The 72,089-nt window shown below is 42.9% G+C and overlaps 1 protein-coding gene across 2 annotated transcripts; it reads left to right on the forward strand.

The window, feature by feature from the left end:
• The first annotated feature begins 1,126 nt into the window (after window positions 1-1,126).
• aacs (acetoacetyl-CoA synthetase) lies at window positions 1,127-57,683 on the forward strand. Of its 2 annotated transcripts, XM_038984723.1 has the most exons (18): window positions 1,129-1,402; window positions 2,622-2,725; window positions 3,237-3,357; window positions 5,057-5,170; window positions 20,843-20,940; window positions 23,185-23,299; window positions 23,389-23,470; window positions 24,090-24,240; window positions 28,952-29,032; window positions 29,636-29,760; window positions 38,964-39,028; window positions 40,307-40,429; window positions 52,311-52,424; window positions 52,823-52,948; window positions 54,018-54,087; window positions 54,358-54,416; window positions 54,873-55,075; window positions 55,536-57,683. In XM_038984723.1, exons 1-18 carry the CDS (start codon window positions 1,270-1,272, stop codon window positions 55,671-55,673), a joined length of 2,022 nt encoding a protein of 673 aa, XP_038840651.1. In that variant the 5' UTR covers window positions 1,129-1,269; the 3' UTR covers window positions 55,674-57,683. The 2 variants fall into 2 exon arrangements, with proteins under 2 accessions (XP_038841219.1, XP_038840651.1); XM_038985291.1 differs by lacking the exons at window positions 54,018-54,087; window positions 54,358-54,416; window positions 54,873-55,075; window positions 55,536-57,683 and adding an exon at window positions 52,984-53,088 and having other exon boundaries at window positions 1,127-1,402.
• Window positions 57,684-72,089: the final 14,406 nt, after the last annotated feature.

Here is a 72,089-nt window from a genome sequence, read left to right on the forward strand (position 1 = left end):
AGAACAGTGAAATTATTTATTGAATGTAAGCATTTGATATAGTTTATTTTCTGAAAATAAATTGTATTAAATTAATTGTGTTAAATAAATTGTGTTGTTTATTTTATTTTCTGAAAATAAACAACTGATCTTCTCTTTCACGGTTCTGGACAGTGAAAGTGACTGAGGAGGGGCATGACATATAGCAATTTGATTGGGAACACCTCTAAAAACGCTCTCTAGTTCTGCGAGTTTTATTGGTGAATCCCTTCATTCGAGAGCTGTCACTGATCAAGATTGTATATTTCATTGGACATCAGTGCCGTCAGTCAACACGGTCGACCCACTCTTTTGCATACGACGTGTCTCGGCTGATGTGGAGCCAGTTTTTATTCGACCAATCAGGTTGCAGACAAACTGGTGGCGTGCCCCCGCGTGATATTATTCCGCTTGAACGTTCTGACCCCCAAAGATCACTTTCTTTTACATGTATTTTGATCAAACATATTGTGTACCTTGAACATATTATGCAATTGCAACCATTCTACAAAGTTAACATCGTTTTGTCATGATTTTATAGAAACGTGTGCTTGTTTGTATTTAAAAATACATTTACCCAAAAAATATTCATAACAATGGACAAGACCCGTTTATGCCCCAAGTGCATGTTTTTGTGAAAGAGCTGAGGCTGAGGTGGGACAGTTTAAGCAGAACTTGAACCAAACCCGATGGTCAGGGGTCCGCACAATACCATCTGTGCCAAAAAGGTCCAGACCTATTGGCAGAGGCCTCAGTGCACATGCCACGCATGCATTTAGCTCTCTCAATAAACAGCCTGCCATTAAAATCCCTTTGGAACAGTGGGTCAATAATTCTGACAAGAAACGACAGGTACACCATCCCTTGCCACCAGTGATTGAGGGAAATTACTTTTGTCATGCAATTTACTCGTATTTTTTACAGTTTGTATGTAATAATCATGCACAATCCGAGGATATTGGTTAGATATCACACTGGTTTAACACTAAATTGATTTATTATGGAAGAAATAGATCTGCGTCTTTAAGCGGAAGGATACTGTGGGTTATTATGACAGCCGCATCACCTCACGGTGGGAGGGATCTTTACTGGGTTTATCCTTGCAGCTTGTCCGCATGGAATGACAGTCCAATCTGGCCTTCTGTCTCATATTCATACCTGAAGTGTGCTGCCTGTTTAAGCTACAGTAGCTAGCTAGCTATAAAGGACGACAGACTCATTTTTAACGGAGGCGACAACAAGGCAACAACAATGTCCAAAGACACCGAACGTATGAGCGAGAAGATAATGGAGTCGAAGGTATTATGGTACCCAGACTCAAAGAAGAACACACAAATGGACAGATTCAGGACACAGGTGAACAGAGACTTTGGGCTTAATCTAGGTGAGTGACCCGGCGAGGGAGCAGCTTTTCAGACGGGGACAGTCATGCTAGTCACCTCTAATTTAACGTTATACATTCGTACCAATCGATTCATTTTGCTAGGGAGAATCAACACACTGCATCATTAGCTAATGTAGCTATGTGCATATTTATAATATTGCTACATGCTAGCCTAAGTACTGTAGTTGCCCCACGATGGAGCTGTCATAATTTCCAATCGTTTTTACACCATACATTTTTTTCCCATAGGGACTTTTAGAAACACTGTTTCATGTAGGCTTACTGTGGCGTGACGTTTTGATAACCATGCAAATCTCTCTCGGAGAAGGTGACTTATCAATATATTCGGCTCTGCTGTATTTACTCTCGGATTCGAAAATACTAATTAGCGTCAAAGTAGACGTCATACAAAACAACAAATCCCTGCAAGCTATCTCTAGCTGACACCTTTGCTAACAGGTATTGTGTCAATTTAAAACTTGCACAAGACCGTTTTCAGAATTGTCCAGTTTTTTAAAATGTTTTGGGGGGATAGTTTATTAATGACTAACATTAGTTAATCCAGAAATTCTTACCTTCGACTCGATTCGGCAGTCTCGTCCAAATCATGGCATTTGTAGTTCTTTATGATTGCCACATTAGCAGTAAATTAGCATTTAATTTTGCGGGGGTGGTGAATACAGGTGAATATATTGATGTCACCTTGTCCTAGAGAGATTGACACAGTTATCAAAACATCACGCCAGGGTAAGCCTACACAAAACACATACCTTATTTTAAGTGTTTTTAAAATCCCCTATGGGGAAAATTGAATAGTGGAAAATCGATTTGAACCATTTCCTTGTTTGACCGCTAAGTTTTACGGGTATTATGAGGCATACTGTGGTTCTCTATAGTTATTGAACCAAGCATGCCATGACAATGGTATATTCTGAATCAGGGGAGGATGGCGAACAATCAACACCTTTTTTTTATTGTGACTTTTATATTTTTCAGAAGATTTAAATCTGTATAAATTGTAAAATTTTGTTTTGCTTGGTTCAATAGCTATTGAAGAGGGAACCAAATATCCAATATAAAACTAACTTTACCTAGGTGCAAAACCAAACCATATACAAAATTGGGTAAACAGTATGTTCCTGTGGTTATTTTTGTCTAACATGTGGAGCAGCTGGAGGACAAACCTCATGATTGATCTCTCATGTCATTCCCCTTGCAGCCAACTACAATGACCTGTACCAGTGGTCTGTGGAGAGCTACCCTGAGTTCTGGGCTGAGGTGTGGCGTTTCTGTGGGGTAGTAAGCTCCAGGATGTATGAGGAGGTGTGTCTACCCACTGTTTCCTGGTGTCTATGTACATAACATTGAATAAGTGAATGTTTGCATCCTAAATGTCACCCTAATCTCTATAATAGTGCACTTCTTTTGACAAGGGTCCATAGGGCTCTGACAGCTGCTTGGGACACAGACATTGCCTTTTTATTGTGCTTTTTCATCCATCTAGTGCAGTAACACCTTCTACAATGTGATCTCTCACAATTTGTGTAATTAAAGTCTTACAAAACACATACAGTAGGTGAAAATACAATGCTATGCAAACAATCCGATAATCTTGCATTCATCGTTGGACTGACTGACTACAATGCGTAGGCTATACTACATTATGATTGGTGGAGTTTATAAAGTTCTTTGATGAGGGGGCCAATCGATTATCTAGTCAATCAGTTACTTATCAGTACCCTTGTGCTTAGAGCAGTATTACGTTGTAGTCGTTATTCCCTTAACCCGGTTTTGAATCATGTAGAACATTAGCCATTTCCCCCCTCTTCCTCAGGTGGTCGATATCTCCAAGAGGATATCGGACGTCCCAGAGTGGTTCAAAGGAAGCCGCCTGAACTATGCTGAAAACCTGCTAAAGCACAAAGACCAGGACAAGGTGGCCCTCTATGCTGCTAGTAAGTACGGCTGAGGCAATTCAGTCAATTTATTAGGCTTTAAAAAATAAAAAAAATTGGTCAGTTTCCAAGGTCCCATTCATCTGCAGTTGAGTTCAAGTCCTAAATCAACACCAGCACCCTGTGCTCCCAGCCATGTTTTTATACTACAATTATAGTACTTAAAAAATGTATATATTTATAGCTAGTGCGCCAAGTATGAAATAAAGGGTCACAATGATATTCTAATGGCCATTATAATTCTAGCTTAATTCCCACTGGGGCCACGCAGACATTTACATTTCTTTGGATAAAAATGTCTGCTAAATGGCATGTCTTATACATACAGATAATTACTGAAGCACTGAGAAGATTATTCCAAAGGTCGCCTTGCATTTCTTGACAACACCGTCCAAAATAGTTTCGAGAATTGTGCGGTTTTATTTCACCCAATAAGCTCTCCTAATTCAAGATGTCTTTGGCCGACGTCGGGTCAATACGGAATGCAGGGCAGTGTGATTTGATTAGGAGCCACAGGGTTTTCAGGCTCCTGCTCACTCCTTGGGTTTTTAATATCCTGATGGGTATCCTCTTATCATTCGGTGCGTTCTCCACCCCCGTCCACCGCCAAACTCCTGTAAGTTAATTAGGAGAGGAGCGCTATTACTCAGGTGGCACTGCACTACTACTTAATGTGTCCTGTATCAGCCCTGTATGTCAGAGCAGGTTCCTGTATCAGCCCTGTACGCCAGAGCAGGTTCTTGTATTAGCCCTGTATGCCAGAGCAGGTTATTACTTGGATAGCTTTGCATACACTAACTATAGCCCTATTCTCTGTAATTTGGCCTGGTAAAGCATGGGACTAGTATTACAAGAGAATGTTGGTTATGTATTTATTACCCCGGGATGCCCATTATTCCAGAGGATGATTCGGACTGGATTCGTGTTTTTTTCCAAACTGACCCCCTGTAATTCACTTTTTAAATGTTTTCAAAATTAAATTGACAGTTATGACTGAAGCCTGGAGATTTGTAATCTAGACGTGAAGATATTTCAACATGTCTAGGTGATAACAGGAAACACTAACTCCAGTTTGGCTCCCAAGTTTCTAAACCACACCAAAGCATCCTCGGTATAGTGTCGCCATAATATCTGGATTGAGGAAGTGTAATCATTAGGATAATTTAGCGCTCTGCAGTACAAGACTTCCTCAATGGCCCCAGCCAGCAGATGCAGTTTAGCTCCGTTGTAATGCTGCTTTGCGATCTATTAACAACAAGGGTTACGTTAAATAGGCGCAATGGTTATTATATTGACGCATTTGGAGATGTTCAATTCATTGGCACCAAACCTATAAGCAAAAGCATTCTCTGAAAGGCTCTTCATATATTGGCTATGCACAGCACTTTGTTTTTAAGCTCCATTTATCAAATCTGTTTTTCTTGCTGAAACTGTGAGAAACACCTGTTAAATATTTCTCTCAAAACACATGGATGTCGATTCGCACGGGACTAGTATTATCAGAGGACCTAGGAATTAGTCGATTCAGACGGGATTTAACTTACGGATGTGCTGATTTGTGCTCGTGCACCCTGGTTATGTAATTGTCTCCACCAGGTAAACTAATCCAGTACGAACAGGGCTTTCGTTTCTGTTTACCTCTCATTTTCTCTCACTATCCTCTCTCACGGTCTCTCTCTCCTCTCTCTTTCTCTCTAAGCCGAGGCAAATGACGAGATCACCAAGGTGACTTTCGGGGAGCTGAGGCGCGATGTGGCGCTGTTCGCCGCCGCCATGAGGAAGATGGGTGTCGGGACAGGCGACAGAGTCGTGGGTGAGTCACCATGCAGCATTACCACCAAACCCCTACTCTGTCACAAAGGTCAGGAGGAGAGGCTCTCTGTCTGACAAAATGACAGTGTGACAGTCCAGCTAGAAACATGCACACCACACCACTAATCAGCCCGACTTTTCGTCAAGCACTAGGCCCTGCGTCTGAAATGGCACCCTACTCCCTACACCTAGTGCACTACTTTTGACCGACCAGGGTCCATAGGGAGAGTCCTACCATCATCTCCCCTTCTCCCTCACTCTGGGCCCCCTGCACGGAGCTTGTCAGACCTTCTCTTCTGCAATTGGTCAAGGAACACCCGAGCCTGCTGTATCCTGACCTGTGATTGGTGCAGATTTTAACCCCCCCCACGGGCCTCTGTCTATATAGAGGCCTTTGTTGGCATGGGGTGACTGAAGCAAATTCTAAATGGCCCTATTCATCCATCCCTACTCCCCACTGCAGTAGAACGCTGTAATATAACGCAGCCAGTCTAACATGTTTCACCCGAATAGTCCTACTTGAAGAGCTGGTTTACTTTGATTTGATCCAAAGCAATATGTTTTGGTATGGGACTCAAACCCAGCATCCTGGCGTTGCAGCAATATGTTTTGGTATGGGACTCAAAACCAGCATCCTGGCGTTGCAGCAATATGTTTTGGTATGGGACTCAAAACCAGCATCCTGGCGTTGCAGCAATATGTTTTGGTATGGGACTCAAACCCAGTATCCTGGCGTTGCAGCAATATGTTTTGGTATGGGACTCAAACCCAGTATTTTGGTGTTCCATGCTGTACCAACTGAGGCAGACCGGACCAGCTTCCCTCTTCACAAGACACTAGTATTTATTAAGACGTTGTACCAGGAATAGTACTTGTATTCAGTTAATCCAACTCCGTTTGCTGCGCTGCATACACACACTACACACACACTGCGCACACACACACACACACACACTACACATGCACACACGCACACACTACACACACTACGCACTGCACACTACGCACTGCACACTACGCACTGCACACACACACCTACACACACACACACACACACACACACACACACACACACACACACACACACACACACACACACACACACACCCCCCACTGGCGTACCGGACACCCCCGCAAGACGGGGGGGCCTTCAAGCTCTAGGGGTATGTCATGCACCTGTCATCGACATCTATTAGATTTTTTAAATAAATCATTTTGACACTAACCCTCCAAAAAGTAATTCAGAAACCTTTTTTAATTTACATATGTACCAGGAAACTATGGGTTTATTTTTGGGGGGCTTCAGGAATGTGACCGATCAAAATAAAGGGATATGGGTGTACAAATGTCGTGGTCAAGGCTACGAAGGCGCCAGTGTTCAAAAGCTCATATCAGACCGAGAGCCTAATGCTTCTTAGGTAGTTATGAGTTTTAGTTTAGAAAATTATTCTCTCCACAGAAGCGACAGTTACAGGGATGGTTAAAAACAGCTTGGTTGCCGTAAGACCATCAGGGGAAACTGTTCAGAAGGGAGGTGTGCATCAAAATACAGCAGTTCTGCAACATCGTTAGTTGAGCCTCTCATTCTCCTTAACTGCCGGCCTCAACACGTTACGGAAAGAGATTATCCATATCAGAAGCTCTGAGACAGGCCATCTGGATACTGGACATTCAGTAAATTGGCAGATGCAAACAGATCATATTTAGCAGACAACAGTTCTTGAGGGCTCATACTTGTGAACCAGCATTTGATTTGTGTGGTTGCAACAGTCCCTTATCTCTGGTATATCTTGGCATGTATCATTCAAGATAAGTTTAAATTGTTTGCAGCGCAATGGACATAATGCACAATGTCTCAGGAAAGAATGTCTGGGTTGGCAATACTCGGTATAGAAAACAGTCAGGACCTGCAACTTGGACCTACAGACCTATGTAAGGCGACGCAGTAGCATACTGTAGCTACTATCTGCCTTTACATAGACAAAAAGAGAGGGACAACCACAGACAGAGAGCTTTTTAAGAGAAAGAATTAGAAAAAGAGACATACAGAGAAGCAGCCAGGAGGACTTCTCAAGTTTACCTTAATTGCAGCACATTTGTATAGGCTATTAGCCAGAACCTGCCGAGTTCAACTATAAATAGAAGCTACATTTATCCTCAAGTTGACTACTTTTTCCCCCTCTTTGTTAGCCTATTTGATGTGTAATTTTTTTAATTCAAGTTTATAAATAGAAGCTAAATGCTGCATACATCTATAGATAGTATGCTACACCACATAAAACAATCCCGAGTAAGCTGGTGTTTTGAGGGTAGACTGACTGTTATTTGGAGTTAATAGATGGGTTTTACACAACTTTCTATTCAAGCTGGAAGAGAGCGTGAGGACAACTCAATTTATACAGGGTCAGGTGGGCTATATAGGACAGTTTATTATATATACAGTTGAAGTTGGAAGTTTACATACACCTTAGCCAAATACATTTAAACTCAGTTTTTCACAATTCCTGACATTTAATCCTAGTAAAAATTCCCTGTCAGTTAGGATCACCACTTTTATTTTAAGAATGTGAAATGTCAGAATAATAGTAGAATGATTTATTTCAGCTTTTATTTCTTTCGTCACATTCCCAGTGGGTCAGAAGTTTACATACACGCTATTTGGTAGCATTGTCTTTAAATTGTTTAACTTAGGTCGAACGTTTCGGGTAGCCTTCCACAAGCTTCCCACAATAAGTTGGGTGAATTTTGGCCCATTCCTCCTTACAGACCTGGTGTAACTGAGTCAGGTTTGTAGGCCTCCTTGCTCGCACACGCTTTTTAAGTTCTGCCCACAAATTTTCTATGGGATTGAGGTCAGGGCTTTGTGATGGCCACTACAATACCTTGACTTTGTTGTCCTTGAGCCATTTTGCCGCAACTTTGGAAGTATGCTTGGGATCATTGTTCATTTGGAAGACCCATTTGCAACCAAGCTTTAACTTCCTGACTGATGTCTTGAGATGTTGCTTCAATATATCCACATAATTTTTCTTTCCTCATGAAGCCATCTAGTTTGTGAAGTGCACCAGTCCCTCCTGCAGCAATGCACACCGGCAACATGATGCTGCCACCCCCGTGCTTCATGGTTGGGATGGTGTTCTTCGGCTTGCAAGCCTCCCCCTTTTTCCTCCAAACATAATGATGGTCATTATGGCCAAACAGTTCTATTTTTGTTTCATCAGACCAGAAGACATTTCTCCAAAAAGTACGATCTTTGTCCCCATGTGCAGTTGCAAAACGTAGTCTGGCTTTTTTATGGCGGTTTTGGAGCAGTGGCTTCTTCCTTGCTGAGCGGCCTTTCGGGTTATGTTGACATAGGACTAATTTTACTGTGGATATAGATACTTTTGTACCTGTTTCCTCCAGCATCTTCACAAGGTCCTTTGCTGTTGTTCTGGGATTAATTTGCACTTTTCGCACCAAAGTACGTTCATCTCTAGGAGACCGAACGCGTTTCCTTCCTGAGCGGTATGCCGGCTGGTCCCATGGTGTTTATACTTGTGTACTATTGTTTGTACAGATGAATGTGGTACCTTCAGGTATTTGGAAATTGCTCCCAAGGATGAACTAGACTTGTGGAGGACTATAATTGGAGGACTCATTTCTTTTTTTTCTTTTTTTCATGATGTCAAGCAAAGAGGCACTGAGTTTGAAGGTAGGCCTTGAAATACATCCACAGGTACACCTCCAATTGACTGAAATGATGTCAATTAGCCTATCAGAAGCTTCTAAAGCTATGACATCCTTTTCTGGAATTTCCAAGCTGTGTATAGGCACAGTCAACTTAGTGTATGTAAACTTCTGACCCACTGGAATTGCGATACAGTGAAATAATCTGTCTGTAAACAATTGTTGGAAAAATGACTTGTGTCATGCATAAAGTAGATGTCCTAGCCGACTTGCCAAAACTATAGTTTGTTAACAAGAAATTTGTGGAGTGGTTGAAAAATGAGTTTTGATGACTAACCTAAGTGTATGTAAACTTCCGACTTCAACTGTATATATAAAAATACAAACACTCAGTGCATTCGGAAAGTATTCAGACCCCAGGACTTTTTCCACATTTTGTTACGTTACAGCATTATTCTAAAGTTGATTAAAGCATATTCTTTTCTCTATCTACACACGGTACCAATACTCCATAAAGACAAAGCAAAAACTGGTTTTTAGACATTTTTGCAAATGTATAAAAAAACAACAACTGAATAACACATTTACATAAGTATTCAGACCCTTTTACTCTGTACTTTGTTAAAGCACCTTTGGCAGTGATTACAGCCTCGAGTCTTGGGTATGTTGCTACAAGCTTGGTACACCTGTATTTGTGTGGCTTCTGGACAAGTCTCTGAAAGTCCTTGAGTGGCCCAGTCAGAGCCTGGACTTAAACCCAATCTGACATCTCTGGCAAGACCTGAAAATAGCTGTACAGCAACTCTCCCCATCCAACCTGACAAGAGCTTGAGAGGATCTGCAGAGAAGAATGGGAGAAACTCCAAATACAGGTTTGCAAAGCTTTGTAGCGTCATACCCAAGAAGACTTGAGGCTTTAATCGCTGCCAAAGATGCTTCAACAAAGTACTGAGTAAAAGGGTCTGAATACTTATGTAAATGTGATATTTCATTTTTTTTCTGACAAATTTGCACGAATTTAGAAAAACCTGTTTTTGCCTTGTCATTATGGGGTATTGTAGGTAGATTGGGGGAGTTCCCGGACATATTTTTGTTGGTGAAAATGACAGCCAAATAGACCTATCAATAAACATTTATCCATTAACTGAAGCAAAGCTATAGGCTACATGCCCTGGCACCACGGAAAGCCATGGGATCCATTAGCTAAATGACTCTCTGCTACTTTATGTGATGGTCCATTTAAGGTGAGGTCAGTGGGACTGTGTTATGACCACGTCCTCGCCTTCCTGACTCTGTCCTCTTCATCCCACTCTACTTCGTGAGTCATGCTTTTGTTATACTACGTGTGTGTGTCACAGGAGGTTGGTGGCACCTTAATTGAGGAGGATTGGTGTGGTAATGGCTGGAGTGAAATGTTGGGAAGGTATCATTCCATTCACTCAGTTCCAGACATTATTATGAGCCGTCCTCCCATCAGCTGTGTGTGTGTGTGTGTGTGTGTGTGTGTGTGTGTGTGTGTGTGTGTGTGTGTGTGTGTGTGTGTGTGTGTGTGTGTGTGTGTGTGTGTGTGTGTGTGTGTGTGTGTGTGTGTGTGTGTGTGATATGCTCAACAAAGTGACTGCTGCAGATGGAATTGAGATGTAGCTAAGTACGGTGCACTATTTTGGTTTGCACGGTCCCTGATTTTTAAATAAATAAACAAACTAACCTAGTAAACTTAAAAGTAGATGTGGAAGAAGCTAAGCTCCCATTATGCTGTCAATCCATTATGTAACAAGCTCTGAAGTTTCCCTTAGGTACAGATCTAGGATCAGCTTCCCTTCCCCCAATCTTGACTTTAACCATTTAGTTGGGGGAAATACAAAACTGACCCAAGATCAGTGTAGAGGCAGTTTCACCCTATACCACGTAACAAGCCAAGATGACTGACATGGGCTAGTCTGCTAGTTCTATGGTAGTTTCAGTAGGAGAGTTGAACAAACCTTTTGAATCACAGAAAAAAGATCAACGACTGATTTGTGTAATTCTTGTTAGAGATGGCCTCTCCCTGCTGTTCTGTGTTGTCATTGGGTTTTCAATTTGTGCATAATAGTCTTCAATCATCTTTCAAATTGTCCAGTGCAATCCTAAAAATAGCCGAAGCAGAATATCATAACATTACTCAACCTGTAGGTGTACTGTCTCTGCACAGTGTACGGTAAACTATAATTGGTGACGTGTGTGTAGTGTGTGTGTGCGTGCTGTAATACTAGGTGTGTATCTGTGTGTGCGCGCTGTAATACTAGGTGTATCTCTGTGTGTGCGTGCTGTAATACTAGGTGTATCTGTGTGTGTGCGTGCTGTAATACTAGGTGTATCTCTGTGTGTGTGTGCGTGCTGTAACACTAGGTGTATCTCTGTGTGTGCGTGCTGTAATACTAGGTGTATCTCTGTGTGTACGTGCGTGCTGTAATACTAGGTGTATCTCTGTGTGTACGTGCTGTAATACTAGGTGTATCTCTGTGTGTGTGCGTGCTGTAATACTAGGTGTATCTCTGTGTGTGTGCGTGCTGTAATACTAGGTGTATCTCTGTGTGTGTGTGTGTGTGCGTGCTGTAATACTAGGTGTATCTCTGTGTGTGTGCGTGCTGTAATACTAGGTGTATCTCTGTGTGTGTGTGCGTGCTGTAATACTAGGTGTATCTCTGTGTGTACGTGCTGTAATACTAGGTGTATCTCTGTGTGTGTGCGTGCTGTAATACTAGGTGTATCTCTGTGTGTGTGCGTGCTGTAATACTAGGTGTATCTCTGTGTGTGTGTGTGTGCGTGCTGTAATACTAGGTGTATCTCTCTGTGTGTGTGTGTGTGTGCGTGCTGTAATACTAGGTGTATCTCTGTGTGCGTGCGTGCTGTAATACTAGGTGTATCTCTGTGTGTGTGTACATGCTGTAATACTAGGTGTATCTCTGTGTGTGTGTGTGCGTGCTGTAATACTAGGTGTATCTCTGTGTGTGTGTGCGTGCTGTAATACTAGGTGTATCTCTGTGTGTGTGCGTGCTGTAATACTAGGTGTATCTCTGTGTGTGTGCGTTCTGTAATACTAGGTGTATCTCTGTGTGTACGTGCTATAATACTAGGTGTATCTCTGTGTGTGTGCTGTAATACTAGGTGTATCTCTGTGTGTACGTGCTATAATACTAGGTGTATCTCTGTGTGTGTGCTGTAATACTAGGTGTATCTCTGTGTGTGCGTGCTGTAATACTAGGTGTATCTCTGTGTGCGTGCTGTAATACTAGGTGTATCTCTGTGTGTGTGCGTGCTGTATTACTAGGTGTATCTCTGTGTGTACGTGCTGTAATACTAGGTGTATCTCTGTGTGTACGTGCTATAATACTAGGTGTATCTGTGTGTGTGTGTGCTGTAATACTAGGTGTATCTCTGTGTGTGTGCGTGCTGTAATACTAGGTGTATCTCTGTGTGTGTGTGCGTGCTGTAATACTAGGTGTATCTCTCTGTGTGTGTACATGCTGTAATACTAGGTGTATCTCTGTGTGTGTGCGTGCTGTAATACTAGGTGTATCTCTGTGTGTGTGTGTGTGCGTGCTGTAATACTAGGTGTATCTCTGTGTGTGTGTGTGCGTGCTGTAATACTAGGTGTATCTCTGTGTGTGTGTGTGCGTGCTGTAATACTAGGTGTATCTCTGTGTGTGTGTGCGTGCGTGCTGTAATACTAGGTGTATCTCTGTGTGTGTGTACATGCTGTAATACTAGGTGTATCTCTGTGTGTGTGTGCGTGCTGTAATACTAGGTGTATCTCGTGTGTGTGCGTGCTGTAATACTAGGTGTATCTCTGTGTGTGTGTGCGTGCTGTAATACTAGGTGTATCTCTGTGTGTGTGTGCGTGCTGTAATACTAGGTGTATCTCTGTGTGTGCGTGCTGTAATACTAGGTGTATCTCTGTGTGTGTGCGTGCTGTAATACTAGGTGTATCTCTGTGTGTGCGTGCTGTAATACTAGGTGTATCTCTGTGTGTGTGTGCGTGCTGTATTACTAGGTGTATCTCTGTGTGTGTGCGTGCTGTATTACTAGGTGTATCTCTGTGTGTGTGCGTGCTGTAATACTAGGTGTATCTCTGTGTGTGTGTGTGTGTGTGTGTGTGCTGTAATACTAGGTGTATCTCTGTGTGTGTGTGTGCGTGCTGTAATACTAGGTGTATCTCTGTGTGTGTGTGCGTGCTGTAATACTAGGTGTATCTCTGTGTGTGTGTGCGTGCTGTAATACTAGGTGTATCTGTGTGTGTGTGCGTGCTGTAATACTAGGTGTATCTCTGTGTGTGTGCGTGCTGTAATACTAGGAGTATCTCTGTGTGTGTGCGTGCTGTAATACTAGGTGTATCTCTGTGTGTGTGCGTGCTGTAATACTAGGTGTATCTCTGTGTGTGTGTGTGTGTGTGTGTGCGTGCTGTAATACTAGGTGTATCTCTGTGTGTGTGTGTGCGTGCGTGCTGTAATACTAGGTGTATCTCTGTGTGTGTGCGTGCTGTAATACTAGGTGTATCTCTGTGTGTGTGCGCGTGCTGTAATACTAGGTGTATCTCTGTGTGTGTGCGCGTGCTGTAATACTAGGTGTATCTCTGTGTGTGTGCGTTCTGTAATACTAGGTGTATCTCTGTGTGTGTGTGTGTGCGTGCTGTAATACTAGGTGTATATCTGTGTGTGTGTGTACGTGCTGTAATACTAGGTGTATCTCTGTGTGTACGTGCTGTAATACTAGGTGTATCTCTGTGTGTGCGTGCTGTAATACTAGGTGTATCTCTGTGTGTGCGTGCTGTAATACTAGGTGTATCTCTGTGTGTGTGCGTGCTGTAATACTAGGTGTATCTCTGTGTGTGTGCGTGCTGTAATACTAGGTGTATCTCTGTGTGTGTGTGCGTGCTGTAATACTAGGTGTATCTCTGTGTGTGTGTGTGTGCGTGCTGTAATACTAGGTGTATCTCTGTGTGTGTGTGTGTGCGTGCTGTAATACTAGGTGTATCTCTGTGTGTGCGTGCTGTAATACTAGGTGTATCTCTGTGTGTGTGTGTGCGTGCTGTAATACTAGGTGTATCTCTGTGTGTACGTGCTGTAATACTAGGTGTATCTCTGTGTGTGTGCGAGCTGTAATACTAGGTGTATCTCTGTGTGTGTGTGTGCGTGCTGTAATACTAGGTGTATCTCTGTGTGTGTGTGTGTGTGCGTGCTGTAATACTAGGTGTATCTCTGTGTGTGTATGTGTTCTTGTCCCACTCTGTTTGATAAAGTGTGGACTTCCTTTTCAGTGTTGGGGGAGAGGGAGAGAGAACCACTCAGCAGATGAAACCAGTCAAGGTTTATGGCTGCCTTCAAAACACACCTCTCCAGCTATCCTTCTAGAAATGAACCCTTCAGCTGCAGACAGTGCTAGTTCTCACTGGTCTCTCCTTCATTTAACCTTGTCCGTGTTACATAGAAATGTCATTCTAGTTCTGTGGTGCACTACTTGACCTATGTCTGTCTTAATATCATATGTAAACTGCAGAACAATTCATTTGGTAAGAGAAACATGATTACATTACTGGGTGTATTGCAGAGTAAGTTCCAGTTAAAAGTGTTTCTATCAGAAGCTTTTGGAAGATGTATATGTAAACTCAGCAAAAAAAAAAAAAGTCCTCTCACTGTCAAGTGCGTTTATTTTCAGCAAACTTAACATGGGTAAATATTTGTATGAACATAACAAGACTCAACAACTGAGACATAAACTGAACAAGTTCCACAGACATGTGACTAACAGAAATGGAATAATGTGTCCCTGAACAAAGGAGGAGGTGGGGTCAAAAGTAACAGTCAGTATCTTGTGTGGCCACCAGCTGCAATGTACTGCAGTGCATCTCCTCCTTATGGACTGCACCAGATTTGCCAGTTCTTTCTATGAGATGTTACTCCACTCTTCCACCAAGGCACCTGCAAGTTCCCGGACATTTCTGGGGGGAATGGCCCTAGCCTTCACCCTCTGATCCAACAGGTCCCAGACGTGCTCAATGGGATTGAGATCCGGGCTCTTTGCTGGACATGGCAGAACACTGACATTTCGGTCTTGCAGGATATCACGCACAGAACGAGCAGTATGGCTGGTGGCATTGTCATGTCAGGATGAGCCTGCAGGAAGGGTACCACATGAGGGAGGAGGATGTCTTCCCTGTAATGCACAGCATTGAGATTTCCAGCAATGACGACAAGTTCAGTCCGATGATGCTGCGACACACAGACCATGATGGACCCTCCACCTCCAAATCGATCACGCTCCAGAGTACAGGCCTCGGTGTAACGCTCATTCCTTCGATGATAAACGCGAATCCGACCATCACCCCTGGTGAGACAAAACCGCGACTCGTCAGTGAAGAGCACTTTTTGCCAGTCCTGTCTGGTCCAGCAACGGTGGGTTTGTGCCCATAGGCGACGTTGTTGCCGGTGATGTCTGGTGAGGACCTGCCTTACAACAAGCCTACAAGCCCTCAGTCCAGCCTCTCTCAGCCTATTGCGGACAGTCTGAGCACTGATGGAGGGATTGTGGGTTCCTGGTGTAACTCGGGCAGCTGTTGTTGCCATCCTGTACCTGTCCCGCAGGTGTGATGTTCGGATGTACCGATCCTGTACAGGTGTTGTTACACGTGGTCTGCCACTGCGAGGACGATCAGCTGTCCGTCCTGTCTCCCTGTAGCGCTGTCTTAGGCGTATCACGGTACAGACATTGCAATTTATTGCCCTGGCCACATCTGCAGTCCTCATGCCTCCTTGCAGCATGCCTAAGGCACGTTCACACAGATAAACAGGGACCCTGGGCATCTTTCTTTTGGTGTATTTCAGAGTCAGTAGAAAGGCCTCTAGTGTTCTAAGTTTTCATAACTGACCTTAATTGCCTACCGTCTGTAAGCTGTTAATGTCTTAACGACCGTTCCACAGGTGCATGTTCATTAGTTGTTGATGGTTCATTGAACAAGCATGGGAAACAGTGTTTAAACCCTTTACAATGAAGATCTGTGAAGTTATTTGGATTTTTACGAATTATCTTTGAAAGACAGGGTCCTGAAAAAGGGACTGTTTTTGCTGAGTTTAGTTAGCCACTATTCCCTCAAATCTAGAGACACTAGTACTTTAACCAGGCCTATATCTAAAATGTATGATCAAAGCCCCAACCAAGCAACACCAACCAAGCAATCCCTTCAACACGCTTTTCTGTTGAAAACCAACCAATTACCGCTTTACTAACTCCCGGCCTTCCTCATTGTTCAGACTGATACTGTATCCTTAGCACTTCCTTATTACCTGAGGCTATCTCATTAACATGGTTGTACACTCATAACTTTATCATAGTCAGTTTCTCTCTACCACACTAGTTCCATCTAGTTTGTGGATGTAGGAAGTAGGTTACACGATATAATTGTGTTGTAGGTTACATATTGTAATTTTTATTTTTAGGAACACCATTAGCCAACGCCAGTGGCGACAGCTAGTCCTAATGGCGTCCAGTGTTGTAGACTACATTAATTGTCCCAGTGTTTCCTGGTTCTAATGGCGTCCAGTGTTGTAGGCTACATTAATTGTCCCAGTGGTTCCTGGTCCTGGGGACCCAAAGGGGTGCACAGTTTAAAAAAACTTTTTTTTAATTAAAAAACAACAACATTTTCACACCGGATTTCAAATAATCAAAGGGTTGGTGATGAGTTGATTTAGTGTGTTTAGTACGAGGACCAAAACAACAATGAGTTCTTGGCGACCCAGGAAAAAGATTGGGGGAGTCTGACAGCCTATAGGTGTGGCTCTTGCTATTGAAGGTTTCCACCGAGTAAGTGCAAGGTGTTGTGTGTCACAACTCTACAGACAGTCATGTAGGCTTCTACATTTTTTTTTAAAGCTTGGATTGTGTCCTTTTTCCCTTACCCCTCTGTGTGCCTCTGAACCTTACCCCTCTGTGTGCCTCTGAACCAGTTAGGGGATTACCTGATCACCGGGATATCAGGTCAGCCCGTTTGCCACACTGACCTACCTACCTGGATTAACCTACCTGAGACACACACGCATACTGGTTACCTCATTTATCAGACTCTCACTGTAAGTAGCTAGGTAAGACTACACATCACAGTTCATGTAAGTAAATTGTTTTTCAATAAGGCAGCTATCAGCTAAATCTGTGCTAGTAAAAAACAGACAATAGCCAGCGAAAGTGTGATTTGTGACAGGGTTATGGTTGCAGGCCGATGCTTGACATTACTGGCCTACTTGTTTTGCCACCAAACAGACTGCGGTTCACCTAAAACTTAGCGTGTGTTTCCCAGACAACAGTTTATTTTAGATTTTTTGGGGTGTTTGGCAGGTATTTTCTGTAGGGCTGTTTGAGCACACATTTTGTCTGGAGGCAAGCTGATGTTCGGCAGCTGAACGAACTTGTACATTTGACACCTTTTTCTCCCCAGTTTAGGGATATCCAATTGATAGTTACAGTCTTGTCCCATCGCTGCAAATCCGTACGGACACGGGAGAGGCAAGTCGAGAGCCATGTGTCCTCCGAAACATGACTGTTTCTTGACACACTGCTCGCTCAACCCAGATGCCAGCTGCACCAATGTGTCGGAGGAAACACCTTCCAGCTGGCAACTGAAGTCTGTTTGCATGCGCCCGGCCCGTCACAGGAGTCGCTAGAGCGTGATGGAACAAGGACATCCGGACCGGGTCTGTAGTGACGCCTCTAGCACAGCGACGCACTGCCTTAGACCGCTGCGCCACTCGGGAGGCCCGTCGACGCCCCTTTGTCGGTGATTGGTCGACTGTAGGGAATCTTCAATGAAGTGTTTGTCTCTGCAAAAACATACATTTATGACGGATTTCTTGATTTATCTTAGATTGATTCTGACTTTTGAAGAAGTGTTGGTGGGTTTGCTGTTGATACGGTGTCTCAAGAGGGACAAACGAGTAATATTGCATTTTTTTTCTTTCTTGTTTTTCAAGCAGAGGTCTTTTAGGGAGTGTGAGAGACACAGAGTTTCACTTCACCTAGCCCAGTTCTGCTAGGAGAAAACTGAACCTATGTACGTGGACACCTTCTTTAGGCAGCGTACATATCACTGCTGATATCAGACCCCTGACCTGAGGCAGCCCTCAAGCTGCTGGAGCCATGTAGGACTCAACTAGGGCTGCGTCCCAAATGGCACCCTATCCCTTACAGGGCTCTGGTCAAAAGTAGTGCACTATATAGGGGGAAAGGGTGCCATTTGGGATGCACCCTAGCGCTCTGATATTCACTCTTATTGGTTTCTTCCGGGGATGACTACCTGTTCCTAGAATGAACGGCCCACAGCGTTATGCTTTATTATCCTGCTATCTGTAATAGACGTCGACCGATTATGATTTTTCAACGCCGATAACGATTATTGGAGGACCAAAAAAGCCGATACCGATTAATCGGTCGATTTGTATTTATTTGTAATAATGACAATTACAACAATACTGAATGAACACTTATTTTAACTTAATATAATACATCAATAAAATCTATTTAGTCTCAAATAAATATTGAAACATGTTCAATTTGGTTTAAATAATGCAAAAACAAAGTGTTGGAGAAGAAAGTAAAAGAGCAATATGTGCCATGTAAGAAAGCTAACGTTTAAGTTCTTTGCTCAGAACATGAGAACATATGAAAGCTGGTGGTTCCTTTTAACATGAGTCTTCAGTATTCCCAGGTAAGAAGTTTTAGGTTGTAGTTATTATAGGACTATTTCTCTCTCTAGGATTTGTTTTTCATATACCTTTGACTATTGGATGTTGTTATAGGCACTTTAGTATTGCCAGTGTAACAGTATAGCTTCCGTCCCTCTCCTAGCCCCTACCTGGGCTCGAACCAGGAACACATCGACAACAGCCACCCTCGAAGCAGCGTTACTCATGCAGAGCAAGGGGAACAACTTCTCCAAGTCTCAGAGCGAGTGACGTTTGAAACGCTATTAGCGCACACCCCGCTAACTAGCTAGCCATTTCACATCGGTTACACCAGCCTAATCTCGGGAGTTGATAGGCTTGAAGTCATAAACAGCTCAAGAAGCATTGCGAAGAGCTGCTGGCAAACGCAGGAAAGTGCTGTTTGAATGAACGCTTACGAGCCTGCTGCCCCTTACCACCGCTCAGTCAGACTGCTCTATCAAATCATAGACTTAATTATAACATAATAACACACAAATACGAGCCTTAGGTCATTAATATGGTCGAATCCGGAAACTATCATCTCAAAAACAAAACATTTATTATTTCAGTGAAATACGGAACCGTATTTTATCTAACGTGTGGCATCCATCAGTCTAAATATTCCTGTTAACATTGAAGGTTGTGCAATGTATGTCATAATTATGTACAATTCTGGCAAATGAGTTTGCAACGAGCCAGGCGGCCCAACCTGTTGCATATACTCTGACTCTGCATGCAATGAACGCAAGAGAAGTGACACAATTTCACCTGGTTAATATTGCCTGCTAACCTGGATTTCTTTTAGCTAAATATGCAGGTTTAAAAATATATACTTTTGTGTATTGATTTTAAGAAAGGTATTGATGTTTATAGTTAGGTACTGTTGTGCAACGATTGTGCTTTTTTCGCAAATGCGCTTTTGTTAAATCATCCCCCGTTTGGCGAAGTTGGCTGTGTTTGTTAGGAAGAAATAGTCCTCACACAGTTCGCAACGAGCCAGGCGGCCCAAACTGCTGCGTATACCCTGACTCTGTTGCAAGAGAAGTGACACATTTTCCCTAGTTAAAAGGAATTCATGTTAGCAGGCAATATTAACTAAATATGCAGGTTTAAAAATATATACTTGTGTATTGATTTTAAGGAAGGCATTGATGTTTATGGTTAGGTACACGTTGGAGCAACGACAGTCCACTTTCCGCGAATGCGCACTGCATTGATTATATGCAACGCAGGACACGCTAGATAAACTAGTAATATCATCAACCATGTGTAGTTAACTAGTGATTTTATGATTGTTTTTTATAAGATAAGTTTAATGCTAGCTATCAACTTACCTTGGCTTCTACTGCATTCGCGTAACAGGCGGGCTCCTCGTGAGGCAGGTGGTTAGAGCGTTGGACTAGTTAACCGTAAGGTTGCAAGATTGAATCCCGGAGCTAACAAGGTAAAAATCTGTTCTGCCCCTGAACAAGGCAGTTAACCCACCATTCCTAGGCCGTCATTGAAAATAAGAATGTATTCTTAACGGACTTGCCTAGTTAAATAAAGGTGTACATAAAAAAAAAAAAAAAATTGGCTAAATTGCTGTCCAAAAATACCGATTTCCGATTTGTTATGAAAACTTAAAATAGGCCCTAATTAATCGGCCATTCCGATTAATCGGTCGACCTCTAATCTGTACCACGACTTGTCCTTTATCCTGCTATCTGTACCACGACTTGTCCTTTATCCTGCTATCTGTACCACGACTTGTCCTTTATCCTGCTATCTGTACCACGACTTGTCCTTTATCCTGCTATCTGTACCACGACTTGTCCTTTATCCTGCTATCTGTACCACGACTTGTCCTTTATCCTGCTATCTGTACCACGACTTGTCCTTTATCCTGCTATCTGTACCACGACTTGTCCTTTATCCTGCTATCTGTACCACGACTTGTCCTTTATCCTGCTATCTGTACCACGACTTGTCCTTTATCCTGCTATCTGTACCACGACTTGTCCTTTATCCTGCTATCTGTACCACGACTTGTCCTTTATCCTGCTATCTGTACCACGACTTGTCCTTAATCCAGTTCCCGTAAACTGCTGTTTTCTCTCCACCCTATGAAATTAGATTTGTGTTCTTGTGAGTCAGAAGTAACAAGGGAGATGGCGTCCTGACGGAGAAAGGATTCATGAGTTATCGTAACATTGATCATTTGAATGCCCTCCACAATAAACCATCTCTTTTTTTCCTCTCTCCTTTCTTCCCTCTCTCTGTCGCTCTCTCAGGCTATCTACCCAATGGGATCCATGCGGTGGAGGCCATGTTGGCTGCGGCCAGCATCGGGGCCATCTGGTCGTCCACCTCTGTGGACTTTGGAGTCAACGTAAGGATGACCTCGACTGCATCTTATATGACACCCTATTCCCCATGTAGTCCACCACTACACCCTATTCCCCATGTAGTCCACCACTACACCCTATTCCCCATGTAGTCCACCACTACACCCTATTCCCCATGTAGTCCACCACTTTTGACCAAGGGGAAGTGAGGGAGGGGGTATAGGAGGGCGTAGGGCAGCAGTCAGAGTTAATGGGTAGGTGAGAGTTTCCTCTAATTTAGGAATAGTACTTTGTTTGTCTTGCTAATGGCTCCTGGGGGGGTTGTTAATTAGCTCTGTTATGGCCCTTTCTTAGTTGTCGTCACCCCCACCCCACCTGGCACGACATACAGGCTAAAGCAAATGCTAAAAGTATTTAAGACACACATATACACACACAACGAGCAGGGATTCTGTTGAGTGTGGTGACTCGTGCCCCCCCCCCCCCCCCCCCCCCCCCGCCGGCAGAGTACTGCTGATGCTACGCTAGAAATGGAACACCCCGCGTTGATACCAGTCTCTTGCATGAATGCATCTGTCAACATGAATAGCACCTGTCCTGTTACGTCCCAACAATACCTTCTTCCTCCTGAAGTGTGCACTCGTTCATTACTTCCCACAAATATAAAAGCGTTGGATTGGCGGAGGTATAGGCAAGTACGAGTTTCCACCATGTTTCTTATACAAGTCATTTCCTTTTCAAATCAGTTTGCAATCGCAGCCGCACACTTTGGGAGGAAGGAGAGGTAATTGGGACGAAAGCTATGATGTAGGAAATGTGGTGGGAAAATCCCACAGGCCCATGCCTCCATCAATCCAATACTTTTAGATTTATGAGAAGTAGTGAAGGAGTGCCTACTTTAGGAGGAAGGATATACAGTACTGTTGGGATTGTCTCTGTCTGATCTTTTACTGCCCCCTTGTGGCGAAAAGAGTATTTCAACACCAAGCATTGTAGCACATCGGCATCGTCAAATGCACGTTAGATACGGCTTGTAATACTAAAGCGGAAGTCGGTCTATTTGTAGTGTTTCACTGCCGTTTCGGATGATTTGGATCAAATTTCCCTAGCTGACTGTGTGGAATAGGAATTTCCAGGTGAACAAGGGAGAGCAGTTGTTGATAATATCAAGAAGAAATTACCAGTTTGCAAACAGGGAGAACAATATCCCACACAGGAGCAGAGAATGTCTAGTTGGCCTTCTCTGAGGAGAACATTTTTAAATCTTATTTTAAAATAGTTTAAGCTAATTTACTTTTTTTTATTTTTATACAATTTAAAAACTCTTAATGCTTTGTGGAGAACAGTAAAAATGGCCCTGGTCATTATGACATTGGTTGCTGTAGTTTCATTCACCTCAGGCGATCTACAAACGCATAGCTTGTTAGCTATACAATTAACCGCTACACATTAACTCCGCACCAGGATTAAAAACTATAATTGAATACGTACACAGGGATCTGTTTGCAGAAAAAGTTTTAAAAAAGCATTTTCATTACCGAACATTATATATTTTTTTTTACAGCTAATATTCCTGCATTTCTACACACTTTGCCGTAGCTTATGCCATGTTAATATATAATCTGAGTGAGAGTGACTAACAAAATCTGTGGGGGCGCCCTGGAGGACAGGGGGCCCTGCGTGCATGGTTTTGAATTTTTCCATGATAGCTGGCTAGACTAATCTACATTTTTATATATTTTTTATTTTTTACTAAGATGGTCTAATTGGGGTGCCTTTTCTTTGAGTGACAGATAACAAGTGGAAAAATGCTGATGCACCTTGTGCATTCTACTATTCTAACTGTCAATAGTAAGTTGAAAAGCAGACTTATTTCCTCATGTAGCTACGGCCCAGTTGGTATTGTATGTGTGCTCCGTGCACATTAGAAACCCTTTGTGACTGTAAAGTCCACACCGAGGACCACATTAGAAACCCTTTGTGACTGTAATGTCCACACCGAGGACCACATGAAACTCAGTGTGACTGTAATGTCCACACCGAGGACCACATTAGAAACCCTTTGTGACTGTAATGTCCACACCGAGGACCACATGAAACTGTGTGACTGTAAAGTCCACATTAGAAACTAGTAGAAACCAGTGTACTCCATGTCATCCTCTGGGGTTCTTTTGTACTTTTACGTAGTTTAACTGTACGAATTGTTTTCCCCCATTGTCATTGTATCTCTTCTTTTTCTCTCTCTCTCTCTTTCTTTCTTTCTTTCTTTCTCTCTCTCTCTCTCTCAGGGTGTATTGGACAGGTTCTCTCAGATCCAGCCAAAACTCATCTTCTCCGTTGCAGCGGTGGTGTACAACGGCAAACGGCACGACCACATGGAGAAACTACACAGTGTGGTCAAAGGTAGTGCAATGCCTTGTTTGTGGGTCCTTTTGTGTGGTTAGTTAGTATTGGGGTGTGTGTATAATGTCACTACCACGGTCTGTTCTTAGGACTGCCCGATCTCCAGAAGGTGGTTGTCATTCCCTACGTACGAAGCAAACAAGACACTGATCTTTCCAGGATCCCTAATAGGTGTGTATTTCTGACTGAGTCAGGTTGACCGTTTATGGGTGCTGGTCAAACATAGTGCTCTAATATAGGACATAGGGTGCAGTTTTGGACGTACTTTCTGTGTTTTATCATTTAACCTCGTTTACCTAATGTGAAGTGTGTGTGGTATGTTAATTTCCTTCAATATAACTAACACTCTTGCAGTCTCTCCCACTTGGGCTTTGGCTATACATTTATCTGAGTTGTCTCTTTTTTTTAACCCCCTCTTCCTGTTTTACTATTTTACCATGTCAACATCTCTTCTCTCTCCCTCTTTCCCCCTCTCTCTCCCTCTTTCTCACTCCCTGACTCACTCCCTGACTCACTCCCTGACTCACTCCCTGACTCACTCCCTGACTCACTCCCTGACTCACTCCCTGACTCACTCCCTGACTCACTCCCTGACTCACTCCCTGACTCACTCCCTGACTCACTCCCTGACTCACTCCCTGACTCACTCCCTGACTCACTCCCTGACTCACTCCCTGACTCACTCCCTGACTCACTCCCTGACTCACTCCCTGACTCACTCCCTGACTCACTCCCTGACTCACTCCCTGACTCTTTCTCTCGCTCTTTCTCTCTCTCCCTCCCTCCCCAGTATGTATCTGGATGACTTTTTGGCCACAGGGAAGGAGGGGGACCAGGCCCCTCAGCTGGAGTTTGAGCAGCTGCCCTTCTCTCACCCCCTGTTTATCATGTACTCCTCTGGGACCACCGGCTCCCCCAAGTGTATGGTGCACTCGGCAGGGGTAAGATACAGCTGTCTCTCTGATACCCACGCACGCATATGGCTGCTGGGTCAAACCTCATCTGTACATAGTTCTGTCATCCACATCACACTGAACTCCAGCAGACATTGGAACACAAAGTAGGATTCCAAAAAGAAATAGCACGCCAAACCAAAGCAACTATCCTGTGTTGTTGGGTGCGTCACCGTGTGAGTTTTTAAAAACAGTAGAATGACTTAACCTTTTATAATTTCTAAATTGAAACAACATTCAAACAACATCCTTGCTACAAATTCCATATAGGCCACAACACTACCCTTCGTTAATGGTTTCTCCCACCAGATGGCAGCAACAGTCCATCCGAAAAAGATGGGGAACAGTCTGTCTGTTTGTGTCACATAAAGGCCTGTTTTATACAGGTGTATTAATCTGAGCATAAGTGTGATCTATGTTTATTAGGGATCAGTTCTATACACAGTGAAATAAACTGTACACGACACCATTTTAAATGGATGAAATAAGACTTGAGCAGATGAATGTGGATGGTGTTTTTAGTTATGGCAAGCTGTTTAAAAACACTGGAGTGTACTGTATGTCTAATTCACAATCACTTAGCCTTCAAGGGGCAAAACAATTGACATTTCCTGCCCCCCCCCCCCCCCATAAAACCCAGTAAGTTCACTTGTTAGTTTAGACATCCGGGCGTGTTTGAGGGTTTCGACACAACTTTTAGCTTCTCTCGGTCTCCCTCCCTCTGCGTCCTCCTTCCTTCCATTGTACAATTTCCTCTTCGTTCTCTCTCGCTCTCTTTCTCTCCCTCCCCACCCCTTCTCCGGATAATTAGATAGTTATGCGGCTTTCGACTCTGGTGGTGCCCGCCAGCACAGGCAATTAAACTGGCACTAGAGGCACCTTGTTAGGCTTTGTTAGGAATGCTGTCAAACCCAAACAGCGCCCGCTATGGAAACAAGAGAAGAGGCATGGCATCTCTCTCACAAATCAGGCATCGGAGCACGCTCTCCGCATACACTTCTCATCTCGTAATTACTTCCCCCCCCTCCGGCTCCCACGGCCCTGGCACTCACACAGTCACTTAAACGCCAAAAGTCCTTCTGCCAATGCACACTTAGATTAGAGACAGAGGGGTCCCGTTGTGTCAGGGATGTCAACTTTATTTTTCTTTTTTCCCCTCGGCTAGCATAAGGACAATGTAGGAACGTTGAGGGCTGCACTGAGAAATGATTAGCTAGCCTATTTTCCCAGACTGGGATATTTAGGCTACACACACTGAAACATATCATTAAAAAAATCTAAAGAAAGATGCTGTTTTATTTCCATAATTTGACTAAACGCTGTTTAAACAATGCCAACGATCTCTTAGTTTTAAGGAAAGGCTTTGAAGTGTTTGATATGTCAAAAAATATATTGGAATGTTCAGGAAAGAAAAATCAACAGGTCGAGACACTCTCAGGCCGTCTTGGTTGGGACGCACATGTGGTACGTTTATGTAGTGGAAAAGTGAACTAGCAGTTTGGCTCGTGTAGATTTTGGAGAGAGGTACCTCTCAGCCCAGGGCCTGTAGAGAGCTGATCTACTGTAGGGTCAGTTTAGAGAGAGGTGCCTCTCAGCCCAGGGCCTGTAGAGAGCTGATCTACTGTAGGGTCAGTTCAGCCTTTTAGATCATAATGAATCAGATGATATGGACAAGAGACACATCCATTCTAGATCAGCACTCCTACTGGACTAGGGGTTAGGGCAGTCTCGCATTCGGGGGACAGGGTAACCTCTGGTAACCGGGTCACCAGGATACGTCTGAGCTATGGAACGCCGTTTGGGTCTTCGCGTGTCAAAGATACATGTCAAATAAGCTTGTTGACCAATCAGGACCTGATAAATGATTGCGCGCCACATGGTTTAACATGTTAATCCCCCCCAAAAATCCGTACTTATTACACTTTAAATCGTGTTTCATATGTCACAGCGATTCAACGAGTACATATACAGTATGATGCTGGTAAAGTTGTGTCTCACGCACATGCCTCTGCCGCACACACTTCCCCAAGTTCTGGGACAGTGCTGGTCAGAAAACAAAGCTAGCTAGCTGGTGGACGCAAACAATGTTCTCCCCCCAAATCGCAGCAAAATGACATCTGTTTCAGTAGCTATAGTTGGCTACAGTTGAAGTCGGAAGTTTACATACCCCTTAGCCAAATACATTTAATCTCAGTTTTTCACAATTCTTGACATTTAATCCCAGTAAATATTCCCTGTTTTAGGTCAGATAGGATCACCACTTTATTTTAAGAATGTGAAATGTCAGAATAATAGTAGAGAATTATTTATTTCAGCTTTAATTTCTTTCATCACATTCCCAGTGGGTCAGAAGTTTGCATACACGCAATTAGTATTTGGTAGCATTGCCTTTAAATTGTTTAACTTGGGTCAAATGTTTCGGGTAGCCTTCCACAAGCTTCCCACAATAAGTTGGGTGAATTTTGGCCCATTCCTCCTTACAGAGCTGGTGTAACTGAGTCAGGTTGGTAGGCCTCCTTGCTCGCACACACTTTTTCAGTTCTGCCCACAAATGTTCAATAGGATTTAGGTCAGGGCTTTGTTATGGCCACTCCAGTACCTTGACTTTGTTGTCCTTAAGCCATTTTGACACAACTTTGGAAGTATGCTTGGGGTCATTGTCCATTTGGAAGACCCATTGGCGATCAAGCTTTAACTTCCTGACTGATGTCTTGAGATGTTGCTTCAATATATCCACATAATTTTCCTTTCCTCATGATGCCATCTATTTTGTGTCCACCAGTCCCTCCTGCAGCAAAGCATCCCCACAACATGTTGCTGCCACCCCCTTGCTTCACGGTTGGGATGGTGTTCTTCAGCTTGCAAGCATCTCCTTTTTTCCTCCAAACATAATGATGGTCATTATGACCAAACAGTTCTATTTTTGTTTCATCAAACCAGAGGACAATTCTCCAAAAAGTACAATCTTTGTCCCCATGTGCAGTTGCAAAATGTAGTCTGGCTTTTTTATGGCGGTTTTGGAGCAGTGGCTTCTTCCTTGCTGAGCGGCCTTTCAGGTTATGTCAATATAGGACTCGTTATACTGTGGATATAGATACTTTTGTACCCGTTTCCTCCAGCATCGTAACAAGGTCCTTTGCTGTTATTCTGGGATTGATTTGTACTTTTCGCACCATAGTACGTTCATCTCTAGGAGACAGAACGCGTCTCGTTCCTGAGCAATATGATGGCTGCATGGTCCCGTGGTGTTTATACTTGCGTACTATTGATTGTACAGATGAATGTGGTACCTTCAGGCATTTGGAAATTGCTCCCAAGGATGAATCAGACTTGTGGAGGACTATTAAAAAAATAAAAATAAAAATAAATGTGGTCTTGGCTGATTTCTTTTGATTTTCACATGATGTTAAGCAAAGAGGCACTGAGTTTGAAGGTAGGCCTTGAAATACATCCACAGGTACACCTCCAATTGACTGAAATGATGTCAATTAGCCTATCAGAAGCTTCTAAAGCCATGACATAATTTTCTGGAATTTTCCAAGTTGTTTAAAGGCACAGTCAACTTAGTGTATGCAAACTTCTGACCCACTGGATTTGTGATACAGTGAAATAATCATTCTGTAAACAATTGTTGGAAACATTACTTGTGTCATGCACAAAGTAGATGTCCTAACCGACTTGCCAAAACTATAGTTTGTTAACAAGAAATGTATGGAGTGGTTGAAAAACAAGTTTTAATGACTCCAACCTAAGTGTATGTAAACTTCCGACTCCAACTGTATGTGTCATCATCTAAAATTGTGTTCGTATTTGGTTGATGATGGACGGACCTTTTCCGGTCAAGCCACACTAGTCAGATGAAGCTAGCCAGCTGCTTATAACATTAGCTTGGGGCAACAGGGTTAGGTAGCTGGCAAGCTTGTTTAGTTTGTTATTTAGCTTAGGGCTGTCCCTAACAAAAAAATCTATGTATTAGTCAACCGACAGTCGTCTGGCCAATTGATTGGTTGAAAGATCAATTTTCAAATGTGTATTTTTCCATACAGTGCATTCCTAAAATATTCAGACTCCTTTTTCCACATTTTGTTACATTACAGCCTTATTCTAAAATGGATTAAAAAAATAAAAATCCTCATCAATATACACACAATACCCCATAATGACATCACAATACCCCATAATGACATCACAATACCCCATAATGACATCACAAATTGAAATGTTTTTGAAATCATGAAATTGAGCTCAGTTGCATCCTGTTTACATTAATCAGATCTTCAGATGTTTCTACAGCTTGATTTCAATCCACCTGTGTTAAATGTAATTTATTGGACATGATTTGGAAAGGCACACAACCATGAGGTCAAAGGAATTGTCCGTAGAGCTCCGAGACAGGATTGTGCCGAGGCACATCCTTACAGTGAAGCATTGTGGTGGCAGCATCATGCTGTGGGGATGTTTTTCAGCGGAAGGGACTGGGTGACTAGTCAGGATCGAGGGAAAGATAAACGGAGCAAAGTACAGAGAGATCCTTGATGAACACCTGCTCCAGAGCAATCAGGACCTCACTGTTTGATTTAAATAATTAAGACAAACAAATGACTCGAGGGAGCCAGAGATCAAGATAACCAGAAGGGGGGGAAAAATATATATCTGTATCTGTCGCTCGTCATGTTAACTCTCTCTCTCTCATCTGTAGGGGACGCTTATCCAGCATCTAAAAGAGCACGTTCTCCATGGCAACGTGACCAGCAGTGATGTCGTCATCTACTACACCACGGTGAGTCATCTTGTCAGATCAAAACGTCTTCCTGTCGTCGCTAAAACCACAAGTTCACAAAACATCCCCTTACAACCTGATCAAGTTGTCAACACAACACGTCCCAATGAACCCCCCCCCCCCCACCGAGAGAAAAAAAAAGAGGTAATAGCAACCAGTTTTGCCGGTCCGGTGTTGACAAGTAACTAACCAATCAGACAGTGTTTTTAAAAAAAAATTATTATTCATTTCTTCAAAGACCACAAACACACAGGATGCAAAAGTTTGAGAATCCTATTCATCAAGTCAAGTGGTTGAAAGCCTTTGGGAAAAGGTCAAGACTGATGAAAAGTGCAACCTCACCGCAATGTAATTGACAGCCACGTACTGACAGAGGTACCAGAGAAATCACAGTGGAATTCATTCCTTACACATAGAAGGGTAGCAACACAGTACTTATCGTCTTTGATATTTTTTTTTACAGAACAGACGCAATCACGTATGTCACACACACACACTCCACAAATATGCTCTCTTTGCATTCCTACCATGGGCCTATGATGGTGGGATGCAGAGGGAAGCCTGGGTGTTTCCTGACGGTCCTTCCCCTCTTGTTTCCATCAGACGGGCTGGATGATGTGGAACTGGCTGGTGACGTCGCTGGCCATAGGGGCCTCTGTGGTTCTGTACGACGGCTCACCTCTCATGCCCACACCCAACGTCCTCTGGGACCTTGTTGACCAATTGGGGTAAGTCTAATCTCTCCCAACTTCCCTAACTAAATACGTCTGTTGGGAAAGTAGGGGATACGAGCGAACAATTCTTCCAATGCGCTGTTGTTTTCACGGGGAGGTCTGCATCTGGCATTTGTGGCATCTATCACATTATGGAACGGGTTCATCTGGCCCATAGGGCAGAGACGATGAAACATCCACATAGCAGGGCCTTGCCATTCGCATTACGTCAAACAGCTCAACACTTCCCCCTGAACCAAATCCAGGAGCCGTTCTGAGATTGGGGGAGGAAGGATGACAGTTTTAAGGATGGCATTACCTATTACCTGTTTCCCAACACAGTCCTCAGGGCCTGTCCATTCAACAAGATTAAAATGATGTACAAATATTTGTTCTGTTAGGTCTATTCTGCCACAAGCTCACCTGATTCATGATTTAGTTGATTAGATAAATTGGGTGTGGTCGTGCTGAAAAGACCCATAGGGGGAAGGGCTCGGGGGGGGGGGGGGCCCGAAGATGACGTTGGTAAGCACTAACTAACCGTATGTAGCAGTCCACTCAGGTCCCCACAGTGTCTGCACCAGTGCCCCCTAGGTTTTAGCTTCCCCTTCCCCAATCCTAACTTTAACCATTAGTAGGGAAATGATCAACTGACCATGATCTGCAATCTAGGGCAAACTTCACCCTGGAGCGAAGAGGGAAGGTGGGCTGTTAGCTGGCAGTTACCGTGGAGACTGACAAGCCTGTAAACCAAATGGGAGGTGTGGTGGGTGACATTTATTTAAACCATGTGAGTGGAATGAAAACAACTTGGATTCCACAAGGCTGCAGGCAAGATTATTTTGGGTTTTATCGATTCATCCTCGTCTAGGTATATGTAATAGTAGTTGCCTGTTGAGACACTCCCCTCAGAACACACACAGAGGGGTGTGTGTGTGTGTGGTGTGTGTGTGTGTGTGTGTGTGTGTGTACACACCTAATCCTGTGTCTTGGCTGGGATGAAACGGTCCCTTCTTGTTTTCTCATTGTGTTCCCACCGCTGTTCCCCCTCAAAGGGGGGGGGGGGGGGGGGGGGGGGGGAAACGATTGTTATAAAAAGATAGTTATAGCAGCCACTGGTGTACTGCAGGATTTTCAGGCCTACGCACACCAATCCATCTGACCTGCATGCAGCCTGTATCAACCAGATATTCCTATATGTAGAGCTCATCAAAAGAAACGCAGCACCTTGTATGAAACATCCGCACACTCGTAGTTTATACATCATTATTATACATATCAAATGAGCCCCTAATCGGCTGTATCTTTAGCGAGGGACCACTAGACTCTGGGGGATAATCCAGACCTCTTTAGCGAGGGACCACTAGACTCTGGGGGATAGTCCAGACCTCTTTAGCGAGGGACCACTAGACTCTGGGGGATAATCCAGACATTTTGGCTGCTCTTCATCCCACCTTCCTCTGTTCTTTCTCTTCTGCATCCATCTATATTCCTCATGAGGGTGTCATGTTTTCCTGATTATGGTTGTCCAAAGAGGTATCTCAGACATTGTGTTGGTCTGAGTGTTGAACACCATCTTGAAATGCTGGAAAGCAGCAACAACAACAAAAATGAAAAAAAAATAACCTTTTTATTTAGACAGGGTGACTCAATGAGACCAATGTCTATTTTTCAAGGGAGCCCTGCATAAAATTTTTATTTTTATTTTATTTAACTAGGCACGTCAGTTAAGACATTCTTATTTACAACGACAGCCTAGGAACAGTGGGTTAACTGCCTTGTTCAGGGGCGGAACGACAGCCTAGGAACAGTGGGTTAACTGCCTTGTTCAGGGGCGGAACGACAGCCTGGGAACAGTGGGTTAACTGCCTTGTTCAGGGGAACAGTGGGTTAACTGCCTTGTTCAGGGGCGGAACGACAGATTTTTAACTTGCCAGTTCGGGGATTCGATCTAGCAACCTTTCGGTTACTGGCCCAATGCTCTGACCACTAGGCTACCTGCCGCCCCATGCTGGTCTTGCATGACAAGACCAGCAGCAATTAGGTCCTCTACCAATAATCTGTATTGGTGGCTGGCATGTGAGAGCCACGTTTTCCTTGCAAATGAAATCCCAACATGTCATCTTTTTTACTAACATTCTACTAACCTTATCGTCGAGTTACCTTCGAGCAAAGTTGATCTCGAGTCGAATCCCAAATGTTAGCTCTCTCGCTCTGTAACTCCCCCATCCTCACCATCCGGCTTTGTGACCTGCTGGTAGAAGGTTGTTTGGGGATTGTCTGAAGGTTGTCAATGGGTTCTCTGATACATGGTGCTTGTCTGAGGAATTGAGAGAGCAGGAGGAGACCGCCAGGAGGAGCTCACACTACATAAATGGCTGAGCATTGATTTCCCATGGAAGAAACATGGACAGAGATTGTTCAGCTGTGTAAATGAACCCAATGAAGCACTCATTCAGGCAGCCCACTGTAAAAAGAATCCCCTTTTTTAATATCTCTCCCATTGAATAGTGAAAGTAGAACAGGGTCGATACATGCGATTGTCTTCCTCTTGTATTCTACCTGAAGGAGAAAGAAAAGAGGGAAAGAAGGGCGGGTGCGGGGGAGTGTAGTCGAGGATAAAGGAGAGTTGTTCCTCCTCTTTGTCCCTTTGTTTCTGTCAGATGGATTTCCTGGGCAAAATTAGCCTTGTTTCTTATTCAACACGGGACAGTGCCCGCGTGGAGCGCACACACCGACCTACACAGAGGACTTGTTGGTTTACAATACGAGGCGCCGTTGGAATGACTGTTTCTGTAATCTTATGGAAACCTGTGCAGTGCTGTAAAAAAAAAAAATGCCATACCAGACTAGGCTCTAGTTTTGCAGTGGAGGGAATGCCATATGCCCAGTAAGTCTGCTGCATACAGTGGTTCCCTCTTTAAAAGTTGCGAGCTTACGCTGCCGGACTTGGAGGTAATTTGTGGTTTAGTACGGTACCCTGCGTCACCACTTCATTGCTCCAGACCACCACAAGGGGGAGTTAGAGCACTGATTATGCTTTTGGGTTCTACTGTGTCTCTAACTGACAATGAATGGGCGACATAAACCTAAATAGAAACTGATAATTGTGCACGACTTCAGTATTACTTACTAAAACTGTTACACTAAGGTTTTTATAATTTTATTTTGTTAGGATTATTTGGCTCTTACTGTAGTAGTGTAGCCCACTCCCGACCAGTCATGTTGCACAGCGCCTGAGTGGCCCAATGGTCTAAGACACTGCATAACAGTGCAAGCTGTGTTGCTACAGATGCTGGTTCAATACCGGGCTGTCCTTGACCAGGAGACCCATGAGATGACAGTAGGTTTTTGGTTTTTCTCCCTCTAAAAACATAAATCATTCTAAATAACAAACTGGCTTTATTTACAAATTAGTAACAATGTCTCACCCCATGTTCAAGAATGGCCTTTTTCTCGCTCATTGTATGTTAGTTGAAAACCAAATAATCTCCAAAATATATATATTTTTTAAACAAAGCGATTTATTATTAATTTAGAAATTGGATAGCCCGTTGGATATTCTCACAGATATATTATTAATCCTGTTATTAGCAGGACAATATATATTGGTCATATTGGTCATGGCTCCAGTGGCGCACAGTGGGATTGCCTTGCAGTTCTCCAGCTGTATCCACTGAAAGCGCGCAAGGTTCAAGGCATGAGGGCATGGGATGGGCCTCAGAGCCGCGCACAGAAGATGGACCTAGCCCATGGGGAAGGACCACCACCCCGCCACAATGGCAACACTTTAAGGGGCATTGCATTAATAATGGCGCTGACTAGGGAAACGTTCCCGCTGTTCTGTTCTTAGTGCCAGGATGCACGTTCAAACTAAAAAAATATAACTAATAATGGCATCTATGCTTTAATAAAATAATTATTAAAATACTCTTTCAAAATGCAAATATTTATTTAGTTATGGATCCATTACGAATTACTATGGGAATAAATATCACTGAATTACAGAAATATCCTCTATGTAATTATTGGCGGAAAGTCAAGTCATATTTCTCGATATACTGTAGGCCTACCGTAGGTGACATGAGTCTCTAGTGTTGAGTAACGTGCTGTTAAAAGTGGTGTAGGTCTTATTTATTTAAAGAACATATTGAAGTCAGAAGCAATATGATTTATTCAACTAGGCAAGTCGGTTAAGAACAAATTCTTATTTACAAGGACAGACTTCCTCCTTGTCAGGGAATTGAACCCCGGTCTCCCGCAGCACACTGGATTCTTTAGCTAAATAGACCAGTACTGTACTCCCAACCTTCACGTTGTACAGCGCCATCTTTTCCGTTCCATCCTAACGGAAACCCAGAGGCTTTTTCGTTTTCCTTGGAATAGGACCACCATAATATTAATCAAATTAATTAAGCGAGTACCAGTCAAAAGTTTGGACACACCTACTCATTCCAGGGTTTTTCTTTATTTTTACTATTTTCTACATTGTTGAATAATAGTGAAGACATCAAAAATATGACATACCACACATATGGAATCAGTTAAGAACAAATTCCTATTTTCAAGGACAGCCTACTCCTTCCTCCCCGTTGGGGAATTGAACCCCGGTCTCCCGCGTGCTCGCAATCTCTACTACAGCCATTATTGAAGGCTATCAAATGCTTTTCAAAGATGCCCTCTGGTGGTCAAACTAGTCCTCACTAGCATTAATGGTACCCGTGGTTCACACTTAAATAACGTGCCATAGAATTCTGCGGCACCATTCAAGCTACGCCTCAACTTTTAAAGGAGGGACAACCGTATCATGTCCTAATGAGGTGACAGGTGTATTGTTGGCATATAGAGTACATGGTCTTAAGACAAGTGTAAGCTAGTAATGGTGAAATTTAAATACACACAATGTAAAAATCCATTGAGTCCTATTGCTTAAGGCAAGTATTTGGCCAATATTAAGGACTCAATATAGTTTTTTCTACTGATGGTTTGTAAACGGTTCAAACATCATGGCTCATAGCTCTCCCAGGGGCATTGATGTGCAGTGAGTGTGCGAAATGCACTCTACAAATTTTAAATATTATTATTGATGTGTACAGCTGGGTGTTTAGTGAAGCGAACAGCGCCATCTAAAGGTTACAGGTGAAAGGTCAGGCCCAAACACAGCTGGCTTTGTATCATTATTCTGCCATAAAAAATGTACTACCTTCTTCTGCCAATAAAATATCAAAATAAATGTTGGATAATGTATGGCTTCTTTTAGCTAATATTACTATATACAGCGCCTTCAGAAAGTATTCAGACCCCTTGACTTTTTCCACATTTTGTTGTTCCTGTCTGATTTTAAAGTAAATTAAATTTGAGATTTGTTTTCATCTGGTCTACACACAATACCTCATAATGTCAAAGTGGAATTATGTTTCTAGATTAAATGTTTTTTGTTTTTTTTACAAATTTAATAAAAAATGAAAAGCTGAAATGTCTTGAGTCAATAAGTATTCAACCCCTTTGTTATGGCAAGCCGAAATAAGTTCAGTAAACATTTGCTTAACAATTCACATAATAGTGATTTAACATGATTTTTATAATAACTACCCCATTTCTATACCCCACACATACAATTTTCTGTAAGGTCCGCTTTGACATGTATATATTCTTAATCCATTCCTTACGTATATGCTGTTGAAACTGTTAGATATTACTTGTTAGATATTACTTGTTAGATATTACTGCACTGTCGGAGTTAGAAGCAAAAGCATATTGCTACACATCTGCTGAACACGTGTATGTGACCAACACATTTGATTTGTCTTTGTTTTGTAACATATTTTCATTTGTCATTATGTGGTTTTGTCTGTAGATGGTTGAGAGAAAAAAATATGTTTCATCCATTTTGAATTCAGGCTGTAACATAATAAATTGTGGAATAAGTCAAGGGGTACCTATACTTTTGATATCATGGATGGTCAGTCCTTGCATCCATAGCTCTGTCTATGAATTTGAGTGGTTACATTTCTCCAGCCCCATTCCTCAGCTTTTTACCAGAATAGGGGCTGGGAGATCGTTTTTCTTTTCTCTACTGCTGATTGGCGCTTTAAGAGGCATTAGAAGACAAGGATCCATCAAACACATTTGGTGTGTCATCATAGTGGTCTCTGATTTGTGGTCAGACTCGCTCAGGGGGAACAAACTTGCACCTTTTTCAATGGTGAAAAACAGGAAGGTGTCAATGTATTTTGGGGGGAAATATCCTTTCTGAAATTTAAAAGTAATCTAATAAGTACAGATATTTTTGGAAAACTAGATTAATCTGATTACAATATTTTTGCTGGTAATGTAACTGATTTCAGTTCGTTTTTTTTTGTTATCAGATTACATGTAACTGATTACATGTAGTCAGTTACTCCCCAATCCTGTCTGTATGGAGGAACGATCTAAAATCCCTCACAATGTTTTCCAACTCATAAAACATTTTAGAAAAATGCTGTGCCATTATCCTCGGAAGGAGAGGAATTGAAAACGGGTGTCAAATGTTTACCACAACCTTTTTTTGTTGTTGAAAAAAAACAATTACTTGTTAAACCAAAAACATTGAACAATTATATTAGTACAAGTTAAAATAATTTCCAAAGCTTTTTTTCATACAATATAGCTAAGTTTTATTTTATACAGTAATTTTTGCTCTTCTTTATCAAAGGTGTCAATCATTTCTGGCCCCTCAATGTGTGAGACTGGCTGGACTAATGATACAAATGAAAGAACAGTCACATGAGACATTGTTGGAAAAGCATTAAAGGTCCAATGCAGCCATTTTTATCTCAATATCAAATAATTTCTTGGTAACGATTTAAGTACCTTACTGTATTTGGTATTTCATTAGGATCCCCATTAGCTGTTATAAACGCAGCAGCTACTCTTCCTGGGGTCCACACAAAACATGACCATAATACAGAACACTTAATAGACAACAGCTCAACAACAGAGCTACATACATTTTGGAAAATGACAAGGCACACGTAGCCTACATATCAATACATACACACAAACTATCTAGGTCAAATAGGGGAGAGGCGCTGTGCTGTGAGGTGTTGCTTTATCTGTTTTTTTAAACCAGGTTCGCTGTTCACTTGAGCAATATGAGATGGAAGGAAGTTCCATACAATAACGGCTCTATATAATACTGTACACTTTCTTGAATTTGTTCTGGATTTGGGGACTGTGAAAAGACCGCTGGTGGCATGTGTGTATAAATATATCAGTGCTGTGTGTAAGTTGACTATGCAAACAATTTAGGATTTGCAACACAATGTTTCTTATAAAAAGAAGTGATGCAGTCACTCTCCACTCTTAACCAAGAGAGACTGGCATTCATAGTGATTTGTTTTCAATTAAAATAGTCAAAAAGGAACAACTTCTTAGCAAAGAGCAATTTCTCAAGCATCCATTTAGCTAGGACCGTCTGGGAGTGGTCTGAGGGGGGAAGGACAACTGAAATTGTGCTGTTATTGACAGAAAGGTTTGGAACTTCTTATTGGTCTATTGACTCATTTACTGTCTGGTGATGTCACCATGGAAGGCCAAAACTATCCCACCAAAACAGGCAGACAATTCAGGCAGTGTTTTTCAAACAGCTCTTACACTAAAGGTGATATTTTCATAATTTTCACAGTATTGTTTCAACCTCCATATTGTGGAAATATAAATATATGTAAAACACAGGGAAAATCACGTTTTTCACTGCACTGGGCCTTTTTAAAGCACAGTTGTTCTGATTTGACGATGTGTGGTTGAAATGAGTAACGAGCTGTCGCTTGTCTCAAGGCCATTCAACCTTTTCAATGCATGCGTCCCTATGGACCCTGGTCTAAAGTAGTGCACCATATAGGGAATAGGGTGCCATTTGGGACATCTCAGCTGCTCATTTATTTTATCAGTGCTGGGGTGGGCTGGGGTGGGCAGGGCTGTGGTGGGTGGGTGGGGCTGGGGTGGGCAGGGCTGTGGTGGGTGGGTGGGGCTGGGGTGGGCAGGGCTGTGGTGGGTGGGTGGGGCTGGGGTGGGCAGGGGTGTGGTGGGTGGGTGGGGCTGGGGTGGGCAGGGCTGTGGTGGGTGGGTGGGGCTGGGGTGGGCAGGGGTGTGGTGGGTGGGTGGGGCTGGGGTGGGCAGGGGTGTGGTGGGTGGGTGGGGCTGGGGTGGGCAGGGCTGTGGTGGGTGGGTGGGGCTGGGGTGGGCAGGGGTGTGACCTCGTCACCTTATCCCTACTACGATATTGCTTTGTCATGAACAGGCTCCACCTGAACACCCCCCCCCCCCCATCATGTGACCCTCTCACAGCCTTGGTTGGGGGCTTCCATTACGGGTTATCGATCGCCACCAAGACAGGACAATCACGGTCACAAATCAATGTCTGCTTATTGCTGCGGGTCGTTATGTGGTCCACCTGGACAGAACAAGGACCATTTTATATTATTTTGTGTCCCGACTGTCACAATAGAAACAGTATACGTTTGCTGATTGTCAGGTGGTTGTCGTCCCGATTTGAAGTCGTCTTTGTCGATAGATTCAGAGCATTTTGTTACGCATTCAGAAAGTATTCACTTCCCTTGACTTTTTCCACATTTTGTTGTAACAGCCTGAATTTAAAATGGATGACTTTTACATTTTGTCACTGTCCTGCACACAATATTCTATCATGTCAGTGGAATTGCCTTTTTTTTTTTTTACACATTTTTAAAATGTACTCTATACTATTCTACGGTATCTTAGTCACTTTAATTGTGTGTAAATATTGCATCACCCATCTCATATGTATATAGTGTATTCTATACTATGCCACTATCTTAGTCCAATGCCGCTCTGACATATATGTATACATATTCTTAATCCATTCCTTACTTAGATGTACGTGTATGTTGGGTGTATGTTGTGAAACTGTTAGATGTTAGATATTACTACACTGTCGGAGCTAGTAGAACAAGCATTTCGCTACACCCGCAATAACATCTGCTGAACACGTGTATGTGACCAATACTTTTGATTTGATTTTGAGTGTCTTAGTAGCCTTTGAGTGTCTTAGCATTTGTCTTATTATCCTTTATGTTCTTATTATCCTCTCCTTTGTGTCTTATGCCCTCCTTTGTCTTATTATCCTTTGTCTTGTTACCATGTCTTATCCTTTGTGTGTCTTATTTCACCCACCTTTTTTTTGTTTTTCTCTTCTTTAGCATCACTATTTTTGGGACCGGGGCAAAATGGCTGGCTGTTCTGGAGGAGAGAGATCTAAAGCCTGGTGAGTAGACAGACAGAGACCCGCAAGGCTAGTGGACAGGTATATAGCAATGGTTTTGTGTGACTCCGTTGGTAAAGCACGGCGCTGACAACTGCAGGGTCATGAGTTCCAAACTGCTGCTAAATGACATCCAGTATAGCAGCGCGTCTGAACCCATACCGTCTACATGTAACTGCCAGAATAAAGGAAATGCCCATATAAAGAGTCTTTAATAGGGCGTTGGGTCACCACAAGCCAGAACATTGGACTGAGATCTGAGACTGAGAATTATGGCGTATGGCTGACATCATCTTCATGCTCATCAAACCATTCAGTGACCACTCGTGCCCTGTGGATGGGGGCATCGTCATCCTATGGGGGCATGGCCATGGTAGCCAAACTAATGGCCTGCCCAGCATTTTTAGACTTGAACCTAAGCATGATGGGATGTTAACTGCTTAATTAACTCAGGAACCACACCTGTGTGGATGCACCTGCTTTCAAATATACTGTACTTTGTATTCCTCGTTTACTTACAGGCTTCCATTATTTTTGACAGTTACCTGTAGCCCTTAGAGGCCTCAGCCTGAGTGTGGCCCAGTGGGATGCTTGTTAAAAGCACGGTCGGCGCTCCTTGTCACCTCCCCAAGCTTTCATTCATTTAAAACTCCTCTCTGCTCTTCAGATGCTGGGTGAGTGCGTTGAAGAGGAATGATGATGAACTAAATTAGTGGAGAGGGCCATCTCTCCTCCTCGCTCGTTTAAACATGCAGATGAGCTTTAATAGCGTAGATGTATTCTGCAGTCGGCTCTAGGGGCTCCACAAGTCCCAACCCACTGTTATAATCACAACCCCATCTTTATTCAGTGTGTGTGTGTGTGTGTGTGTGTGTCTATAGGCCTAGTGGCTATCTCAGTGGGGAGTTGGTGTGTTGGCATATGCTCCTGGTGAGTCGCTGATATTTTAGGGGATGGGGGATGCTTCCTGGCCCCTCCGGAGGTCCTGTGCCTGGGTTGACATTTTTGACTGACACCTGGTGGCCTGGTGGGGCGTGGCGACTCCTGTGGTGGACTCAGATCTGGGAGGTACACCCCTCCCAACCAGCCCAGCGGGGAACACTGGCACATCGCCCAACTTCTGTGTGGACGCCGTCCCCCTCTTGCCCTGTTCAGAAATCTCTAGATGTCTCTGAGAGATCTGGGCCCATATTCATGAAGTGTCCTAGAGATTAAAAGGCTTGACTCCCCTCTTGAGTACTGGTCTGACGTCTCATGTCTCTCTCCTTTCTTTCGTTGCAGCGAACACACACGCGCTGCAGACCCTGCACACCATCCTGTCCACGGGCTCTCCCCTGAAGCCCCAGAGCTATGAGTACGTATACCGCTGCATCAAGAACAACGTCTTGCTGGGCTCCATCTCAGGTGAGACCCACACGGCATGACACAGTACAACACAAAGCAGCTGACCACTCACACTCATATGTTTTACATTTGACACGGTACGAAACAGAGGGGGAGGGAGAGAGAGGCAGGTGGGAGGAACGGTGGGACTGGTGGATTGAGGTTCTTGAACCCCCGGTCTCCGTTGGGGAGTATTATATATGGGATCATCCTTACCACTAGCCTACCGTCTCTGAACAAATCACACAGGTGCGCTCGCGACTCAATACACTGTAATGGCATTATGTTTGCCGGTAAAGGAACATGCAGCCTATTTATCTAGAAGATTCTCTTTTAATTGGACGTTGCACCCTATAAAAGCGGCAGGTGTGTATCTGAGGTCAGGTGGAGTCCACGACTCAATCATTCCCTCTTGAAGGAACCGACACCTTGTGATGTCCCTGTATGCATGCTGTCTGTGTCACTTTCCCATCGGGGGCGGCGGGCACAAAGGAAGGAGAATTAACACAGTAAGCTATGCCGTTGGGCACGTCTGATCCGCTCAACAGCACTCCTAAAATAACATTATCACTTGAAGCTGCTGCCACTCAAGTCCACCGTGTGCATCTGACAGTGGGAACAACTTCCTGCAAGATTAGTTCTGTCTTTAGAAAAAGTTTATTCTCAAGGCAGCCAGGACCCAAAGACTCCAGTCTTCAAGTGGCACATTTTGGCAATCCGGTTGCATTTAGTCCCGATGCAGATCAACCGACTGGCCTGTTATAAACTACCATGTACCCTACCAGTGAGTTAGTGTATAGTTTTCCTACCACACTTCCATCTAAGCCTTGACATTACTGTAAATGAGTGTGGGTGTGAGCCCTGTTCCAGGAACATTACTGTAAATGAGTGTGGGTGTGAGCCCTGTTCCAGGAACATTACTGTAAATGAGTGTGGGTGTGAGCCCTGTTCCAGGAACATTACTGTAAATGAGTGTGGGTGTGAGCCCTGTTCCAGGAACATTACTGTAAATTAGTGTGGGTGTGAGCCCTGTTCCAGGAGTCTGGCTGCATCACAAATGACATGCTATTCCCTATATAGTGCACTACTTTAGACCAGGCCCCATAGGATCACATGGCCATAAGGTTCTGGTGGAAAAGTAGCGCAATATGTAGGTAATAGTGCCATTTAGGATGCATCTGTCATTGGTGGTGGTGGGAGTATTTCTTCAGTAGAGAAAGGTTCAGCATTCTACAGTGCTTTGTGCTCGGTTGACAGACGGGCTTTCAGAGAAGTCTCTGACACCCTTAGCACCACTCGGCACTTAACATTTACAAGATGGATTTGAGCGACGTTTCGTGGCAGTGGACGCCATGTGTCTTCCATTGAAATGTCAGCTGCCGCAGGCACAAGTGTCTGCTGCCTGAAAGGAACACACACAAGCAAAGCAGACGGAGGAATCTTGTGTGTGACTGAATGCATGGCTGTGTGTGTTTTAGAATGTGAACGTACAATGCATTCGGGAAGTGTTCAGACCCCTTGACTTTTTCCGAATGCTGTTACGTTACATCATTATTCTAAAATGGATTAATTGTTTTTCCTCATCAGTCTACACACAATACTCCATAATGACAAAGCAAAAACCAGGATTGTAGAATTTTTTGCTAATAACAAAATGAAATCACATTTGCGTAAGTATTCTGACCCTTTACTCAGAACTTTGTTGAAGCACCTTTGGCAGCGATTACAGCCTCAAGTCTTCTTGGGTATGACGCTACAAGCTTGGCACACCTGTGTTTGGGGAGTTTCTCCCATTTTCTTCTCTGTAGATCCTCTCAAGCTCTGTCGGGTTGGATGGGGAGTGTTGCGGCACAGCTATTTTCAGGTCTCGAGATGTTCGATCGGGTTCAAGTCCGAGCTCTGGCTGGGCCACTCAAGGAAATTCAGAAACTTGTCCCAAAGCCACTCCTGCGTTGTCTTGTTTTTGTGCTTAGCGTCGTTGTCCTGTTGGAAGGGGAATCTTGGCCCCCAGTCTGCGGTCCTGAGTGCTCTGGAGCAGGTTTTCATCATGGATCTCTGTACTTTGCTACGTTCATCTTTCCTTTGATCCTGACTAGTCTCCCAGTCCCTGCCGCTGAGAAACATCCCCACAGCATGATGCTGCCACCACCATGCTTCACCGTAGGTATGGTGCCAGGTTTCCTCCAGACGTGACGCTTGGCATTCAGGCCAAAGAGTTCAATCTTGGTTTCATCAGACCAGAGAATCTTGTTTTCATGGTCTGAGTCCTTTAGATGCCTTTACGCAAACTCTAAGTGGGCTGTCATGTTCCTTTTACTAAGGAGTGGCTTCCATCTGGCCACTCTACAATAAAGGCCTGATTGGTGGAGTGCTGCAGAGATGGTTGTCATTCTGGAAGGTTCTCCCATCGCCACAGAGGAACTCTGGTGCTCTGTCAAAGTGATCATGGGGTTCTTGAAAACAGGATGCACCTGAGCTAAATTTGAAGTCTCATAGCAAAGGGTCAGAATACTTATGTAAATAAGGTATTTCTGTTTTTTATTTTTAATACATTTGCAGAAATGGGGTATTGTGTGTAGATTGATGAGAGAAAAAATGAATTCAATCCATTGTAGAATAAGGCTGTAATGTAAGAAAATACAGAAAAAAATCAAGAGGTCTGAATACTTTCCCGAATACACTGTTTTATATAGTGTGTTTATATAATGTGAACGTATGTTTTATATAATGTGAACGTATGTTTTATATAGTGTGTTTATATAATGTGAACGTATGTTTTATATGGTGTGTGTGTGTGACCTTTTCCAGTAGATTCTTGCCCCAATGGTTAAATACCTACTCTGGTGTCTGTCTCTCTGTCTGCGTCTGTCTGCGTCTGTCTGTTTCTGTCTGTCTGCGCATGTAAACTCAGCAAAAAAAGAAACGTCCTTTTTTCAGGACCCTGTCTTTCAAAAATAATTTGTAAAAATCCAAATAACTTCACAGATCTTCATTGTAAAGGGTTTAAACACTATTTCCCATGCTTGTTCAATGAACCATCAACAACTAATGAACATGCACCTGTGGAACGGTCGTTAAGACACTAACAGCTTACAGACGGTAGGCAATTAAGGTCAGTTATGAAAACTTAGGACACTAGAGGCCTTTCTACTGACTCTGAAAAACACCAAAAGAAAGATGCCCAGGGTCCCTGCTCATCTGCGTGAACGTGCCTTAGGCATGCTGCAAGGAGGCATGAGGACTGCAGATGTGGCCAGGGCAATAAATTGCAATGTCTGTACTGTGAGACGCCTAAGACAGCGCTACAGGGTGACAGGACGGACAGCTGATCGTCCTCGCAGTGGCAGACCATGTGTAACAACACCTGCACAGGATCGGTACATCCGAACATCACACCTGCGGGACAGGTACAGGATGGCAACAACAGCTGCCCGAGTTACACTAGGAACGCACAATCCCTCCATCAGTGTTCAGACTGTCCGCAATATGCTGAGAGAGGCTGGACTGAGGGCTTGTAGGCTTGTTGTAAGGCAGGTCCTCACCAGACATCACCGGCAACAGCGTCGCATATGGGCACAAACCCACCGTCGCTGGACCAGACAGGACTGGCAAAAAGTGCTCTTCACTGACGAGTCGCAGTTTTGTCTCCCTAGGGGTGATGGTCAGATTCGCGTTTATTGTCGAAGGAATGAGCGTTACACCGAGGCCTGTACTCTGGAGCGGGATCAAGATGGAGGGTCCGTCATGGTCTGGGGTGGTGTGTCAAAGCATCATCGGACTGAGCTTGTTGTCATTGCAGGAAATCTTAATGCTGTGCGTTACAGGGAAGACTTCCTCCTCCCTCATGTGGTACCCTTCCTGCAGGCTCATCCTGACATGACAATGCCACCAGCCATACTGCTCGTTCTGTGCGTGATTTCCTGCAAGACAGGAATGTCAGTGTTCTGCCATTACCAGCGAAGAGCCCGGATCTTCCAGAAACGGGAACCCCCCAGAAACGGGAACTTGCAGGTGTCTTGGTGGAAGAGTGGGGTAACACCTCCCAGCAAGAACTGGCAAATCTGGTGTAGTCCATGAGGAGGAGATGCACTGCAGTATTTAATGCATCTGGTGGCCACCACAGATACTGACTGTTACTTTTGACCCCCCCCCTTTGTTCATGAACACATTATTCAATTTCTGATAGTCACATGTTTTTGGAACTTGTTCAGTTTATGTCTCAGTTGTTGAATCTTGTTTGCTGAAAATAAACGCAGTTGACAGTGAGGATGTTTCTTTTTTGCTGAGTGTACAGTCGTGGCCAAAAGTTTTGAGAATGACACAAATATTAATTTTCACAAAGTCTGCTGCCTCAGTTTGTATGATGGCAATTTGCATATACTCCAGAATGTTATGAAGAGTGATCAGATGAATTGCAGTTAATTGCAGAGTCCCTCCCATACAAATGAACTGAATCCCTAAAAAACATTTCCACTGCATTTCAGCCCTGCCACAAAAGGACCAGCTGACCTCATGTCAGTGATTCTCTCGATAACACAGGTGTGAGTGACGAGGACAAGGCTGGAGATCACTCTGTCATGCTGATTTGAGTTTCAATAACAGACTGGAAGCTTCAAAAGGAGGGTGGTGCTTGGAATCATTGTTCTTCCTCTGTCAACCATAGTTACCTGCAAGGAGACACGTGCCGTTATCATTGCTTTGCACAAAAAGGGCTTCACAGGCAAGGATATTGCTGCCAGTAAGATTGCACCTAAATCAACCATTTATCGGATCATCAAGAACTTCAAGGAGACCGGTTCAATTGTTGTGAAGAAGGCTTCAGGGCGCCCAATAAAGTCCAGCAAGCGCCAGGACCGTCTCCTAAAGTTGATTCAGCTGTGGGATCGGGGCACCACCAGTACAGAGGTTGCTCAGGAATGGCAGCAGGCAGGTGTGAGTGAATCTGCACACACAGTGAGGCGAAGACTTTTGGAGGATGGCCTGGTGTCAAGAAGGGCAGCAAAGAAGCCACTTCTCTCTAGGAAAAACATCAGGCACAGACTGATATTCTGCAAAAGGTACAGGGATTGGACTGCTGAGGACTGGGGTAAAGGCATTTTCTCTGAAATCCCCTTTCCGATTGTTTGGGGCATCTGAAAAAAGCTTGTCCGGAGAAGATGAGGTGAGCGCTACCATCAGTCCTGTGTCATGCCAACAGTAAAGCATCCTGAGACCATGTGTGGGGTTGCTTCTCAGCCAAGGGAGTGGGCTCACTCACAATTTTACCTAAGAACACAGCCATGAATAAAGAATGGTACAAACACATCCTCCGAGAGCAACTTCTCCTAACCAGCCAGGAACAGTTTGGTGACGAACAATGCCTTTTCCAGCATGATGGCGCACCTTGCCATAAGGCAAAGTGATAACAAAGTGGCTCGGGGAACAAAACATCGATCCATAGCCAGGAAACTCCCCAGACCTTAATCCCATTGAGAACTTGTGGTCAATCCTCAAGAGGCGGGTGGACAAACAAAAACCCATTCTGACAAACTCCAAGCATTGATTATGCAAGAATGGGCTGCCATCAGTCAGGATGTGGCCCAGAAGTTAATTGACAGCATGCCAGGGCGGATTGCAGAGGTCTTGAAAAGGAAGGGTCAACACTGCAAATATTGACTCTGCATCAACTTCATGTAATTGTCAATAAAAGCTTCAGTATTCCATAGTAACATCTGACAAAAATATCTAAAGTCACTGAAGCAGCAAACTTTGTGGAAATTAGTATTTGTGTCATTTTCAAAACTTTTGGCCACGACTGTATGTGTGTGCATGGGTCTTAGCATAGGACAGCAGTGCCTGATTCAGTCAACCTTTTAGCAGCCAGGACCACGGGGAGGCCACCCCTACAGGCTGCTGACAGGGGTCTGCCTGAGCATATGTGTGCAGTTTTCACTTCCTCCTGTCCCCCTGCTAGCCGGACCCCTGTAGACTAACACATTCACGGCTAAGACTCCCAACTCTATCCTTCCACCTGACTGCCATATGACCCCTTCTCTCCTCTACTGCTCCCCCCCATGTGTGTGTCTCCCTACCTCTCTCTCTCTCTGTCTCTCTCTATGTCTCTCTCTCGCTCTCGTCTCTGTCTGTCTCGCTCTGTCTGTCTCGCTCTGTCTGTCTCGCTCTGTCTGTCTCGCTCTGTCTGTCTCGCTCTGTCTGTCTCGCTCTGTCTGTCTCGCTCTGTCTGTCTCGCTCTGTCTGTCTCGCTCTGTCTCTCACTGTGTCTCTCTCGTGTCTCTCTCGTGTCTCTCTCGTGTCTCTCTCGTGTCTCTCTCTGTCTTTCTGTCTCTCGCTCTGTCTCTCGCTCTGTCTCGTTGTCTCTCGCTTGGTCTCTCATATTTATATATATAAATATGGGTTGTATTTACAATGGTGTTTGTTCTTCACTGGTTGCCCTTGTGGCAACAGGTCACAAATCTTGCTGCTGTGATGGCACACTGGTTTTTCACCCAATAGATATGGGAGTTAATCAAAATTGGATTTGTTTTCGAATTCTTTGTTGGACTGTGTAATCTGATGGAAATATGTGTCTCTAATATGGTCATACATTTGGTTAGGAAGGCATGAGGTTCGGAAGTGCAGCTCTGTTTCCACTTAATTTTGTGGACAGTGTGCACATATCAAAGTATCAATTCAAAGTTTATTTGTCACGTGCGCCAAATACAACAGGTATTACTTACAGGCTCTAACCAATGGTGCGGGGGGAAAAAAGGTGTGTGTGTGTGTGTGTGTGTGTGTGTGTAGGTAAGTAAAGAAATAAAACGACAGTAAAAATACATTTGAAAAAAGAGTAGCAAGGCTATATACAGACACCTGTTAGTCAGGCTTATTGAGGTAGTATGTACATGTAGGTATCGTTAAAGTGACTATGCATATATGATGAACAGAGAGTAGCAGAAGCGTAAAAAGAGGGGGTGGTGGGACACAATGCAGTGTCTTAGCCTGTCTTCTCTTGAGAGCCAGGTCTGCCTACAGCCGGTCAATAGCAAGGCTATGCTCACTGAGTCTGTACATAGTCAAAGATTTCCTTAATTTTGGGTCAGTCACAGTGGTCAGGTATTCTGCCACTGTGTACTCTCTGTTTAGATACAAATAGCATTCTAGTTTGCGCTTCTTTTTTTGTAAATTCTTTCCAATGTGTCAAGTAATTCTCTTTTTTGTTTTCTCATGATTTGGTTGTGTCTAATTGTGTTGGTGTCCTAGGGCTCTGTGGGGTTTGTTAACAGAGCACCAGCTTGCTTAGGGGACTCTTCTCCAGGTTAATGTCTCTATTTGTTATGGAAGGTTTGGGAATCGTTTCCTTTTTAGGTGGTTGTGTAGAATTTAACAGCTCTAATCAGGATTTTGATCATTAGCGGGTATTGCCCTTATTCTGCTCTGCATGCATTATTTGGTGTTTTACGTTGTACACAGAGGATATTTTTTGTAGAATTCTGTATGCGGTCTCTCAATTTAGTGTTTGTCCCATTTTGTAAATTCTTGGTTGGTGAGCGGACCCCAGACCTCACAACCATAAAGGGCAATGGGTTCTATATCTGATTCAAGTATTTTTAGCCAGATCCTAATTGTTATGTTGAATTTTATGTTCCTTTTGATGGCGTAGAAGGCCCTTCTTGCCTTGTCTCAGATCGTTCACAGCTTTGTGGAAGTTACCTGCGGCGCTGATGTTTAGGCTGAGGTATGTATCGTTTTTTTTGTGTGCTCTAGGGCAACAGTGTCTAGATGGAATTTGTATTTGTGGGTCCTGGCAACTGGACCTTTTTTTGAACACCATTATTTTTGTCTTACTGAGATTTACTGTCAGGGCCCAGGTCTGTCAGGGCCCAGGTCTGGCAGAATCTGTGCAGAATATCCAGGTGCTGCTGTAGGCCCTCCTTGGTTGGTGACAGAAGCACCAGATCATCAGCAAACAGTAGACATTTTACAGCTGCAGCCCTGTCTTATCCCCAGCCCTGTCTTATCCCCAGCCCTGTCTTATCCCCAGCCCTGTCTTATCCCCAGCCCTGTCTTATCCCCAGCCCTGTCTTATCCCCAGCCCTGTCTTATCCCCAGCCCTGTCTTATCCCCAGCCCTGTCTTATCCCCAGCCCTGTCTTATCCCCAGCCCTGTCTTATCCCCAGCCCCGTGGAAAGAAATGTGTGCATCTTTTGCCAATTTTAACCGCATGAGGAGACTTTGCCTTTGTTTTGGTTTGTTTGTTTGTCAATTAGGGTGTGCAGGGTGAATACATGGTCTGTCGTACGGTAATTTGGTAAAAAGCCCATTTGACATTTGCTCAGTACATTGTTTTTCGCTGAGGAAATGTACGAGTCTGCTGTTAATGATAATGCAGAGAATTATCCCAAGGTTGCTGTTGACATGTCGTTATTGGAGTGAAATTTGTCTCTAATTTTGTGGCTTGGGGTGATCAGTCCTTGGTTCCAAATATTGGGGAAGATGCCAGAGCGAGGATGATGTTAAAGTATAGAAAATTTGAATTTGTGTTCTCTCTTTCTCTGTGTGTTTTCATAGTCTCCATCCCGTTCTCTTCTTTCTTTGTCTCCCACCTCTTGCTGCTGCTCTCCTGATCAGATCTGGTTCCTGGTGTCTGTTATTTCTCTGCCCTGGTTTCCTGTGTAGTTTGTGTGTGTATGGGCGCTCGCTGGGTGCCACTCCTCAACAGGGAGTTTATTTTTGGAACAGAACAAACCCCTCTCTGACTTTAAAGAGCACCAGAGGATGTTCAAAGTTTTCCTCTGCAAAAACTTGAATATTCATGAGAGTAAGAGGTAACCAATAAGGATGTCAGGAATGTGGGGGGAGGAGAACAAAACAATTGTGACTGGCTGCTGTAGTGATACTGAAGTGTGCCTAAACTGAGAGGCAGGCATGGCATTCTCCCCACGGACCCAATTAAGCTCGACTAAAGAGCCAGGCAGAATTTGGGGATGCGACGGAGTGACTGATAGGTGGAGGGGTGGTTGGATGGATGGATGAATGGATAGGTGGGAGGAGAGATGAATGGAACATCTGTCAGAAACAGCAGATTTAAGAGGTGGATAGAGAGAGGTATCACCCACAGATAAAAAGAGGGGGTGGGAATAGACTCGATGTACCGTAGATTGGCTCCATGTTGCGTAACTGTACTACTGTAGAATAACAAGCCTGCACCACAACACCATCCCACACCATATCACACTTTACAATACTATCACACTGCACATCACCTTACTGAATTCACTACACCTAACCATGACCGTATTCTCTACGTTGATCACTACACCCCTCATCACTGTCAAATGCTCCCTAAAACACTTCAGCGAGCAGGCCTTTCTAATCGACCTGGCCTGGGATTCCTGGAAGGATATTGACCTCATCCCGTCAGTAGAGGATGCCTGGTTATTCTTTAAAAGTGCCTTCCTCACCATCTTAAATAAGCATGCCCCATTCAAAAAATGTAGAACCAGGAACAGATATAGCCCTTGGTTCTCTCCAGACCTGATTGCCCTTGACCAGCACAAAAACATCCTGTGGCGTTCTGCTTTCGCATCGAATAGCCCCCGTGATATGCAACTTTTCAGGGAAGTTAGGAACCTATATACACAGGCAGTTAGGAAAGCTAAGGCTAGCTTTTTCAAGCAGAAACTTGCATCCTGTAGCACAAACTTTAAAAAGTTCTGGGACACTGTAAAGTCCATGGACAATAAGAGCACCTCCTCCCAGCTGCCCACTGCACTGAGGCTAGGAAACACTGTCACCACTGATAAATCCACTATAATTGAGGATTTCAATAAGCATTTTTCTACAGCTGGCCATGCTTTCCACCTGGCTACCCCTACCCTGGTCAACAGCCCTGCACTCCCCACAGCAACTCGCCCAAGCCTCCCCCATTTCTCCTTCACCCAAATCCAGATAGCTGATGTTCTGAAAGAGCTGCAAAATCTGGACCCCAACAAATCAGCCGGGTTAGACAATCTGGACCCTCTCTTTCTAAAATAATCTGCCGAAATTGTTGCAACCCCTATTACGAGCCTGTTCAACCTCTCTTTCGTTTCGTCTGAGATTCCCAAAGATTGGAAAGCTTCCGCGGTCATCCCCCTCTTCAAAGGGGGAGACACTCTAGACTCAAACTGCTACAGACCTATATCTATCCTACCCTGCCTTTCGAAGGTCTTCGAAAGCCAAGTTAACAAATAGATTACCGACCATTTCGAATCCCACCGTACCTTCTCCGCTATGCAATCTGGTTTCAGAGCTGGTCATGGGTGCACCTCAGCCACGCTCAAGGTCCTAAACGATATCATAACCGCCATCGATAAGAGACATTACTGTGCAGCTGTATTCGTCGACCTGGCCAAGGCTTTCGACTCTGTCAATCACCACATTCTTATTGGCAGACTCAACAGCCTTGGTTTCTCTAAAGACTGCCCCGCCTGGTTCACCAACTACATCTCAGACAGAGTTCAGTGTGTCAAATGGGATGGCCTGTTGTCCGGATCTCTTGCAGTCTCTATGGGGATGCCACAGGGTTCAATTCTCGGGCCGACTCTCTTCTCTGTATACATCAATGATGTCGCTCTCGCTGCTGGTGATTCTCTGATCCACCTCTACGCAGACGACACCATTCTGTACACTTCTGGCCCTTCTTTGGACACTGTGTTAACTAACCTCCAGATGAGCTTCAATGCCATACAACTCTCCTTCCGTGGCCTCCAACTGCTCTTAAATGCAAGTAAAACTAAATGCATGCTCTTCAACCGATCGCTGCCCGCACCTGTCCGCCCGTCCAGCATCACTACTCTGGATGGTTCTGACTTAGAATATGTGGAAAACTACAAATACCTAGGTGTCTGGCTAGACTGTAAACTCTCCTTCCAGACTCACATTAAGCATCTCCAATCCAAAATTAAATCTAGAATCGGCATCCTATTTTGCAACAAAGCATCCTTCACTCATGCTGCTAAACATACCCTCGTAAAACTGACCATACTACCGATCCTCGACTTCGGCGATGTCATCGATAAAATAGCCTCCAACACTCTACTCAACAAATTGGATGCAGTTTATCACAGTGCCATACGTTTTGTCACCAAAGCCCAATATAATACCCACCACTGCGACCTGTACGCTCTCGTTGGCTGGCCCTTGCTTCATACTCATCGCCAAACCCACTGGCTCCAAGTCATCTACAGATCTCTGCTAGGTAAAGCCCCACCTTATCTCAGCTCACTGGTCACCATAGCAGCACCCACCTGTAGCACGCGCTCCAGCAGGTATATCTCACTGGTCACCCCCAAAGCCAATTCTTCCTTTGGCCACCTTTCCTTCCAGTTCTCTGCTGCCAATGACTGGAATGAACTACAAAAATCACTGAAGCTGGAGACCCATATCTCCCTCACTAGCTTTAAGCACCAGCTGTCAGAGAAGCTCACAGATAAATGCACCTGTAAATAGCCCATCCAACTACCTCATCCCCATACTGTATTTATTTATATATTTTTGCTCCTTTGCACCCCAGTATCTCTACTTGCACATTCATCTTCTGCACGTCTACCATTCCAGTGTTTAATTGCTATATTGTAATTACTTAGCCACCATGGCCTATTTATTGCCTTACCTCCCTTATCCTACCTCATTTACACATACTGTATATAGACTTTTTCTACTGTATTATTGACTGTATGTTTGTTTATTCCATGTGTAACTCTGTGTTGTTGTATGTGTCGAACTGCTTTGCTTTATCTTGGCCAGGTCGCAGTTGCATATGAGAACTTGTTCTCAACTAACCTACCTGGTTAAATAAAGGTGAAATAAAAAAAACGTAACGTATTAGCTACGTTGATCATCCAACGTGAAAGAAATAAAAATGTATGTTTTTTGTGTAAAGGTGGAACAGACATTGTGTCCTGCTTTATGGGCCAGAACGTGACGGTCCCCGTGTACAGAGGAGAGATTCAGACCCGGAACCTGGGCATGGCTGTGGAGGCCTGGAGCTGTGACGGTGAGTGTTGTTGGTCAACTAAATTCAGTCACAGGCCTATTTATTTATTCCTTGAGCAGATGGTCAGGGGTCTGGAAAGTAATTACCACAAGAATCCCAAACGGATATAATATTTTTCTAAAACATAATAGTTTCAAACCTTGCGTACATTTGTATGGATCACACACTGTACTGTATGTCTTTATTATGCATGGGAATACTTTGGAACAGATTTCCAAAGTTAAAATCACTTGTAGCTGGTGTTTGAAGGGTTCAATAAATCACCCGCGGGCCATATTTGGCGCACAAACCGCCAGTTGGGGATCCCTGCTCTATATGGTAATTCACCTTGTGTCATTGTAAATGATATCCCCACTGTAGGACGTGCTTGATGACACATGTGTGTTTCCCTTCCTCAGGAAAGCCAGTGTGGGGGGAGAGTGGAGAGCTGGTGTGTCTGAAGCCAATCCCCTGTCAGCCCACCCACTTCTGGAACGACGAGAATGGGAGCAAATACCACAAGGCTTACTTCTCTTCCTTCCCAGGTCAGTCCATTAGAGATGAAGCTTCTCCTTCCCAGGTCAGTCCATTAGAGATGAAGCTTCTCCTTCCCAGGTCAGTCCATTAGAGATGAAGCTTCTCCTTCCCAGGTCAGTCCATTAGAGATGAAGCTTCTCCTTCCCAGGTCAGTCTATTAGAGATGAAGCTTCTCCTTCCCAGGTCAGTCCATTAGAGATGAAGCTTCTCCTTCCCCGGTCAGTCCATTAGAGATGAAGCTTCTCCTTCCCCGGTCAGTCCATTAGAGATGGAGCTTCTCCTTCCCAGGTCAGTCCATTAGAGATGGAGCTTCTCCTTCCCAGGTCAGTCCATTAGAGATGGAGCTTCTCCTTCCCAGGTCAGTCCATTAGAGATGGAGCTTCTCCTTCCCAGGTCAGTCCATTAGAGATGGAGCTTCTCCTTCCCAGGTCAGTCCATTAGAGATGGAGCTTCTCCTTCCCAGGTCAGTCCATTAGAGATGGAGCTTCTCCTTCCCAGGTCAGTCCATTAGAGATGGAGCTTCTCCTTCCCAGGTCAGTCCATTAGAGATGGAGCTTCTCCTTCCCAGGTCAGTCCATTAGAGATGGAGCTTCTCCTTCCCAGGTCAGTCCTGTCCATGTTTAATTGCTAAATTGTAATTATTTTGCCACTATGGCCTATTTATTGCCTTACCTCCCTAATCTTACTACATTTGCACACACTGTATATAGATTGTTCTATTGTGTTATTGACTGTACGTTTGTTTATCCCATGTGTCACTCTGTGTTGTTGTTTGTGTCGCACTGCTTTGCTTTATCTTGGCCAGGTCACAGTTGTAAATGAGAACTTGTTCCCAACTAACCTACCTGGTTAAATATAGGTGAAATAAAAAATAAATAAATTAGAGATGGATAGACAGCTTTTACTTTCCAGGGCAGTCCTGGCCATAGAGATGTACTAGAGAGCTCTTCTCCTATCTTTGCAATGGCTGCTTCTGTGATGGCATGTACAGCACCATTGAGGGCTATTTCCATTTTAAAGTAGTCTGAACATGATCAATATCCGTCTCAGTTTACTAACATGCATGCTCCTCTGCAGGTGTTTGGGCCCACGGTGACTACTGTAAAATCAACCCAAAGACAGGAGGAATTGTCATGCTTGGCAGAAGGTGAGTCATCGGGCTTGTTCCACACTACAGCCAACTGACTGATCTACAAATGCCCTTACACCATACATGGGCCTAACTACTCGTTGTTATTTGTCGATCAGACAGTCTGTCACAATTTACCCCACAATGCATCACACATTTTGATGCTCTTCGAATACAGCCGTTGGCTCATTCCGACACTCTTACTAATTACCTCAGGAGACCATAAACGACTATGCCACCATAGTGTTTTGTTTGGTTACCTTCAACTCATTCTTGTCTCGATCACAGCGATGGAACTTTGAATCCCAACGGCGTGCGTTTTGGGAGCTCGGAGATCTACAACATTGGTGAGCTACGGGTTTTTCTTACCCCCCCCAATGGTTTGTGGTAACAGCAGTTTTGTCTCATTTAGCTGGTCATCATTGATATGACGGAATGTAACAGTCCTCTCTCTTCTTTCTCTGGTGTTGTTCTTGTTGTCCTTATGAATACTAACAGGCCTAGGCTACATCCCAAATAGCACCCTGTTTCCTGTGTAGTGCACTACTGTTGACCAGAGGCCTATGGGAATAGGGTGCCATTTTGGACGCAACCAATATCTGCTACTAATCCTGAAGTATCAGCCGATATCTGCTACTAATCCTGAAGTATCAGCCGATATCTGCTACTAATCCTGAAGTATCAGCCGATATCTGCTACTAATCCGGAAGTATCAGCCGATATCTGCTACTAATCCTGAAGTATCAGCCGATCTGTCAGATATTTTCTAAATGTGTATGCTTTTGTTCTCATCTTCTCTCCAGTGGAGGCCTTTGAGGAAGTGTCCGACAGCCTTTGCGTTCCACAGTACAATGGGGACGGTGAGGAGAGAGTGATCCTGTTCCTGAAGATGACGCCCAACCAGTCCTTCGGCCCGGAGCTGGTACACAAAATTCGCGGAGCCATCCGGAAAGCCCTCTCCGCACGCCACGTACCGGCGCTGTTCCTGGAGACCAGAGACATTCCTGTGAGAACATTCTTCTGTTGTCATTTTCAATGTGTTCATGTAGTCACACTGAGCAAAGAGTGCACCCAAAGACAGCTTTTAAATAAAAAAGAAGAACCATAACGTTGATGGGCAGAGAGTAATGCTAACACATTTCCATTATTGTACACGTGTGTACCAGGACAAATAGAAGCACCCCCCCCCCCCCCCCCCCCCCCCACAAACAAAAGGCCCATAAGTGCTGTTATGCATCCCTGGGGCTGTATTCACAAACTGTCTCAGAGTAGTAGGGATGATTTACGATCAGTTTGGCCTTTTAGAACACAATGAATAAGATTACATGGAAAAGGGTGGGAACTGATCCCAGATCAACACTCCTACTCAGAGAAGCTTGGTACATGTATATGTCCCCTGACCCTGTGTGTTACGCTCTCTCTGTCTCTTTCTCTCTGTCTCTCTCTCTATCTGTCTGTCTGTCCAGTACACCCTCAGTGGGAAGAAGGTGGAGGTGGCTGTGAAGCAGGTGATCGCTGGGAGGGAGGTGACCCAGCGAGGGGCCTTCTCCAACCCGGACTCCCTTGACCTCTACAAGAACCTGCCAGAGCTCCAGAACTTCTGAGAACTTCTACAGTACACATGAAAAACAAAAAACGAGACAAAAAAAAGACAGTTTCCCCAGAAACTCTTGAACTCTTGTCCATTTGAAGAGGAGAGGAGCTGGGTCATTAGGTACAGACCGTTGAATGGTGGCCCTGGCTTCTCGTCCTCCTCTAACTCTTCAGTGACCTCCTGACCTCACATGGCCATCCCATTGGCTCCCTCTGGGTTCAGGACTGACCAAAAAAAAAAAGAATAAAAAAGGAATCCAGAAAAATGCGACGTAGTAACATTGACATCCCCCATTGCCCTTTTGGGAATGCCTTTGCGTTGGCTTGTGTAAATTTCTAGATGTTCCTCTTTACGGGACTGGAGATTTGCTTCTCACTGTTGTGGTGTGGTGTTAACGTCGTGGCCTAACTTATTATGATAAAACGAAGGTGAGTAAGTATGGACCTGCCAATGGGACCCAGGTGTTTTTAAAAGAACGTTGCCTTTTTGTTTTTATAGCTTTATTGCTATAAAGGGATGAGGGAGTAGTGGTGTTGAAAGATCATTTTGACATTCAACATTAAAAAAAAATCACATTTTAACTTACTGTTACCTTTTATAAATTGCGAACACAGCCAGTCAATCTTCAAAACACAGTTAAAAAAAAAAAAAAATAGCATCCCTTCCCACTTCTTTAACACATTCTAGTCCCGCCCACCTGCTAGTCCCACCCACACAAACGTCATTAAGTTTGTTGCAAAGAAGAGCGTTGGTTATTATTACTCTGGTTATTCACCCGTATTCATGGCAGCTCCTCAGTGGGTGGAAGAGAGACACTTTCTGCCAAATGACCAATGAAATGGCTGTGATGAATACACAGCAGATTTTAGGCAATTAACGAGCCCCCTTGAGACTTCCTGGTTTTATGTTATTACGGCGGTCACAGCTGAGCTGGTGTTATACTGTATGGGGGTTACCCCCCCCCCCCCCCCCATAGAGTAAGGCTTTGTTGTTTAACTCTAAAATAGATTTTTAGACACTACTGAACGCTAGTCATTGGCACTGAGATGTTCCTTGATTTGTTTTTGTTTTTTAGTTAGTTTAGAGTAAAACACGTGTGTAGATGCATGTCTCCAAACAGCTATACTTATCTCTTGTTGTGGTGAGCCATGAAATCACCTCAGTTAAACAAACACTATTGATGGTGTTGTTGTGCTGTAGTCGGTTGACCAATCACTACACTAATTCTGCATAAAATAGTCAAATCATCTGTTTTCCTTTTATTAAACTGACCCATCACTGCAGTGCAAAAAGAACGCTTGCCATTTCAACCAATCACCACACATTTAGCACATAATATGTTTCAATCAAGCCACACGTCAACAAACGTTTTTTCCCCTCGTCAGCGTATTTTCACCACAAGTTAGACAACGTCATCGACAGTTACCGATATGGACATCGTTCCAAAGTGACCTCGACAGAGACTGGGTTTGGTTTAAGACCCACGTAACTTGTGTTTAGGGTGGGGGAGCTTCCATGGTTTTACTACAGTGTTTTACTCTCTGTTTAGGGAATCAACTAAGCACTTAGGTCACAAAACATCAATTCTCTTTGTCTACGTCCCAAATGCCATCCTATTTCCTATAATAATGCTCTACATTTGACCAGGAGTTTAGAGTGCCATTTGGGACGGAACCCTCCGTCACATTCGCATTCCTGAGAATATTCCATTTAGTCTTCCTTCATCTGGTTTCTCTTCTTTTGTTCTACCTTCCTCCAAGAAACATATCATGTCTATTTGAACGCGTTCAATTCCTCTAGTCTGTTTTGATTCATATATTTTAAGGTACAGCCTTTTTTTAATTTAATGTTGTTTTTTTTGCGTAAACAATTGTATTGCTCCATGTATGATGAATGTGTCATTGACTGTGATACAGTATATGGAGATATATATACGGATATGTAATGTGTTCTTGTACCGTGGACTACTTTGCATTGTCCCTGTAACCAATAAATGGACAACGATGCATATTCTATTCAATACGTGTTGGTGATCAAATAAAATGTAACAACTCTTAATTTTCATCACCACTGCATGGGTTACCGAGTGGCGCAGCGGACTAAGGCACTGCTGGAGGCGTCACTACAAACTTTCTGGTTCGAATCTAGGCTGTATCATAACCGGCATTGATTTGGAGTCCCATAGGGCGGTGCACAATCAGCGGCGTCCGGGTTTGGACGGTGTAGGCAGTCATTGTAAATAGGAATTTGTTCTTAACTGAAGGTTAAATAAAATGTCATGACTGATTCATGTTGAAATACTGTTGTCAAACACCACTATTGGAAAATAATATTGTCTTAGCACCAGAACTGTACCAACCGTATGATGGCATGCTTATGCATTCAGGCATCTCAAATGAAACACAGTATTTCAATATGGGGTATCCTTGAGAATGAGGGATCCTTTTAAAAATAGTTTTCAATTTGGGAGAATTCATGTCATTCGATATGAATTATGACATACAAATATTCACCGACTACCACAGCGAACAGGCACTTAAAGCATACTTGAGTTGTAGACTGATGCTGGTTCGGTCCCCTTGACCTAGAAGGTTGAAGTAGGGTGACATGGCACCAAGAATCCAAGTTGATGATTTTTCTTTTTATATAGAGCTCCACAGAGCAAAAGGTGACATCTTGCAGGATTTCTTTACATTTTTTTACAAAGGAAATAATTGTTTATGCATCAAAAGCTAAGCTGACCACTGCTTTACATACTGATGACAGAGTCAGTGGAGGAGCGCTGTTACCCCACACCCCTGTTCCTGCTTCAGTCCTTCATCAGTGTCATATCGGAGGGGGGGGATGAAGTACAGGAAAAGGCCACGGGTACACAGAGGATCTATATAGTGTCCAAACCCATGATTGATTGCTGCGACGCGTGATACATTCTTTGTGATGAAAAGATGCGTCAACAATACAACCCCCAGATGCACAACAACCCCACAGGTCAGGGATTTGCCTGACTGCAAATCACAATTCCTCCACCGTCCAAAGGATATCATACTAGAGCCATTCTATGTCAAATGAACACACAAAAAATAAAGGATTTGGCCTGGCTTGTTGATTTGACATGGAATGACACATTTTAAGAGGCTATACAGAACCTTTTTTGCCTCAGCAAATAGTGTATCTTTAACTTCTTATTATGAAGCGGTGTTCATTTTGATTTTGCTGGGATACTGTCGATGCAGCATGTGACTCCGTGTGCCAGCTCAACATGTAGAGGTTTTTGACAGGAGCAGCCAGGGCTGTGTTCAGTGGGGCACAATTCATAGAAACACACAATGTAAACCTACACCCACAGACTTGATTACAATACAAACACAGATGCACACACACAATCATGCACATTCATATATATTGACATTAGCAGTATATGCCATAGAATTAGATTATTTTAATAGTTCATTTTCATAGAATTTATTTTACATTTATTTTATTTAACCTTTATTTAACTAGGCAAGTCTTAGAATTGACCTAATTATGACATAGCCACTCAATTGTAATGAGGATTTTGGGTGACAGAAATGCAATTACATTTACACACACACACATGTTTGTTTTACTATCCTAGTGGGGACCAAACAATTGATTCCCAGTGAAGATCCTATTTTCCCCAACATCTAAACCTTAACCCAAACCTTAATTCTAACCCTAACCCTAAAAGAGCCTTTTTCTTTGTGGGGACCGGTGAAATGTTCCCACTTGAATTGTCTTTGTTTTACTATCTTTGAGAACTTTTGGTCCTCACAAGGATACTAAAACCAAACAAACAGACACAGGTTTACTTGAAGGGGGTATAGACAAGCATTGATAACACACCATCATTCACACATGTATTCAATACCAATGGAAGGAGGTTTTTCAAATAAAAATCCCCACAGAAAACATCTTTGTTTGGCCATTGTACAACTGGAATGTTTTGCTGTCACAGTACCCAATCCCCTGAAACACCCCACACACACACACACACACACACACACACACACACATCAGACAATACGTTATTCAAAGGTATTATGTTATCCTGTGCTATTAGTTTAGGCCTATTTATTCTTACAAGCCTCTGACTCTCTTTACTAGCTACATTTCACATGAGTATCCATGTTGTTTTTTGAAATGGCGTTTCGTGTGCACAGCGGGATCCGATATCTTCGCTATTTGTTTAAAATTCTAAATCGACAGATTGAGAAACGGGTAGATTCAGACTGCGGTTGGATAGCCGCCCACCGAGTTCCAACTGAACGGTGCAGGATGAGTCTCGACAAGGCGATGCCAGTGACAGCACAACCACATCCGGAAATAAATTGGAATGAATCGTGACGCTCAGCCCATCTTGTCTCTGCAATCTCAAATTTGATTCATCTACCCCTCTTTCCCTCCTGCTTGTGTGTTTTTTTCCGCTCCTGACAGACACGGTGATCAAAAAGGCAGGATGAACAGGATCGGCTTCAAAAGATCAGGGGATGCTCTCTCCATGTTAATGCTGTCATTTGTAGCAGTAGGACAGGCAAATACACACGTTCCATTTGGAGCTCGGTGCCCTATTGAGAAAGAGAGGAGGCGGGTGCGGGTCACCCACTGGCAGATCAAGCTTTCCTATAACCTCGCCAATATCCCAATCTGATTGAAATGTTAAACGCATGCTCTTCTGTAAATTGCCCGTGCTTAACATGCAATCTCTGTTCTAGGCCTCTACACAGTGGGAAGTTGTTCATTTTACATTGATGTCTTCTTCTCTGATATAATGTTTACATGATGTCTTCTCTGATATAATGTTTACATGATGTCTTCTCTGATATAATGTTTACATGATGTCTTCTCTGATATAATGTTTACATGTCTTCTTCTCTGATATAATGTTTACAGGATGTCTTCTCTGATATAATGTTTACATGATGTCTTCTCTGATATAATGTTTACATGATGTCTTCTCTGATATAATGTTTACATGTCTTCTTCTCTGATATAATGTTTACATGTCTTCTTCTCTGATATAATGTTTACATGATGTCTTCTTCTCTGATATAATGTTTACATGATGTCTTCTTCTCTGATATAATGTTTACATGTCTTCTTCTCTGATATAATGTTTACATGATGTCTTCTCTGATATAATGTTTACATGATGTCTTCTCTGATATAATGTTTACATGATGTCTTCTCTGATATAATGTTTACATGATGTCTTCTCTGATATAATGTTTACATGATGTCTTCTCTGATATAATGTCTACATGATGTCTTCTCTGATATAATGTTTACATGTCTTCTCTGATATAATGTTTACATGTCTTCTCTGATATAATGTTTACATGTCTTCTCTGATATAATGTTTACATGTCTTCTCTGATATAATGTTTACATGATGTCTTCTCTGATATAATGTTTACATGATGTCTTCTCTGATATAATGTTTACATGATGTCTTCTCTGATATAATGTTTACATGATGTCTTCTCTGATATAATGTTTACATGTCTTCTCTGATATAATGTTTACATGATGTCTTCTCTGATATAATGTTTACATGATGTCTTCTCTGATATAATGTTTACATGATGTATTCTCTGATATAATGTTTACATGTCTTCTTCTCTGATATAATGTTTACATGATGTCTTCTCTGATATAATGTTTACATGTCTTCTCTGATATGTTTACATGTCTTCTCTGATATAATGTTTACATGTCTTCTCTGATATAATGTTTACATGTCTTCTCTGATATAATGTTTACCAGATGTCTTCTCTGATATAATGTTTACATGATGTATTCTCTGATATAATGTTTACATGATGTATTCTCTGATATAATGTTTACATGATGTATTCTCTGATATAATGTTTACATGTCTTCTCTGATATAATGTTTACATGATGTCTTCTCTGATATAATGTTTACATGATGTCTTCTCTGATATAATGTTTACATGATGTCTTCTCTGATATAATGTTTACATGATGTCTTCTCTGATATAATGTTTACATGATGTCTTCTCTGATATAATGTTTACATGTCTTCTTCTCTGATATAATGTTTACATGATGTCTTCTCTGATATAATGTTTACATGATGTCTTCTCTGATATAATGTTTACATGATGTCTTCTCTGATATAATGTTTACATGTCTTCTTCTCTGATATAATGTTTACATGTCTTCTTCTCTGATATAATGTTTACATGATGTCTTCTCTGATATAATGTTTACATGTCTTCTCTGATATAATGTTTACATGTCTTCTCTGATATAATGTTTACATGTCTTCTCTGATATAATGTTTACATGTCTTCTCTGATATGTTTACATGTCTTCTCTGATATAATGTTTACATGTCTTCTCTGATATAATGTTTACCAGATGTATTCTCTGATATAATGTTTACATGATGTATTCTCTGATATAATGTTTACATGATGTCTTCTCTGATATAATGTTTACATGATGTCTTCTCTGATATAATGTTTACATGATGTCTTCTCTGATATAATGTTTACATGATGTCTTCTCTGATATAATGTTTACATGATGTCTTCTCTGATATAATGTTTACATGATGTCTTCTCTGATATGATGTTTACATGTCTTCTTCTCTGATATAATGTTTACATGTCTTCTTCTCTGATATAATGTTTACATGATGTCTTCTCTGATATAATGTTTACATGATGTCTTCTCTGATATAATGTTTACATGATGTCTTCTCTGATATAATGTTTACATGATGTCTTCTCTGATATAATGTTTACATGATGTCTTCTCTGATATAATGTTTACATGATGTCTTCTTCTCTGATATAATGTTTACATGATGTCTTCTTCTCTGATATAATGTTTACATGATGTCTTCTTCTCTGATATAATGTTTACATGATGTCTTCTTCTCTGATATAATGTTTACATGATGTCTTCTTCTCTGATATAATGTTTACATGATGTCTTCTTCTCTGATATAATGTTTACATGATGTCTTCTTCTCTGATATAATGTTTACATGATGTCTTCTTCTCTGATATAATGTTTACATGATGTCTTCTCTGATATAATGTTTACATGTCTTCTTCTCTGATATAATGTTTACATGGATGTCTTCTTCGCTGGTATAATGTTTACATGGATGTCTTCTTCTTTTCTGGTATAATGTTTATATGGATGTCTTCTTCTTCGCTGGTATAATGTTTATATGGATGTCTTCTTCGCTGGTATAATGTTTACATGGATGTCTTCTTCTTTTCTGGTATAATGTTTACATGGATGTCTTCTTCTTTTCTGGTATAATGTTTACATGGATGTCTTCTTCTTTTCTGGTATAATGTTTACATGGATGTCTTCTTCTTTTCTGGTATAATGTTTACATGGATGTCTTCTTCTTTTCTGGTATAATGTTTACATGGATGTCTTCTTCTTTTCTGGTATAATGTTTACATGGATGTCTTCTTCTTTTCTGGTATAATGTTTACATGGATGTCTTCTTCTTCTCTGGTATAATGTTTACATGGATGTCTTCTTCTTCTCTGGTATAATGTTTACATGGATGTCTTCTTCTTCTCTGGTATAATGTTTACATGGATGTCTTCTTCTTCTCTGGTATAATGTTTACATGGATGTCTTCTTCTTCTCTGGTATAATGTTTACATGGATGTCTTCTTCTTCTCTGGTATAATGTTTACATGGATGTCTTCTTCTTCTCTGGTATAATGTTTACATGGATGTCTTCTTCTTCTCTGGTATAATGTTTACATGGATGTCTTCTTCTTCTCTGGTATAATGTTTACATGGATGTCTTCTTCTTCTCTGATATAATGTTTACATGGATGTCTTCTTCTTCTCTGATATAATGTTTACATGGATGTCTTCTTCTTCTCTGATATAATGTTTACATGGATGTCTTCTTCTTCTCTGATATAATGTTTACATGGATGTCTTCTTCTTCTCTGATATAATGTTTACATGGATGTCTTCTTCTTCTCTGATATAATGTTTACATGGATGTCTTCTTCTTCTCTGGTATAATGTTTACATGGATGTCTTCTTCTTCTCTGGTATAATGTTTACATGGATATCTTCTTCTTCTCTGATATAATGTTTACATGGATATCTTCTTCTTCTCTGATATAATGTTTACATGGATATCTTCTTCTTCTCTGATATAATGTTTACATGGATGTCTTCTTCTTCTCTGATATAATGTTTACATGGATGTCTTCTTCTTTTCTGGTATAATGTTTACATGGATGTCTTCTTCTTTTCTGGTATAATGTTTACATGGATGTCTTCTTCTTTTCTGGTATAATGTTTACATGGATGTCTTCTTCTTTTCTGGTATAATGTTTACATGGATGTCTTCTTCTTTTCTGGTATAATGTTTACATGGATGTCTTCTTCTTTTCTGGTATAATGTTTACATGGATGTCTTCTTCTTCTCTGGTATAATGTTTACATGGATGTCTTCTTCTTCTCTGGTATAATGTTTACATGGATGTCTTCTTCTTCTCTGGTATAATGTTTACATGGATGTCTTCTTCTTCTCTGGTATAATGTTTACATGGATGTCTTCTTCTTCTCTGGTATAATGTTTACATGGATGTCTTCTTCTTCTCTGGTATAATGTTTACATGGATGTCTTCTTCTTCTCTGGTATAATGTTTACATGGATGTCTTCTTCTTCTCTGGTATAATGTTTACATGGATGTCTTCTTCTTCTCTGATATAATGTTTACATGGATGTCTTCTTCTTCTCTGATATAATGTTTACATGGATGTCTTCTTCTCTGGTATAATGTTTACATGGATGTCTTCTTCTTCTCTGGTATAATGTTTACATGGATGTCTTCTCTGGTATAATGTTTACATGGATGTCTTCTTCTTCTCTGGTATAATGTTTACATGGATGTCGAGCGGGAAAAGACTGTAGCAGGAAAGAGCAATGCAGATCAGAAGAGGTAGATTTATGTTGATGGTTATTGGCACTATACTATTACTAATGTGTCACCAGGGGTTTGTGTCGTTCTGAATGGAAATGATGGAAATACTCAGTATACTATGGAAATATTTATGCTGTTTTTTACATTATTTCACATTAAACTTGTTGACTGATGCAATATAACGGGGCAGCAGGTAGCCTATTCGTTAGAGCGTTGGGTCAGTAACCGAAAGGGTGCTAGATCAAATCCCCAAGCTGACAAGATAACAATCTGTCGTTCTTCCCCTGAACAAGGCAGTTAACCCACTGTTCCTAGGCCGCCATTGTAAATAAGAATGTGTTCTTAACTGACTTACCTAGTTAAACAAAGGTTAAATAAATAAAATAGAAAAGAATAATGATAATTTCCTGTCTCTGGAAGGTGCAGGGAACAGCATGTAAGCCAGTCAGTGTGTGTGAATGCACTAGAAGAGGAAGTGGTTGAGAGGGAGGGAGAGAGAGGTCACAGCTGATTTAGATATGGAACATAAAATGTACCAAAAGTCAATTTTACACCCCATTAGTTTTATTACACAAAGGGCCATGACAGTCTCCCCAGCGAATCATCTGTCAGCCTTTTAGCTTATTAAATGAATAAGCAGCAGCGGCGGCGGATCTACTACTCTTAGGTTAACCACTGCTGCCTAGGACATAGCAGGGAAATAGCATAGTCGTGGGACAAGCCAAGAACACCATTGTGACAAGCTCCAAGAATGATTGACAAGTTGGGGCTGCTGTGAAAGGTGTCACACTGTCTCCAACCATTACATTCAGCACCTGACATCACTGTTAGTGCCCAGCCAGCCAGCAGGGGCATCTCAGCAGTGAATGCACCCTTTACAAACGACACAAAAGAAATGTTGAAAGTGGTTTGCAGGCAGCTAACTAGAAATTACGTTTTACATGGGCTTTGATATGGCTGAGAGACTGCTGTAACCCTGTAAAAGAGAGACCTAGGGCCTCCGTCTGTATGACTGCAAATACCTAAAGTTGTATTCCAAAAGTAGTTTGACATTTTTGGACAAAGCTTACAGGTAACTTTTGAGATATTTTGTAGTCATGTTGTGCAAGTTGGAACCGGTGTTTTTCTGGATCAAACGCGCCAAATAAATGGACATTTTGTATATATATCGACGGAATTAATCGAACAAAAGGACCATTTGTGATGTTTATGGGACATATTGGAGTGCCAACAGAAGAAGCTCGTCAAAGGTAAGGCATGAATTATATCTTTATTTCTGCGTTTTGTGTCACGCCGGGAGGGTTGAAATATGATGGTCTGTGATTGTTAGCTGGGGTGCTATCCTCAGATAATAGCATTGTTTGCTTTCGCCGTAAAGCATTTTTGAAATCTGACACGTTGGCTGGATTCACAACAAGTGTAGCTTTAATTTGGTATATTGAATGTGTGATTTCATGAAAGTTAAATTTTTATAGTAATTTATTTGAATTTGGCGCTCTGCATTTTCACTGGATGTTGGCCAGGTGGGACGCTACCGTCCCACATATCCCAGAGAGGTTAACCAACAATGCAGTTTTAAGAAAAATTTAAGAAGCCTCCCACCATTAGCTCTGACAAATTGAAAACCCTAGTCATTGGCGACTCCATTACCCGCAGTATTAGACTTAAAACGAATCATCCAGCGATCATACACTGTTTAGGGGGGCAGGGCTACGTTAAGGCGGCTAATCTGAAGATGGTGCTGGCTAAAGCTAAAACTGACGAGTGTAGAGAGTATAGGGATATTGTTATCCACGTTGGCACAAACGATGTTAGGATGAAACAGTCACAGGTCACCAAGCGCAACATAGTTTCAACGTGTAAATCAGCTAGAAAGATGTGTCGGCATTGAGTAATTGTCTCTGGCCCCCTCCCAGTTAGGGGGAGTGATGAGCTCTACAGCAGAGTCTCACAACTCAATCGCTGGTTGAAAACTGTTTTCTGCCCCTCCGAAAGATAGAATTTGTAGATAATTGGCCCTCTTTCTGGGACTCACCCACAAACAGGACCAAGCCTGGCCTGTTGAGGAGTGACGGACTCCATCCTAGCTGGAGGGGTGCTCTCATCTTATCTACGGACATAGACAGGGCTCTAACTACCCTAGCTCCACAATGAGATATGGTGCAGGCCATATCTGCCAGCCTGCCAGCTTAGTGGAGCCTGCCACTAGCACAGTCAGTGTAGTCAGCTCAGCTATCCCCATTGAGACTGTGTCTGTGCCTCGACCTAGGTTGGGCAAAACTAAACATGGCGGTGTTCGCCTTAGCAATCTCCCTAGAATAAAGACCTCCTCCATTCCTGCCATTATTGAAAGAGATTGTGATATCTCACATCTCAAAATAGGGCAAGTTAATGTTAGATCCCTCACTTCCAAGGCAGTTACAGTCAATGAACTAATCACTGATCATAATCTTGATGTGATTGGCCTGACTGAATCATGGCTTAAGCCTGAAGAATTTACTGTGTTAAATGAGGCCTCACCTCCTGGTTACACTAGTGACCATATCCCCCGTGCATCCCACAAATGCGGAGGTGTTGCTAACATTTACGATAGCAAATTTCAATTTACAAAAAAAATACGACGTTTTCATCTTTTGAGCTTCTAGTCATGAAATCTATGCAGCCTACTCAATCCCTTTTTATAGCTACTGTTTACAGGCCTCCTGGGCCATATACAGCGTTCCTCACTGAGTTCCCTGACTTCCTATCGGACCTTGTAGTCATGGCAGATAATATTCAAATTTTTGGTGACTTTAATATCCACATGGAAAAGTACACAGACCCACTCCAAAAGGCTTTCAGAGCCATCATCGACTCAGTGGGTTTTGTCCAACATGTCTCCGGACCTACTCGCTGCCACAATCATACTCTGGACCTAGTTTTGTCCCGTGGAATAAATGTTGTGGATCTTAATGTTTTTCGTCATAATCTTGGACTATTGGACCACCATTGTATTACGTTTGCAATCGCAACAAATAATCTGCTCAGACCCCAACCAAGGATCATCAAAAGCCGTGCTATAAATTCTCAGACAACCCAAAGATTCCTAGATGCCCTTCCAGACTCCCTCCACTTACCCAAGGAAGTCAGAGTACAAAAATCAGTTAACCACCTAACTGAGAAACTCAATTAAACCTTGCGCAATACCCTAGATGCAGTTGTACCCCTAAAAACAAAAAACATTTGTCATAAGAAACTAGGTCCCTGGTATACAGAAAATACCCGAGCTCTGAAGCAAGCTTCCAAAAAATTGGAACGGAAATTGCGCTACACCAAACTGGAAGTCTTCTGACTAGCTTGGAAAGACAGTACCGTGCAGTATTGAAGAGCCCTTACTGCTGCTAGAGCATCCTATTTAACTTAATTAATGAAAAGAAGAATAATCCAAAATGTATTTTTGATACTGTCACAAAGCTAACTAAAAAGCAGCATTCCCCAAGAGAGGGTGGCTTTCACTTCAGCAGTGATAAATTCATGAACTTCTTTGAGAAAAAGATCATGATAATTAGAAAGAAAATTACGGACTCCTCTTTAAATCTGCGTATTCCTCCAAAGCTCAGTTGTCCTGAGTCTACACAACTCTGCCAGGACCTAGGATAAATGGAGACACTAAAGTTTTTTAATAATATATCTCTTGACACATTGATGAAAATAATCATGGCCTCTAAACCTTCAAGCTGCATACTGGACCCTATTCCAACTAAAATACTGAACGAGCTGCTTCCTGTGCTTGGCCCTCCTATGTTGAACATAATTAGCGTCTCTCTATCCACCGGATGTGTACCAAACTCACTAAAAGTGGCAGTAATAAAGCCTCTCTTGAAAAAGCCAAACCTTGACCCAGAAAATATAAAAAACTATCAGCCTATATCGAATCTCCCATTCCTCTCAAAAAAAATTGAAAAAGCTGTTGCGCAGCAACTCACTGCCTTCCTGAAGACAAACAATGTATACGAAACGCTTCAGTTTGGTTTTTAGACCCCATCATAGCACTGAGACTGCACTTGTGAAGGTGGTAAGTTACCTTTTAATGGCATCAGACCGAGGCTCTGCATCTGTCCTTGTGCTCCTAGACCTTAGTGCTGCTTTTGATACCATCAATCACCACATTCTTTTGGAGAGATTGGAAACCCAAATTGGTCTACACGGACAAGATCTGGCCTGGTTTTGATCTTATCTGTCAAAGATATCAGTTTGTCTCTGGATGGTTTGTCCTCTGACAAATCAACTGTAAATGTCGGTGTTCCTCAAGGCTCCATTTTAGGACCACTATTGTTTTCACTATATATTTTACCTCTTGGTGATGTCATTCAGGAAAATAATGTTAACTTTCACTGCTATGCGGACGACACACAGCTGTACATTTGGATGAAACATGGTGAAGCCCCAAAATTGCCCTACCTGGAAGCATGTGTTTCAGACACAAGGAAGTGGATGGCGGCACATTTTCTACTTTTAAACTCGGACAAAACAGAGATGCTTGTTCTAGGTCCCAAGAAACAAAGAGATCTTCTGTTGAATCTGACAATTAATCTTGATGGTTGTACAGTCGTCTCAAACTGTGAAGGACCTCGGCGTTACTTTGGACCCTGATCTCTCTTTTGAGGAACATATCAAGACTGTTTCAAGGACATATTTTTTCCATCTACGTAACATTGCAAAAATCTAACTTTCTGTCCAAAAATGATGCAGAAAAATGAATCCATACTTTTGTCACTTCTAGGTTGGACTACTGCAATGCTCTACTTTCCGACTACTACTAAAGCAATAAATAAACTTCAGTTAGTGCTAAACACGGCTGCTAGAATCTTGACTAGAACCAAACAATTTGATCATATTACTCCAGTGCTAGCCTCTCTACAATGGCTTCCTGTTAAGGCAAGTGCTGATTTCAAGGTTTTACTGCTAACCTACAAAGCATTACATGGGCTTGCTCCTACCTATCTTTCCGATTTGGTCCTGCGTACATACCTACACATACACTACGGTCACAAGACGCAGGCCTCCTTATTGTCCCTAGAATTTCTAAGCAAACAGCTGGAGGCAGGGCTTTCTCCTATAGAGCTCAATTTTTATGGAATGGTCTGCCTATCCATGTGAGAGACGCAGACTCGGTCTCAACCTTTAAGTCTTTATTGAAGACTCATCTCTTCAGTAGGTCCTATGATTGAGTATAGTCTGTCCCAGGAGTGTGAAGGTGAACGGAAAGGCACTGGAGCAACGAACTGCCCTTCTCTGCCTCAAACCCTATTAGAGGGGCTGAGTCACTGGCGTACTGGTGCTCTTCCATGCCATCCCTAGGAGGGTGCGTCACTTGAGTGGGTTGAGTCAATGACGTGATCTTCCTGTCCGAGTTGGCACCCCCCCTTGGGTTGTGCTGTGGGGGAGATCTTCATGGGCTATACTCGGCCTTGTCTCAGGATGGTAAGTTGGTGGTTGGAGATATCCCTCTAGTGGTGTGGGGGCTGTGCTTTGGCAAAGTGGGTGGGGTTATATCCTGCCTGTTTGGCCCTATCGTCGGACGGGGCCACAGTGTATCCTGACCCCTCCTGTCTCAACCTCCAGTATTTATGCTGCAATAGTTTGTGTCGGGGTGCTAGGGTCAGTCTGTTATATCTGGAGTATTTCTCCTGTCTTATCCGGTGTCCTGTGTGAATTTAAGTATGCTCTCTCTAATTCTCTCTCTCTCTCCTTCTTTCTTTCTTTCGGAGGACCTGAGTCCTAGGACCATGCCTCAAGACTACCTGGCATGATGACTCCTTGCTGTCCCCAGTCCACCTGGTCATGCTGCTTCTCCAGTTTCAACTGTTCTGCCTGCGGCTATGGAAACACCTGACCTGTTCACCAGACATGCTACCTGTCCCAGACCTGCTGTTTTCAACTCTCTAGAGACAGCGGGAGCAGTAGAGATACTCTGAATGATCGGCTATGAAAAGCCAACTGACATTTACTCCTGAGGTGCTGACCTGTTGCACCCTCTACAACTACTGTGATTATTATTATTTGACCATGCTGGTCATCTATGAACATTTGAACATCTTGGCCATGTTCTGTTATAATCTCCACCCGGCACAGCCAGAAGAGGACTGGCCACCCCTCATAGCCTGGTTCCTCTCTAGGTTTCTTCCTAGGTTCTGGCCTTTCTAGGGAGTTTTTCCCAGCCACCGTGCTTCTACACCTGCATTGCTAGCTGTTTGGGGTTTTAGGCTGGGTTTCTGTACAGCTCTTTGGCTTTATAAATAAATGTGATTGTTACTTACCCTTACCACCTGGGGGCTGCCCGTTAGGAAGTCCATGATGGGTCGCCACGAATTGGAAAGGGGATTTTTTTCTCATACGTTCCGGTACATCAGATCTCCCCAGGTCACACCCCTCTAGCACTCACTTTTTGTTCCGGCACTTCCCGATTTACAAATTAAGCACTGGCTATGACCAAACAAACACATACAACGATGAACAATGCCACATGCAGGGCCATGCACAGACCTTTCAGGGGGCAGGTGCTCAAGCAGGTGCTTGGAAAAATACAATAAAATCTCAAAATTCATAACATACCAAATGCCTCTGTAGCGAAATGTATATATTTTTGTTGCATAGGCCTATGTATTTGTCCACAAATTCTATTTCACAGTGTGTGCCCATTGGGAAACACTCTCATCATCACATTGTAAGCAAGCTAGTTACAGTGCCTCATTAAGACATGATTGACATGGGGAAAGGAAATCTGCTAGTCAGCTAGCTAGCTCCATTTCTTTAACTGGTTGTGATTTATCTTTAATGCTCGTATCAAATAATTAATATAACATTCATAATCTTCTAACTCATATATGACTGGCTGGCTAGTGGCTTGTGTGGATATTTTAGTATATGGTGGTTGGCTAGCGTGTACCCCATTCATAGATGCTAACTACTTTAGCGCTTATTGACGATAGTGTCTTCTGACGTGGAGTTTAGTTAAGAGCCCCGATGCTTGCTCTAAACATTAACACGCATCGTTTGCTGTAAGGTAAATTACTGCACACCTTTTTAGGGTTAGGATTGGAGGAAGGGTTTTGGAGAGCTAGCTAGAGTGTAGATTACCTGTGTTGTCACTCCTCTCTGTCTTTCTCTCAGCCAACCAGACCGAATATTGATGCTGATGATGTAGGCTAAATCAAGTGTGAAACAAATGTTATGCTGCTGTGGCAGTACTGTTGATATTTAAACTATGTAGCTAGTGTCGTGTCTTTGGCTATGCCGGATTAAGTGATATGACATTCTATAAAATCCTTTCTCTGTAATTAATATTACCTGATTGAGCTAATCATGTAAATGTAATTAACTAGAAAGTCGGGGCACCACGAAATAATATTTATAGAGCAGTTATCTTCCGAAGAAACTCTTAAAGACCTAGTAATATTTTACATCAATAGCAGTCAA

This window comes from Salvelinus namaycush, chromosome 1 (genome assembly GCF_016432855.1).
Source record: "Salvelinus namaycush isolate Seneca chromosome 1, SaNama_1.0, whole genome shotgun sequence".
NCBI classification, from domain to species: Eukaryota; Metazoa; Chordata; class Actinopteri; order Salmoniformes; family Salmonidae; genus Salvelinus; species Salvelinus namaycush.

Excerpts from the sequence above, each read along its gene's own strand:
- aacs (XM_038984723.1), top strand. The coding sequence starts at position 1,270 with ATGTCCAAAGACACCGAACGTATGAGCGAGAAGATAATGGAGTCGAAG. Across the intron at positions 2,726-3,236 it reads GCTCCAGGATGTATGAGGAG|GTGGTCGATATCTCCAAGAG; the intron begins GTGTGTCTACCC and ends CCTCTTCCTCAG. Across the intron at positions 5,171-20,842 it reads GACAGGCGACAGAGTCGTGG|GCTATCTACCCAATGGGATC; the intron begins GTGAGTCACCAT and ends TCGCTCTCTCAG.